Source organism: Anomaloglossus baeobatrachus, chromosome 5, assembly GCF_048569485.1.
Source record: "Anomaloglossus baeobatrachus isolate aAnoBae1 chromosome 5, aAnoBae1.hap1, whole genome shotgun sequence".
NCBI classification, from domain to species: domain Eukaryota; kingdom Metazoa; phylum Chordata; class Amphibia; order Anura; family Aromobatidae; genus Anomaloglossus; species Anomaloglossus baeobatrachus.
The window spans coordinates 575,713,116-575,785,204 of NC_134357.1; the positions used below are offsets into that span (position 1 = coordinate 575,713,116).

General features: G+C 47.1%; 2 protein-coding genes across 2 annotated transcripts; both read right to left on the bottom strand.

Moving 5' to 3' along the window:
* Positions 1–3,559: 3,559 nt before the first annotated feature.
* On the bottom strand, positions 3,560–22,996 carry LOC142313094 (uncharacterized). Its single transcript, XM_075352080.1, has 7 exons — positions 22,982–22,996; positions 20,004–20,139; positions 8,793–8,887; positions 8,484–8,663; positions 8,279–8,402; positions 8,082–8,195; positions 3,560–6,340 (listed from the first exon to the last, which is right to left on the bottom strand). The coding sequence occupies exons 1-7, from the start codon at positions 22,994–22,996 to the stop codon at positions 5,322–5,324; spliced, it is 1,683 nt and encodes a 560-aa protein (XP_075208195.1). The 3' UTR covers positions 3,560–5,321.
* LOC142313095 (uncharacterized) lies at positions 19,566–44,227 on the bottom strand. Its single transcript, XM_075352081.1, has 4 exons — positions 44,006–44,227; positions 43,801–43,924; positions 43,604–43,717; positions 19,566–24,936 (listed from the first exon to the last, which is right to left on the bottom strand). Exons 1-4 carry the CDS (start codon positions 44,225–44,227, stop codon positions 23,576–23,578), a joined length of 1,821 nt encoding a protein of 606 aa, XP_075208196.1. The 3' UTR covers positions 19,566–23,575.
* Positions 44,228–72,089: the final 27,862 nt, after the last annotated feature.

Below are 72,089 nucleotides of genomic sequence, written 5' to 3' on the forward strand. Positions count from 1 at the left end.
GGGTGGGACGTTATATATGTTTGACATCTATCCATTCATCCATTGTAGCATTTTAGGCTGTGTGCCCACAATCAGGGTTTGCAGCGTTTTGGGAGCAGAGTGTTTTCCCTGCATCCATAGCGCTGCGTTGTGCAGTAGAAGCACAGTGGAAGGATTTTTAGAAATCCCGTGCCCAATGTGCTTCTTTTCTCCGCAGCATAAACCGACCTGTGGCGCAGCTTCCCGAGCCTCAGCATGTCAATTTATGCTGCGGAGATGAGTGTTCTCTGCAGGTAGCATAGAGCTCCACAGCAGCCTGAACCCAAATCGTGGGCATGGGCAGCTGCGTTCTCCCGTGGACAACACTCACATCTCTGCAGGAAGGCTGACACTGTGTACTAGACGCCGTGTCGCTGGATCATGGCCACATAGCCTAAAAGTGAGACATTTGTTGCTACAGCAACATTTTTGTGAAGTACCTGTGGATTCAAAATGCTTACTATACTCCTGAATAAAATCCAGTTTCCAAAATGGAGTCACTTGTGGGGGGTTTCTGCTGTATAGGTACCCAAGGGGCCCTGCAAATGTGACATGGTGCCCGCAATTTATTTCAACTTTTCCAGAATTCAAATGGTGCTCCCTCCATTCCAAGCCCTCCCATTTATCCAAACAGAGGTTTTTGGCCACATGTGGGGTATCCCTGTGCTCATAAGACATTGGATAACAACCTGTGGGGTCCACGGTTTGTTGTTGTCTCTTGAAAAAGTGAGAAATTTGATGCTAAAGCAACAGTTTTGTGAAAAAAATGAAAATTTTCAATATGGCAACCTAAGCTTATCAAATTCTGTGAAGTACTCGTGGATTCAAACTGCTCACTATACACCTAGATAAAAGCCTTGAGGTGTCTTGTTTCCAGAATGAAGTCACTTGTGGGGGACCGCCACTGTTTAGGCACCTCAGGGGCTCTCCAAATGCAACCTGGCGTCCGCTATTGATTCCAGCCAATTTTGCAGTCAAATGGCACTCCTTCCCTTCCGAGCCCTGCCATGCGCCCAAACAGTTGATTTCCACCACATATAAGGTATCGCCAAACTCAGGAGAAATTGCACAATAAATGTTATGCTGAATTTTTTCCTTTTACTCTTGTAAAAAAAAAAGCTACCTGGTTGAAATAACAATTTTGTGGTAAAATTTTATTTTTTTTTTTTTCATGGCTCAACGTTATAAAATTCTGTGAAGCACCTGAGGGTTCAGGGTACTCACCAAACATCTAGATAAATTCCTTGAGGGGCCTAGTTTCCAAAATGGGGTCACTTGTGCGGGGTTTCTGCTGTTTAGGTACCTTAGGGGACCTCCAAATGCGATGTGGTGCCCGCAATCTTTTTCAGGCAAATTTCCTTTCTAAAATTCAAATATTGCTCCTTTCGTTCCAAGCCCTCCCATTTGTCCAAACAAAGGTTTCAGACCACATGTGAGGTACCACCGCGCTCATAAAAAAGTGGTTAACGAACCTTGAGGTCAAATTTTTGGAATTACCTCTTGAAAAAGTGAGAAAATTGATGCTAAAGCAACATTTTTGAGAAAATTATTAAAATTTTCAATATGACAACGTAACGTTAACAAAATCTGTGAAGTACCTGTGGATCTAAAATGCTCACTATACCCCTAGATAGAAGCCTTGAGGGGTCTAGTTTCCAAAATGGTGTCACTTGTGAGGGATTTCTTCTGTTTAGGTACATTAGCGGACCTGTAAATGCAACATGGTGCCCGCAATCTATTTCAGCCAAATTTGCTTTCCAAAATTCAAATATTGCTCCTTCTGTTCCGAGCCCTCCCATTTGTCCAAACAGAGGTTTCTGACCACATGTGGGGTATCGGCGCGCTCATAAAGTGGGGAACAAGTTTTGGGGTCCATTTTGTTGTGTTATTTCTTCTAAAAGTGAATAAATTTGGGTTAGAGCAACATTTTTAGGTAAAATTTAATTTTTGCTTTTTTTCATTCCACATTGCTTTTGTTCATGTGAAGCACCTGAAGGGTTAATAAACTTCTTGAATGTGGTTTTGAGTACTTTGGGGGGTGCAGTTTTTAGAATGGTGTCACTTTTGGGTATTTTCTGTCATCTAGGCCTATTGAAGTCACTTCAAATGTGATGTGGTCCCTAAAAAACTGGTTTTGTAAATTTTGAAGTAAAAATGAGAAATTGCTGATAAACTTTGAACCCCTCTAACTTCCTAACAAAAAAAAATTTTGTTTCCAAAATTGTGCTGATGTAAAGTAGACATGTGGGAAATGTTATTTATTAACTATTTTGTGTCACAGAAATCTCTGGTTTAACGGTATAAAAATTCAAAAGTTGAAAATTGCTAAATTTTCAAAATTTTTGCCAATATTCAATTTTTTTCATAAATAAACACAAAAAATATTGTCCTAAATTTGGTACTAACATGAAGTCCAATATGTGACGAAAAAACAATCTCAGAATCACCGGGATCCGTTGAAGCGTTCTAGAGTTATAACCTCATGAAGTGACACTGGTCAGAATTGCAAAATTTGGTCTGGTCATTAAGGTGAAAATTAGCTCCGTCACTAAAGGGTTAATTATGAGGTAAACATTTAGCATTTGGGGTTTGACAGAACCCCATTAATTCAGAAAACCCCAGCATAGTTATCATAAATGTTACTTGCTCTTCACCGACTCTGAGTTACGCCAAATTTGTGACACTTTTCGAAGTTTGTGTGACAATTTTTTGGCATAAAACTTTGATGAATTGGGACCAGAGTGTCTTAACTTCCACATATCTAGGTGTCACGGGTGACAGACAGTCACGTGGTTTCTCGCCATCGACAGTCACAGCTTCTGGCTGCGCAGAATGCTTCCTGACTTTCCATTGTTCCTGCTGTCAGTATTTATTGGTATAGGAGCTTTCCTGCTGGATTCATCGCTCTTCCTTTTGCACCCAGCAGGAGCTCAACTTTCACCCAGCTGTTGATTATCAGTATTCCCTTGGTGTTTAAATAGTCCCTTCCTTCCTTTGGATTGTGCTGGTGATATTTTCAGTTCCTTCAAGGCGAGGTTGCAAGCAGGTGGTTTGTTCTCCTCTGTGGTATTGTTGCTGAAAGCTCTGCTGAACTTCTACCTGAGTTATCTAATGATAAGTAGTTCATGCTTTTCCCCGTGTCCCCTTTGTGTTTCTATAGATGTTTATTAGTGGGGTTGACGAAGAGCTCATCCCACCAGTTCCCTATTCATGGCCCAGCATTAGGGATACCTAGGGTCAGGTATCCAGCACGGCGCATAGGTACGGAACCTATTTAGGGTGTTGATGGACCCCAGGGACCAGAAGTAGTAATCTACTTAGTAGTCAGGGGTCACCATCTTCCTAGACACAGGGTTTTCCTCCCATTCCCTTTCGCCATGTGCTTGGTACATCCCCATATCTAGCGTGACACTAGGCTGCAGTGTGATTCAATTCTCCCCTCACTATTTTTGTGTGAAATGCCTACACGTGTGCCTCAACTCAAGGTTCTGAGGCAAAATCATCACATCTAAACAATAGCTAAAGACAGGCATAAAGAATATATATTTACAAGCATTTATTAACACAAGGTTTGAAATGCAATTATATACAATGTGATATACTTAAGAGTTCCTATCTCCAATCTGGGGCTGCGCTTTTTAGTAAATAAAGCAGTGGGAAACCTGAGATTAGTGAATTTTCTAAATATAATCCAGTATTAAAACTTTTCACAAATGTTCCTAAAGGCTCTCGAAATGCCCAATTTACTAGCAGAGTTGAGCCCGAATTTCCATTTTGTGGGACCTCAGTGTGCAGAGCGGGATCCCACAGATCTCTGTATCTGCTCTAAGCACAAGACACTGATCTCTCAACTAATCCAGCGCTGTCACATACTTTAAGAATTTACTGAACTGCTTAAGAAGGATGCCGCAGAGCTGGGGTCATAGAGCTCACTCTTCCACTGTGAGAGTGATCGCTGAGGGCTTTGGGATCTCACAACCTGGAGGTTTCTTTTGGGGGACATTAGGGACACTTCTAAAAATTGTCAGAGGAGTTTAGTGAAATAGGGTGATGCCTGAAACGGTCAGACAAATTCACAATAATTTGTGCCCTTTTATGATATGTGATTTTGACTATTGTACTTTTATTACTCTTATTATTTGTTAACCAATTACCATATTTTTCAGATTTAAAGAAACACCCCCCCCACCCAAAAAATAAATGTGTAGGAAGGGGGGGGGTGATGTCTCATAGTCTGAATGCTCCCGAATGAGGCTGAAGGGGTAGCGGTGGAGGAATAGGTCACAGGAGGCAGGAACCAGCACAATGCGCCCGCTAATAGCGAAAGTGAATATTCACTGCTGCTCACTCCCATAATCCCATCTACCTCTAGCCACTGAAGCCGGCATCGAGGGGTGGGCGGAATTTTAGGCGTGGGGAGCAGTGACTATTCACTCTCTTTAATAACAGGCACATGATCACCCAGCTGACAACGTAAAGCTGCGGCTGGGTGATCACGACTGTCTGCAATTAGAGAATGAATATTCACTGCACCCGAAGTCCATAATTCCGGGTGTGGGGAGCAGTGAATACTCCGGCAGCTGATGTTCGCGTGTAACTGCAGGTGCATGGCAGTGACATCATGCGATGCGCCGCTTACACACTGAATTCAGTTGCCGACATCAGAGACAACACTGCACAGTGGGGAGGCAGAGGGATGGTGAGTATAATCATTTTTTTATGTCTGCAGTGTGATGAGGGACATATATAGCAGGATGACAGCAGAACCAGAAATATCATTGGTGCAACCTGCAGCCCAAGAGGTAAGGGGGACCAATTTTCACCTTTAAATATCAAGATGGGGATCCTATATACCAGGATGAAGGCCATAAACACCAGGATGAGAGACAGATAACTGCAAGGGGCCCAGGAATACAGAATTAAGGGATATTACCCCCTATTACCACGTCAGCAGCAGATTCCCCCCAACATTATAGTGCGTCATGACTAAATTTTTTCTTTACATTTTTTTCCCTATTTTCCTCCTCTAAACCCGAGGTGTGTTTTATGGTCATAACAATACAGTAAGTTTAAAAAGAGAGAAAATGGTGCTTTCCATGACTAATTCTTGCTTGAGCAATTTTTGGATAAAACCCTTTGACTCATGGTACATCATGATGGCTTCTCCCATGTGACTCATCTGACAACAGAACCTGATTAATGATAACAACATTTGCCAAATTCCGAATGCAAGAATGGTTCCTCTACTGTGTGGGTTTTCTTAGTCGACTAAAATTGATTTACCATTTAAACATTTCAAATATTCACATGAAAGAGGTTCCTTCTCTGTGCAGCTTCTTCAGATGTTTAACGAGATCTGATTTCTGAGAATAACAATTTCCACATTCTGAACATGAAAATGGCTTCTCCCCAGTATGAGATCTTTGATGCACAACAAGTTGCGATTTAAAATTAAAACATTTCCCACACTCTGAACAAGAAAGTGGCTTCTTCCCTGTATGAGATCTTTCATGCACAACAAGTTCTGATTTGCAATTAAAACATTTCCCACACTCTGAACATGAAAATGGCTTCTTCCCTGTGTGATTTTTGTGATGCAAAATAAGATAGGATTTCTGACTAAAACATTTCCCACATTCTGAACATGAAAATGGCTTCTCCCCTGTGTGAATTCTTTTGTGCTCAACAAGATCTGACTTCTGACTAAAACATTTCCCACATTCCAAGCATGAAAATGGCTTCTCCCCTGTATGAGATCTTTTATGCCTAACAAGAGTTGTTTTCTGACTAAAACATTTCCCGCAGTCTAAACATGAAAATGACTTCTCCCCTGTGTGATTTTTCTGGTGTCTATTAAGGGCTGATTTCCGAATAAAACATCTTCCACACTCTAAACATGAAAATGGCTTCTCCCCTGTGTGAGATCTTTGATGCACAACAAATTCTGATTTAAAATTAAAACATTTGTCACATTGGGGGCATGAAAATGGCTTCTCCCCTGTGTGAACTTTTTGATGGTCAACAAGATTTGATTTCCTGGTAAAACATTTCCCACATTTTGAACATGAAAATGGTTTCTCTCTTGTAAGAGCTGTTTCATGTTCCACATCCCTTCTGTAACTTTTATTTTGCTTACAATTCTGTGATAAATCGGCATTTTGGACTTGTTTGCAAAGATCAGATGATTGAGCTTTCCAAGGAAGGACTGGAGGTATATCTGGGACAACAGCATGCTCTTCATATTTGATACTTTTATCATCTGTTATAAATTCTGAAGATATTAGATTTCCATCTGAACTCCCAATACAGTCATCTGCTAAAACTAAACACAATATTATTATTTTTTAATGATATTATGTTGAAAGTACATTTATTTTTTTAAACCATAACATAATTAAATTAGGAAAAAATGTATTCTGAATCTGTTGTCCAATTTCGATGTCGCTCATGACAACACCCACCCCCGTCGATTGTGAGTCATGGGCAAATCGCTGCCCGTGTCGCACAATATCGCTAGGACGCGTCACACATACTTACCTTACTAGCGACGTCGCTGTGGATGTCACACAGCGGCCCGCCAATAGAAGCAGAGGGGCGGAGATCATCCGCATTAACGACACGCCCACCTCGTTGCTGGCAGGATGCAGGTACGTTGTTGTTCGTCATTCCCGGTGTGTCACACGTAGCGATGTGTGCTGCCTCAGGAACTATGAACAACCTGCGTCCAGAACCAGCAACGATAATTGGGAAATGAATGACGTGTCAATGATCAAAGATGAGCTGAGTATTTTTGATCTTTACTGGTCGCTCGTAGGTGTCACATGCAACAACGTCGCTAACGAGGCCAGATGTGCGTCACGAATTCCGTGACCCCAGCGATATCTCGTTAGCGATGTCGTTGCGTGTAAAGCAGCCTTTAGAATTACATGTTCGATAATTCGGATCTCCCAGTTCTCTGGAATGTGCTATAGTAAATAATCTGAATGATTGTCACAATGTGACTGCAGGATAATGAGGGACAGGGGGCTCCTATACTGTCCCTCACGCTAGGGGACCCTAAACTATTCCTAACCTCTGGATTACCCCTGAAGATGGAGATGCCGGAGTCCTGTGCCTTACTATTCTCCAGACCAGATCTAATCTGTTCTCCCCCCGGGGAAATAAGGGACAGGAATATGATGGAAACACAGATTAAGACAGACGGAACTCATTGCAAACTCACAGAAATAAGCAGTGAGAGACTAAGGAGAAAAGCAAGAGCAGAAAAGCAGCAACAAAAAGACAACAAGGGTTAACACCACAGCAGCTCACAGCAATAATACACAACAACCACCCGTAAGTCTGGATCACAATACCTCACCAGACCAGTATAGGTAAACTTAAACTAGCATTAATGAAATAGTTCAGCGATACTTTCTCCTCTACAGTATGTGTTCAAAGACATTGTCAAAAAGGACCTTAAGTAGTCCAATAATAGGCATATAAACAGTGGGGCCGCTAGGAGGATGGGGATATGAAATTGCTCAGTTTGCACTCCCTTTCACCTAATGCCAGTCCTGCATGCCAGCCTGTCTTCTGTTCAATTCATTTAGACTCCTGTAATTAAGAGACCTTTGGTTACATCATGTCACATGACTTTGAAGTCATCAAAGGTCCTTAAACAATAAACCTTAGAATACAACTGATCGGGACCCTAAGAGACTGGGGTTCCTGAGAAATTGCGCAGTTTGACTCCTTCCAACACTGGCCCTGACAGTAACTAGGGCTTATTTATGGAGTAGAGCTTATAATTCAAGCATTCTCCAAAAATCCCATAAAATCATGCTAGGTTTTATTTTTGGTGTAGGTCGTCTTTTCGGGGAAACAGGGTATTCATGAACTCTCTGCAGGTCTTTAAGTTGCCTTCATAACAACATAAAAAAGGCACTAGAAACAAACAGCAGAAGAAGCAGAAGCAAAGAAAATACAGAAGAAAAGAAAATACAGCTGAAAAAACAGAGCAGAAAGCCTAAAAATGGAACCACAAAATTAGTGCAGAAAGTACATGAGTAGATATCTCTTACTGGATAGAGCTGGAGGAAACACATCCTGAGGAACATCGGGATCTTCTTGTTTACAGTCCTGTGGGAGAAGAGGACGGGGACATCTCTCTGGTGTTGTCCTCTTACTGGATAGAACTGGAGGAGACACATACAGGGACTGAATTCATTCCTTACATACAGATAATTATAGGCCGTGTGTATTTAGTCCTGTCTATTACCTGGTGATGTGAGGGGCTGGGGAACCTCCATCATGACATCCTTGTACAGATCTTTGTGTCCTTCTAAATACTCCCACTCCTCCATGGAGAAATAGACGGTGACGTCCTGACACCTTATAGGAACCTGACACATACAATGATACCGTCACCCCCGATCCCTTCATAGCGTTACTGTATAATGTCCCAGCATTCCCAGCAGTGTCACCTCTCCAGTCAGCAGCTCAATCATCTTGTAGGTGAGTTCTAGGATCTTCTGGTCATTGATGTCCTCACGTATCGGGGGGTGAGGTGGAGGCCCCGTGATTGGGCTCAGGGGTCTTCCCCATCCCTCAGACACAGGGGCCTGACAGCGCTCACTAGAGGTCTTCTTCACTACTGTGTAATCCTGGTTATGGAGAGACACAGTAATAAATCTCACTCCAGACATTTCCAGAGTCCTCACCTCTCCAGTTCTGTCCATCTGTTATTCCCATAGATAAGAATGGTGTAATGTGACGTCATCAGAATCTCTCACCTCTCCAGTAAGCCGGAAGAGGATCTCTAGGGTGAGGTGTAATATCCTCTCCGCCATCTTGTCCCTGTCCATATCCATCATGGACAGGAAATTTTCTGAAACAGAATAAAATCACTGAAAAGGATTCGATATTATAAGGACCTGAATGGGAAGGAGATGAGCCGATATGTAAAATTAATGCAGATAATAATGGAGGGAAGATATCATTTGGGTAGGAAAAAAAAATGTCAACATGAAATGAAGTATCAAAACCGACCCCTAAAAGTATTGCACCTAAAAGGGTATCAATGAAAAAGTCAGCTCATCAAGCAAAAAACAAGTCCTCACTCAACAAAGATGTCGGAAAATAGAGACATTAAAAAAAATCAGTTTATGTTTTGTTTTTTAACAAAAGTCTGATTTTTATTCACTACTAGAGATGAGTGAACCTGAAGTTCGGTTTTCGGTACAAACTCAGACTTTTGCAAGATAGCAAAGTTCAGGTTTAGAGTTCGGGGGCTTTATATATGGAAACCACTCTCGTGTGATCAGATGTGTTTGTGCACCAAGAAATAAAACTGAAAAAACCCGCCCTCCCCTGTTAGTGATCTGTTTAATGCTGCATGTGGGCGGAGACCCGAACTGCCAATCAGTGACTTCAAATAAAGTCCAGGTCAAGTCCAAGTCCAGAACCGATCTTTACAAATGTTCAGCTGGATCAGCAGAAGCCGAACGCCCACGGGTCCGCTCATCTCTAGTCACCACTTAGATAAGAAATGTCTGATATTGCCGTAATCACACTGACCTGGAGAATCACGCTGACCGCTCACTTCCAGCACATCGGGAATGGAGTAAAAACAATAAAAAAAAAATTATGGAGTTACCTTTTTTTTCAACCATTTCACCGTACTTTGAATTTTTACTTAATTTTCAGTACATTTTATGGTAAAATTAAAAACTATGAGTCATTTAAAACAAAAAACAAAAAAAACAAACAATCCTTCATACAGCAATGTGGGAGGAAAAATAAAAGAGCCGCGCAGCTACACACAATCATATAGCAATGGAGATGAAATCCATCCATCTCTACATAAGGCACAGACGGTTTATTACTGCCTCTGCCTTCTCTGTCACTGTATACACAGCTCTGCGGTGCAATGCAGCGGGAATGGTGAGGGACCTGACAGTGACACAGATCTCTGTGTGAGAGCCCATCCACCATCAGTACTTGCCATCTGTAATTGTTTGGAGTCTGGTGAGTGCAATAAGTTTTTTGGGGGGAAGGGGATATTTGCTTTCTTTTGGGAGTGTCTGCCTTCTTTGATAAACGTCCTGCTGTATTCTTTAACTTTTTTAGATGCTTGGACACTTCCCTATAGAACCGCAACTAGGGTTTATTTTTGGAGTAGGGTATATATTTTAACTATACTCAAAAAGGTTCCCAAAATCCTACCAGGGCTTATTTTCAGGGTAGGTCTTATTTTCGAGGAAACAGGGTAGAAAGCGCTGATGGTGCTTTCTCCCCCATATACAGAGGATGTGGTCACAGCTGAGTCATTAGATCAGTCCCAGTTACAAGGGAAGGAAGATGAAAATAAAAATAAACTGAACTGACCCCCACTTGCAAATGTGTGACATATAGGAAAATGCCAGTGTCAATCCAAATCTCTGTTATTGGACCCGACCAGGTAAAAAACAGCCATATATACAAAATAAGAAGTGTTACTAAATAGCTAAGAAATATGTAAATGTGATCATGGACATATATTGAGACGGCGTCCAGCTTTCAGTCATAGGGGTGGCACCGATGCGGTTTTAGTCACTACTCAGTATACCGCGCTCTGAGCACTGACTGACAGCAGGTTCCAATGGTCAGCGGCTGTCAGTCAGTGCGGGGGGCAGGGTATATATGTGGTAATAACAGACATTTCCCTTATTTTCAAACTGGTATCGCTCGACATCAGACACAATGCTTAAGTTGGTTTCTTGTTCATCCAGTTTTTTATTCAAGACAAATTGGTTAATTTTTGGATTTTTTTCAGTTTAACAACAAACATAAAAAAAAAAATCACAATAATAAAATACAATACAGTGCGGAGCCCTAATGTGAATACACTTAAAAGCAGCAAAAAAACTATAAAACTGGCACAAAATGGGCATCAAAGTGACATCAAAGCTCTTTTTCACAAGGGTAACAGGAAAAAATGCACCATACAATTTATTGTGCAATTTCACCTGAGTACACAGATACCTCATATGTCCTGGAAATCAAATGTTTGGGTGCACGGCAGGGCTCGGAAGGGAAGGAGCGCCATTTTACGGTAAAATTGCCTGGATTCATTAGCGAATGTCATGTCGCATTTGGAGCTCCTGAGGTGCCTAAACAGTGGAGCTCCATCAAAAGTGATCACATTTTGGAAACTAGACCCCTCAAGGATTTTATCCAGGGGTATAGTGAGCATTTTGAACCCACAGGTACTTTATAGAATTTAATAAACTTAGGTCGTCATATTGAAAATCTTCTTTTTTTTCCACAAAAATGTTATTTTAGCACCAAATTTCTCATTTTTTCAAGCAGCAACACCAAATGTGAACCCACAGTTTGTTATCCAATTTCTTATGAGTGCAGTGATACCCCACATGTGGCTTTAAATCTCTGTTTGGACAAATGGTAGGGCCCATAACAGAAGGAGCACCATATGAATTTTGGAAAAATTGAAAAAAATTGTGGGCACCATGTCGCATTTTCAGGACCCCTAAGGTTCCTATAAAGCAGAAACCCCCACAAGTGACCCCATTTTGAAAACTAGACCCTCAAGGATTTCCTTCTGGGGTATAGTAAACATTTTGAAACCACAGGTAATTCACACAAATGTTGCTGTAGTGCCAAATTTCTCACTTTTAGGCTATGTGCCCACGATCCAGCGACACTGTGTCTAGTCGCAATGTCAGCTTTCGTGCAGAGATGCGAGTATTGTCCACTGGAGAACGCAGCTGCCCGGGCCCACGATCCAGGTTCAGGCTGCTGAGGACTTTAGCTCTATTTTCCCTTTGGTCGAAACTCTCGTCTCCACAGCATAAATTGACATCCTGAGGCTCAGGAAGCCGCGCTGCAGGTCAGTTTATGCTAAGGAAAAAAACCACGCACAGTGGGCAGGAGATTTCCAAAAATCCTTCCATTGCGCTTGTACTGCACAGCGCAGCATTTTGGACGCAGCGAAAAGACTCTGTGTCCAAAACGCTGCAAACACTGATCGTGGACACATAGCCTAAAAAGCTAGGATGGATGGATGGACAAACACATATCTAATGTCCCAGCCCCCAGCATAATCTAAGCTGGCACCCTTTAGTGACTTTCATGTGGCAGTGAAGGGTGTTTACCTTATATTTAGCCAAAAAATAAATAATTGAAAAAAAACCTATGTGGGTTCCCCCCATTTTTGATAGCCAGCTAGGGTAAAGCAGATGGCTGAAGCCTGCAGATCACAGTTGGCAGCTTCACCTTGGCTGGTAATCCAAAACAGAGGGCCCCCCACGCAGTTTTTTTTTTAAATTATTGATAAATAATTAAAAAAAACAAAACATGGGTTCCCCCCAAATTGGATCACCAGCCAAGGTGAAGCTGACAGTTGGCATCTGGTATTCTCAGGGTGGGAAGGGCCATGGTTATTTGGCCCTTCCCAGCCTAAAAATAGCAGGCCGCAGCCGTCCCAGCAGTGGCGCATCCATTAGATGTACCAATCCTGGCACTTCACTCTGGCTCATCCCATTGCCCTGGTGCGGTGGCAAACGGGGTAATAAATGGGGTTGATACCTGCTGTGTAATGTCACCTGGCATTAAGTCCTGGGGTTAGAACCACTCTGCGCATGCGGACGATATTTTTCAGAGGATGAGTAGGGATCGCGAGGACGGAGCAGCAGCTCGTATCAGGAGACCGGGGGAGGACCGGGGAGTGACAGAGGGTGACTTAGCTGGACCTGGGGAGGACGTTTCTGTCACATCTGACATGTCACATGTGACAGAAATCAGAGGAGGAGGATGAATGCAGCGTTCGGCCACCATCTTAGATGATCAGTATGGGCAGGGGGAATGGGGGGCACTTTGGCCACACGCGGGACCGGGGGAGGGGATTTATCTCACATCTGACATGTCTGATCAAGCAGTGCTGGCTCCTCCCCTTTCTAATATGAAAATGTGCCTGGTCAAGAATCGGAGTAAACTGGTCTGGAACTGGACATAAAGGGGTTAATGATAATGATGATGACCCCAAAATAATAGAGACCCTACACCTACCTCCACCTGCAGAGCCGCACACTAGATATATAATACCCTGCACCTACCTCCACCTGCAGAGCCGCACACTAGATATATAATACCCTGCACCTACCTCCACCTGCAGAGCCGCACACTAGATATATAATACCCTGCACCTACCTCCACCTGCAGAGCCGCACACTAGATATATAATACCCTGCACCTACCTCCACCTGCAGAGCCGCACACTAGATATATAATACCCTGCACCTACCTCCACCTGCAGAGCCGCACACTAGATATATAATACCCTGCACCTACCTCCACCTGCAGAGCCGCACACTAGATATATAATACCCTGCACCTACCTCCACCTGCAGAGCCGCACACTAGATATATAATACCCTGCACCTACCTCCACCTGCAGAGCCGCACACTAGATATATAATACCCTGCACCTACCTCCACCTGCAGAGCCTCACACTAGATATATAATACCCTGCACCTACCTCCACCTGCAGAGCCGCACACTAGATATATAATACCCTGCACCTACCTCCACCTGCAGAGCCGCACACTAGATATATAATACCCTGCACCTACCTCCACCTGCAGAGCCGCACACTAGATATATAATACCCTGCACCTACCTCCACCTGCAGAGCCGCACACTAGATATATAATAACCTGCACCTACCTCCACCTGCAGAGCCGCACACTAGATATATAATACCCTGCACCTACCTCCACCTGCAGAGCCGCACACTAGATATATAATACCCTGCACCTACCTCCACCTGCAGAGCCGCACACTAGATATATAATAACCTGCACCTACCTCCACCTGCAGAGCCGCACACTAGATATATAATACCCTGCACCTACCTCCACCTGCAGAGCCGCACACTAGATATATAATACCCTGCACCTACCTCCACCTGCAGAGCCGCACACTAGATATATAATACCCTGCACCTACCTCCACCTGCAGAGCCGCACACTAGATATATAATACCCTGCACCTACCTCCACCTGCAGAGCCGCACACTAGATATATAATACCCTGCACCTACCTCCACCTGCAGAGCCGCACACTAGATATATAATACCCTGCACCTACCTCCACCTGCAGAGCCGCACACTAGATATATAATACCCTGCACCTACCTCCACCTGCAGAGCCGCACACTAGATATATAATACCCTGCACCTACCTCCACCTGCAGAGCCGCACACTAGATATATAATACCCTGCACCTACCTCCACCTGCAGAGCCTCACACTAGATATATAATACCCTGCACCTACCTCCACCTGCAGAGCCGCACACTAGATATATAATACCCTGCACCTACCTCCACCTGCAGAGCCGCACACTAGATATATAATACCCTGCACCTACCTCCACCTGCAGAGCCGCACACTAGATATATAATACCCTGCACCTACCTCCACCTGCAGAGCCGCACACTAGATATATAATACCCTGCACCTACCTCCACCTGCAGAGCCGCACACTAGATATATAATACCCTGCACCTACCTCCACCTGCAGAGCCGCACACTAGATATATAATACCCTGCACCTACCTCCACCTGCAGAGCCGCACACTAGATATATAATAACCTGCACCTACCTCCACCTGCAGAGCCGCACACTAGATATATAATACCCTGCACCTACCTCCACCTGCAGAGCCGCACACTAGATATATAATACCCTGCACCTACCTCCACCTGCAGAGCCGCACACTAGATATATAATACCCTGCACCTACCTCCACCTGCAGAGCCGCACACTAGATATATAATACCCTGCACCTACCTCCACCTGCAGAGCCGCACACTAGATATATAATACCCTGCACCTACCTCCACCTGCAGAGCCGCACACTAGATATATAATACCCTGCACCTACCTCCACCTGCAGAGCCGCACACTAGATATATAATACCCTGCACCTACCTCCACCTGCAGAGCCGCACACTAGATATATAATACCCTGCACCTACCTCCACCTGCAGAGCCGCACACTAGATATATAATACCCTGCACCTACCTCCACCTGCAGAGCCGCACACTAGATATATAATACCCTGCACCTACCTCCACCTGCAGAGCCGCACACTAGATATATAATACCCTGCACCTACCTCCACCTGCAGAGCCGCACACTAGATATATAATACCCTGCACCTACCTCCACCTGCAGAGCCGCACAGTAGATATATAATACCCTGCACCTACCTCCACCTGCAGAGCCGCACACTAGATATATAATACCCTGCACCTACCTCCACCTGCAGAGCCGCACACTAGATATATAATACCCTGCACCTACCTCCACCTGCAGAGCCGCACACTAGATATATAATACCCTGCACCTACCTCCACCTGCAGAGCCGCACACTAGATATATGGCTGCTCTGTGCTTACAGGACCTGTGATGATGTCACATGGAGGGGAGGAGTCAGGGGTCACATGATCAGCTCCTCAGTGTATGCAGGACTCTGCTGTGCTGGTTGTTATGGTGCTGGATGAGGGGAAGTTTATGTGTGGGGTCAGGAGGGGTTTACAGTGTGGATGTAGCAGAGCCGTGAGTGTACGAGGTGTACGGAGCAGAGCCGTGTGTGTACGAGGTGTACGGAGCGGAGCCGTGTGTGTACGAGGTGTACGGAGCGGAGCCGCGTGTGTACGAGGTGTACGGAGCGGAGCCGTGTGTGTACGAGGATGTGTGTTTATTAACTTTAAATTACAGGTTAAAGGGAACCTGTCAGCAGAAATTTCGCCCAAAACCTAAAAGCTTCCCCCTCTGCAGCTCCTGGGCTGCATTCTAGAAAGGTCCCTGTTATTATTGTGCCCCATGTGAGACCAAAATAAAGGCTTTATAAAGTGGTACCTTTTTGTATTCAGATAGTGTAAATGTGACACGGGGGCGGGCTTTCTGGCGTCCGTTATTCTGCCTCCTGGTCCTGTATGCCGCCCCCATCGCTCCTTTCCATAGCTGATGCACCGCCCACTGCTCCAGCCATCCGCGCGCATGCCCAGTGCCAGTCTCACGGGACTGAGCAGTGTGACCGCTGGTGACGTGTGCGCAGGCAAGTGATTATGGGCGGGGCTGTGATTGTTATCAGCAAGTACCCGCCCATAATCTCGTGAGCGTGCAAACCTCACCAGCGGTCACACTGTGCTCAGGGTAGTGCTAGACTGTATGGGCTGCTTCCAGGGATGACGTCCCTTTTGTCACGTGATAGGGGCGTGTTCAAAATACTATCACGTGACAAAAGGGGGAGAGCGATTGCCGCCTTTCTCTGCACCATGATAGACATTTGGCTCATAGCACAATGTCGGGCAAACACCTTCTTTCACAGAAGTAAGGCCATGTGCGCACATTGCGTCCTGTACCTTGCAGAAAAAAACGCATCCTCTGGCAGAATTTGTCAATGTCAAATTTCTTTCTGACCACATAAATGCATGAAAAACGCATGAAAAATGCAGGTGTTTTTCTTGTGCTTTTGCCGCGTATTGACCGCGTTTTACATGCTTTTTCAGTGCTTAAAATGGGGTGCGTTTTCAAGACAAAGACACTACTAAATAAAGTTTGAACATTCAAACACTAGGAAAAAAATGAAAAAAAATCATGCTTTAAATCATACACTATAATGATAATTTTCATAAAAAGCTTGAGATTTAATATTTATGTTAAAAATAAATGTATCTTATTGTTTGACTCATTTTTTAAAGTTGGGCTGCATGTGAGGGCAAAAGGAAACCTCTTGCCCTCACTATAATGCTAAAAACGCATGCTTACATTTTGACAAAAAAGCACCAAAATGCATGTAAAACGCTTGACTTTTGATTTTGGATGCGTTTTCACAACTGTCATTGACTTCAATGTCACCAAAACGCTGCCAAATCGCACAAAACAATTGACATGTTGCTTCTTCAAACGCAGAGATTTTGACAAATGTTTGTCACAAAAAATGCTGCGATTTTGGACGCGTAGTGCGCACAGAATCTGCCTATTTCCCATAGAATTTGCTTGGAAATCAAAACGCCTGCATTTTTGCATTAAAACGCTGCAGCTCAAAATGCTGCGGAAATGCAAGAAAAAACGCAACGTGCGCACATAGCCTAAATCTTAAAGAAAACCTCTCACAATAACTATTGCACGGACGCTGCAAAGATCTACAGATCTGGAATCTTCAGACTGTAATCCTGAGAATTTAAATAGAAAATGTTCATTCTAATACATCATTCAGAGAATTTCAGGATTCAGAAAAAGAAAGAGAAAAAGGAGAACCAATAAGAAGGATATGAAAAGATCTCCAATACGGAACAAGAAAAAATGAACTTGACTATGAATGAATTTATGGATAATGTCATGAGTGTGTCCTGCTCTGGGGAGACCTCTGGTGACTCTGGGATCAGAAGGTCACAGCACCTTATTGTTCATAGGTCTACAACATTATTTGAGTCAATCTACTTTGTTTTAATGCTGTAAGGGTTAAAAACGCTTTCCAATCTGGCTATGCTTTGTAGCCTTAAACTCAGGTGCATCTCTTTTGTGACCACTTCCCTTCAATATAAAAAGTCATGTATTTTACCATCTAATGCCAGTTATAGATTCTCATTCCATGCTGACCTCTTTGGAAGGAGCCTGTCTCTGGAAGAAGCTGAGGAGTTGTGACTATTGCAGCTGTGGTGTTTAGCTGCATTGGAAGAGTTTGAAGTCTTTTTCCTTTTTGTGTCTATTTTCCCTCTGTCTCATTTACCTATGTATTGTAGTATTGCAATGGTGAGACTACTGCTCTCGCCGACCTTCTCACTAGCCAGGCTTAGCACATGCCTAGGCACATGATGATAACGGGGGCAAGCACCCGTATAGAGACGTTAGGGAGCATAGGGTACAGACTCAGGTGAGTTGCAGGAGGTGTCCCCTCTCCCCATCATCAGGGCCTTCTTTTTTTACCATTCCCGTTGTTACCCTTGTGTTACATTGCACGCTGAGTGTCTGTACGCTCTGGTGTGACATAGTGTTTTGGTTTTGACACCCACAGTCTTATCGGTTGAGCAGATCGAAGTCCTGGACAGGGGCTTAAATTTTGTCAGTGGCATTTTTTTTGCTGAGGATAGAAATGTTTCAGGTCAGAATTACTCTAGAAATAAATTTACAACGTGTAATGAATTTGAAGGATTATCCCCTCTGAACAGAAGGCCATTGTAATGCTAAACTAAATGGATGAGGATCGTAATTTGGAAGAATTGGTGGGGACCATGATGTAAAACTAAAGGACTCCAACCCTCATTATTATCCGGTAACATCTCACGTATCATCATTACACATGTTCCAGAATATGATAGAAAAGGACCAGTTACCTCTGCACCGTTATGTCTCCTCCAATAAAAATAAAGTATATAGTGTAAGAAAAAATCAATTTAATGCTGAAAATGAACAAGAAAATAACAACTATTTGGTTATACGTAAGTCAGACAAGGCGGGTGTATAGTGCTATTGGTGCCTCTTTATATAAAAAATGAGAATATGACATTTTGGAAAATAATACCACTTACCGTAGATTGCAATCAATCCAGCTGATGTCTGCTCTAAATCGTTATACAATATGCTGGATGATGGTTGCTTCTCTTTAAGGGCTACTTTGCACGCTGCGACATTGCAAGCCGATGCTTGCGATGCCGAGCGCGATAGTCCCCGCCCCCGTCGCAGCGGCGATCTCTTGTGATTGCTGGCGTAGCGAATGTTATCGCTATGCCAGCTTCACATGCACTCACCTGCCGTGCGACATCGCTCTGGCCGGCGACCCGCCTCCTTACTAAGGGGGCGGGTCGTACGGCGTCATAGCGACGTCACACGGCAGGCGGCCAATAGCAGCGGAGGGGCGGAGATGAGCAGGATGTAAACATCCCGCACACCTCCTTCCTCTCATTGCAGCCGGGACGCAGGTAGGAGATGTTCCTCGCTCCTGCGGCTTCTCACACAGCGATGTGTGCTGCCGCAGGAACGAGGAACAACATCGTACCGTCGCTGCACCGGCATATATGGAAATGTCGGACCATACACCGATGATACGATAACGACGCTTTTGCGCTCGTTAATCGTATCAAAAAGGTTTTACACACTACGACATCGCCAGTGACGCCGGATGTGCGTCACTTTTGATTTGACCCCACCGACATCGCACATGCGATGTCGTAGTGTGCAAAGCCCGCCTAAGATTCCTTTCTCAAAAGCTTTTATTATGAGGAGAGCATATTTTTTTTTAAATGTAGAAAAAGGATCTATAACATAGGTCTGCAAAAAATGTTTTTTCAAGAGATGTTTTGTTTTTTCCACGTAATCTTTATGTTTTTGGATGCACTGAATCCGAAAATAACCTTCGGTTTGACATCACTTTTTATGACCATTTAGGTAACTATGTTAAATAAGGCAATACCTCAAAATAAATGAAAATAGACTTACAAAATCAATTTCTTATTGCAAATTTTTCATGTAAATATTTATTTTTGTTTCAACAGATTTTTATTGAGTCATTCAAATCATTGACAAATAAATCAAAGCATTATATGGTTACATTTCTTGATACAATGACATTATGCTATTTTCAAAATATCTCCCCCAAATGGGATCAGAAAATCAGGTATCAACTATTTCTTGTAAAAAAAAATGTATGCTACTATAGTTTTCAAGTTATTGAATCACCCATCGTTATTGCAAACAGGGCCGGTGATAATGGACACCCCTGTCTGGTACCCCGTCCAATGTGTATCGGTTGTGGGCTAGTGGTGGGGAGTTTTAGGTACGCCGCGGGGTTGTCATACAGAACATGTATAGTTCGGATGAAGTTCTCAGTGAACTCTAATCTAGCCAACACCCTATATAGGTATGGCCACATTACCGAGGTAAAGGTTTTTTCTATATCAAGGGCGAGAAGGAGTATTGACGATTTGGACTTACTGGCATGTTGAATTATATTGAGATTCTTACGGATGTTGTCTGGTGCCTGGCAAAACGGGATGAGTCCGACTTGGTCTGGAGGTATAAGTGCTTGTAGTCCTCGATTAATTCTACTAGCCAAAAGAGAGGTAAAGAGCTTCAGGTCAACATTCAAAAGTGATATAAGCCTGTAGTTTTTCACCTGCAGGGGGTCTTTTTTTGGGTTTTGGTAAAACAGTTATATATGCTAAGGGAAATTCCAGGGGCATCGCTTTACCTTCAAGCATGTAATTACATATGTTTATAATATGGGGTTTCAAAATGTGAATGAATTTCTTATAATAAACTGCTGAGAGTCCATCCGGGCCGGGGGCTTTGTGAGGTTTTAACTTTTTAATCATTTCCTCGAACTCTTCTTTAGTGACTCTAGCTTAAAGTGTTGCTGAGAACTTCGAGGTAAGGGTAGGAAGATTTATGGAGTTTAAAAAGCTATTGTGATGCCCTGGACTAGCCAGGTAGTCACAGACATAACACCACACACACCACCTTCCCTAGACAGTTACACCAGTCACCTTGTTGCCTCCCTCCAGGGGCTGATGTCCACACCAGGTGGGGTGGAGCCAGGCGGTTGGCCCCACCCACCAAGGAGTTCACAGGCCTGGAGGCGGGAAAAGGAATCAGATTCGTTTTGGAGGTGAAAGTGAGAGGAGTAAAACGTCTGCGTGTGCCTGGGTAGCAGCCCAGGCACTGACAGCAAGGTCGGCAGATGGTGGTGGCCGTCTGCAGGAGTTGGCGGATCTCTGCGGAACCGTAGGACCGGGGTTGGGCGGTGGCCCACCGGTACCGAACTGGGGAGCGGAGTGAAGTTAAGCACACAGGCAGGGCCATCGGACCCCGACTAGGCTTGCAAAGTTTATCCGAAAGTGACCGGAACCCCAGGGGTTTCCTAACACCAAAGTCCCGCTAGAAGGCAATAGTCCACACCGTGAGGATATACAGCCACCGCCACAGGCTAGAGATCCAAGGGCCAGAGCCTGCGGGCAAAAGGGCTCTTACGGTACCAATACGCCGGGGAGAGGACTACCAGTGGGAAACCATAAGAGTCAACACATTCTACACAGGTGCAGGGAAAGACAGCCACCATCACCTGTCCGGGGAGAGCAAAGACACTGCAGCCGGCTGCGGGACCCGTCCATCCGGCCGTTTGGTTTACCAGAGACTTTGTGACTTTCTGTCTGAGTGAGTACAACAGTGCCATCCGGCACCGCGCCGCGCTGCCTCTGCAACCCTGCATCCCAGCTATCCAGCCGTCCCGTATCATCACCCGGGCCCCGGGAACACCAACCCCTACCCACGGAGGGGACAACACCCTAGCTGCTCCCTACCATCGCTCCCGGGATCCCCGTCACCAGCAACGGTGGAGCCATCATCACCACATCCCGTGGGTGGCGTCACAAACTATCTCCCCAAACAAACCATCCCTTTTCACTCACGGGTGAGGAGCGCTGCTCGAGTCCCCGGGTCCGGCCCACCGCTCGAGCCACCGAGCAGCAGCAGAAGCCCCGGACCCGAGCGCTCCCCTCCGCCCGCGACACTATCTATCGCATTCGGGGTAGCAGGTGCTGGCTGGGTATATAAAGATTGATAAAAGTTATTAAATAACTGGTATACTCTATCAGGTTTGGAGGTTTGGCCTCCCTGATTGTTGTTTAATGTGTATACTGAGTTAATCCTTTCCTAATCACAAAGTTTTCTTGCTAATAGTTTATCTATTTTATTGGAAAGTTTGTAGTATGTCGCTTGCGTCCATCTTAGTGCTCGCTCCGTTTTTGTTGTCAACAAAGTTTGTAGTTGAAATGTAATATCCGCTATACGTTTGGTAAGATGGATAGTGGGATATGATTGGTTTGCTGCCTCTAACTCTAGCAAGGTAATTTCCAGCTCTCTCTGAGCGGCAGTTCTGTGTTGTTTTTTTTGAGGCATTCTTGATAAAGGATCCCATGATATATATTTTGTGATGATAAGCACTATTTAAAGGGAAAGTCATCAAACACATTGTGCTACAAACTATTGTGTAAAAGTCACTCATTTTGTGCAACACACCTTAGTTGTTCAAACATTTTGTGACTTTTGACATTTTTTATTCTGAAATGTAAGAGAAGTTTAGTGAAAGAGGGTGGTGCCGGAAGCGGTCAGACAGATTCACAATAATTGTTGCCCTTTTAGAATATGTGATTTTTGCCTATTGTACTTTTTTTTACTTTTACTAATTGTTAACCAATTCCTGTAATTTTTGTACTTTAAGACACATCGCCCCTCCCCCCCAAAAAAAATGTGTAGGAAGGGGGGTTGTCTCATAGTCCGAATGCTCCTGGCTGTGGCTGGAGGAGTGGTAGTGCAGGAGTGAGTCGCAAGAGGCAGGAACCAGCGCTGGGGCTAACAGTGTGCCTGCTAATAACAAAAGTGAATATTCACTGCTCCTCACTCCCATAATCCCGTCTACCTCTAGACACTGAAGCGAAAATCGAGGGGTGTGTGGCATTATGGGCGTGGGGAGCAGTGACTATTACTTCTTTTTAATAATTCACTTGTCCCCAAGCCAATAATCCCAGGTGTGGGAAGCAGTGAATATTCCGGCAGCTGATATCTGCGTGTAACTGCAGGTGCATGGCAGTGATGTCATGCGATGCGCCGCTTATACACTGAATTCACTTGCCAACATCAAAGACAACACCACACACTGGGGGAGCAGATGGATGGTGAGTATAAGCATTTATTTTTATTTCTGCAGTGTGATGAGGGATATTTATACCAGGATGACGCCAGGGGCAGGTGCAACCTGCAGCCCAAGAGGTAAGGGGGCCCATTTTCACTTGTAAATACTAAGATTGGGATCATATATACCAGGATAAGGGACATATATTCTGAAATGGGCTTAGGATGGGGATCATATATATTAGGATGATTGCAATATATACCAGGATGAGAGGTATACATACCAGGATGAGGATCATGTATACCAGGGTGAGGGCCTTATATACCAGCATGGGAATCATATATACCAGGATGAGCCCAGGATGAAGGCCATATATACCAGGATGGGAGAAAGATGAGGAATATATATACCAGGAAGAACGAAATATGCACCAAAATCAGAGACACATAACTGGAAGGGCCTCGGGATGGGGGATAATAGTACAGAATTGGGGGATATTACCCCCATAACAGTGTCAGCAGAAGATTCCCCACCCACCCATAACAGTGTATCATGACTACGTTTTTTGCTACAATTTTTTTCCTATTTTCCTCCTCTAAAACCTAAGTGCATCTTATAATCATAATACAGTAAGTTTAAAAAGAAAGAAAATGGTGCTTTCCCTGACCAAGTCTTACTTCAGCAATTGACTTTTGAAAAAAAACCCTTTTACTCACAGTACATCATGATGCCTTCTCCCATGTGACTCATCTGACAACAGGACCTGACTAATGATAAAAAACATTTGCCAAATTCCAAATGCAAGAATGGCTCCTCTACTGTGTGGGTTTTCTCATGGTCGACAAGAATTGATTTACCAGTTAGACATTTCAAATATTCACAACATGAAAAAGGATCCTTCTCTGTGTGCCTTCTTCAGATGTTTAACGAGATCTGATTTCTGAGAATAACATTTTCCACAATCAGAACATAAAAATGGTTTATCCCCTGTGTGAAGTTTTCCATGGTCAATAAGAGTTGATTTCCTAATAAAACATTTACCACATTCCAGACATGAAAATGGCTTCTCCCCTGTGTGTGATCTTTGATGACAAACAAGATCTGATTTCCGAATAAAACATTTCCCACATTCTGAACATGAAAATGGCTTCTCCCCTGTGTGATATCTTTGATGTACAACAAGTCCTGATTTCCACTTAAAACATTTCCCACACTTTGAACATGAAAATGGCTTCACCCCTGTGTGATTTTTCTGATGTCTAACAAGGTGTGATTTCTGAATAAAACATTTCCCACATTCTGAACACGAAAACGGCTTAATCTCTGTGTGATTTTTCTGATGTCTAACAAGGTATGATTTCTGAATAAAACATTTCCCACACTCTGAACATGAAAATGACTTCTCCCCTGTGTGAGATCTTTGATGGGCAACAAGTTCTGAATTCCAAATAAAACATTTCCCACACTCTGAACATGAAAATGGCTTATCCCCTGTGTGAGATCTTTGATGTCTAACCAGAGCTGATTTCCGAATAAAACATTTCCCACATTCTGAACATGAAAATGGCTTCTCCCCTGTGTGAGATCTTTGATGCTGAAAAAGTTGTGCTTTCTGACTAAACCATTTCCCACATTCTGAACATGAAAATGGCTTCTTCCCTGTGTGAGATCTTTGATGCTGAAAACGTTGTGATTTCTGACTAAAACATTTCCCACACTCTGAACATGAAAATGGCTTCTCCCCTGTGTGATATCTTTGATGGTCAACAAGTTCTGAATTCCAAATAAAACATTTCCCACACTCTGAACATGAAAATGGCTTATCCCCTGTGTGAGATCTTTGATGTCTAACCAGAGCTGATTTCCGAATAAAACTTTTCCCACATTCTGAACATGAAAATGGCTTCTCCCCTGTGTGAGATCTTTGGTGCTGAACAAGTTGTGATTTCTGAATAAAACATTTCCCACACTCTGGACATGAAAATGGTTTCTCCCTTGTAGGAGCAGTTTCATATTCCACATCCCGACTGTAACTTTTATTTTTCTGACAATTCTGTAATGAATCAGAATTTTGGACTTGTTTGAAAAGATCAGATGATAGAGCTTTCCAAGGAAGGACTGGAGATATATCTGGGACAACTGCATGCTCTTCATATGTATCATGTGTGACACTTTGATTGTCAGTTTCAAATTCTGAAGATAATAGATTTCCATACGAACTCAAAATACAGTAATCTCCTAAAAATAAATACAATGTTATTAGTTTTTAATATCTTGAAAGCACATTTATTTTTTTAAACCATAACATCAGAAATTAAATGAGGAAAAAATGTATTCTGAATCTGTTGTCCAATTTTGACATCTTCAGGTCCCGTTACGCGCTACGATTTATCTGACGATATGTCGTCAGGGTCACGGTTTTCGTGACGTACTTCCGTCGTCGTTAGCGACGTCGTTGCGTGTGACACCTATGAGCGACTCCGAACGATCTTAAAAATAGCAAAAATAGTTGATCGTTGACACGTCGTTCAGTTTCAAACTATTGTTCGTCGTTTCAAACAACATCGTTAGTGTGTCCGTCATCAGCGACGCGGGCGTGTCATTACGAGCAATGCTCCATGCCTCCTCCGCTCTGATTGGTGGTACCAACTGCGTTCTGATTTGGCAGGCATGGTTGATAAGGCGGACACAATTGTACGCCTCTATCATTGTTGGAATTGTTGGGAGGATTGCTGTGTGACGGTGTCCACACGACCGCAATAGTCAAACAATATATCGCTGAACGATGTAGTGTCGTTTGTAAGATGGGTACGTGTGACTGCTAAAAATCGACCTATGAGCGATCTCGGCAAATCGTAGCAATGATCTGGGCGTGTCACATTGCTAACGAGATTGCTAGCGATATCGTTGTGTGTAAAGCGGCCTTAAGAGTTACATCTTCGCTAATGCGGATCTTCCATTTCTAGCACCAGTTCTCTGGAATGTGCTATAGTAAATAATCTGATTGATTGTCACAATGTGACTGCAGGATAATGAGGGACAGGGGGCTCCTATACTGTCCCTCACGCTAGGGGACACTAACCTATTCCTAACCACTGAATTACCCCTGAAGATGGAGATGCCAGAGTCCCGTGCCTTACTAGTCTCCTGAAGAGATCTAATCTGTTATCCCCCCGGGAAAGGAATGGGCAGGAGTATGATGGAAACACAGATTAAGAAAGACGGGAAACACAGATTAAGACAGACAAGACACATTGCAAAGTCACAGAAATAAACAGTGAGAGACTAAGGAGAAAAGCAAGAGTTGGAAGGCAGCAACAAAAAGACAACAAGGCTTAACACCACAACAGCTTACAGCAATAGTACACAACAATAACCCATACATCTCGATCACAACACCTCACCAGACAAGTATAGGTAACCTTTAGTTGGCATTAATGAGATAGTCCAGCCAGAATATACAGAAGGGAAGCGAATGATACTTTCCCCTTTACAGCATGTGATCAAAGACATTAACAAGCAGCTCAGCAGAGAATAACTCTTACTAGCCTGCCCAAGCCTGTGGTTCCATGCCTGCATCTCCCTGCGCTGCTCACAGACATCAGAGAAGTTAGCAGGCAGAGTGTAGTTTCCACAGATCCTGATGCCGCCATGACAGTTGGCATACCCTGCAAACATCTCCTTGTTACATTGAGCCACAACATAGACAATTTCAAAGAGGGTTTTTTCGAAGACGAAAATATAATAGTTACAGATGCCAGATATACAGTGTGTCCACCCATATCCTGTTCACCGCAATTAATTTGAGAACGGCGGCAGCTAGAAGTGGTGCCTAGGTATGCCCTACAACTTTGTAATTCACTTTTTTTCTCGATCTCGCTCCAATTTCATAATAAAAATGCTAACTCAGTTGTTTTGAACCAGGTGGCGCTATAGGTGGTTTCATTGCGTAGTGCATGGCTAGTTTACTATACCCAGAAAACACTTTTATGCCTAAAGCTGCCGCCGTTCTCAAGTTAATGGCGGTGGACAGGATATGGGTGGACACACTGTATAATGGGGTTTTCCGGGACTGTAACGTTGATGGCCCATCCTTAGGCTTTGTAACCAATCCGGTAGCAGGTTCTTGCGGTCTATGCAGATAAACATTAGAGCTCCAACTCATCAAGACTGGCAATGGACACTGAAAAATTACATCATGGATTGGAGTGAGATTTCTGGCATAGGGAACACTGCATTTTGTTATGAATTAGAGAAGCGGTGGCATCACACCCTTCTTCTGGCCAAGCTCTGCCCATTTTGACAAAGCTGGTTAAAATTGTCGTGAAACCTCCAAAAGTTGCACAATTTTTTTTAAAACTCTGTGCTGCACACATTTTTTTGAGAAATTTCAAAGTGGTTTATGCCATAATTGCTTTGATGAATCAGGGTGTAAAATCTCCTTCTGTAGGTGTCTCCATTCCTTCCAGGGTAGTTTGCCAGTAATTCACACTCTCTAAAGCAATAATTTAATTACATCTTTTTTGGTAGTTGTAAACCTTTGCATTTCAGTGTGCGGCTGTAACTCTGCCTATTTTGGCAAAGCTGGTTAAAATTTGCATGAACACACACACACACACACACACACCAGCCTATCGACGATGCTGAAGTTGGTTTCTTATTCGTCCAGTTTCTTATTCGGGGCTGAAGTTGGTTTCTTATTCGTCAGTTTCTTATTCGGCAATTTAGTTTTTTCAGTTTTTTATGCATTTATCAACAAAAATGACACATGACAATAATAAAATACAATGCACTGATGTGCCCTAATATACATACACTCAAAACCAGCTGCGAAAATTATAAAACTGGCAAAAAAATGGGCATCAAAGTGGGCACCAAAGTATGTTAGTGAAAGGGTTAAATGGCTTTGGGCCACTGATCTAACACGACAATTACCTATCTAGTGATGCCCCTAATCAAACTCAAGTGTCTCCAGCCTGGCCCAAAGGGGTACTGGGCATCAAAACTGGCATCAAAGTGGGCACACAGCCAATTTTCACAGATTTGAATAAGTAACCAGTGTTTTTGCGGGGTTAAATGGCTTTGGGCCACTGATCTCACACCACATTTACATACCTAGGGATGCCCCACATCAAACTCAGATCACTCCAGCCTGGCCCAAACAGGTTCTGGGAATCAGAACTGGCATCAAAGTGGGCAAATGGCCAGTTTTCACAGATTTGAATAAGTAACCAGTGTTTTTGAGGGGTTAAATGGCTTTGGGCCACTGATCTCACACCACATTTACATACCTAGTGATGCCACACATCAAATTCAGATCACTCCAGCCTGGCCCAAACAGGTTCTGGGCATCAGAACTGGCATCAAAGTGGGCAAAACCCACTTTTCACAGATTTGAATAAGTAACCAGTGTTTTTGAGGGGTTAAATGGCTTTGGGCCACTGATCTGACACCACATTTACATACCTAGTGATGCCACACATCAAATTCAGATCACTCCAGCCTGGCCCAAACAGGTTCTGGGCATCAGAACTGGCATCAAAGTGGGCAAAACCCCAGTTTTCACAGATTTGAATAAGTAACCAGTGTTTTTGAGGGGTTAAATGGCTTTGGGCCACTGATTTCACACCACATTTACATACCTAGGGATGTCCCACATCAAAATCAGATCACTCCAGCCTGGCCCAAACAGGTTCTGGGCATCAGAACTGGCATCAAAGTGGGCAAATGGCCAGTTTTCACAGATTTGAATAAGTAACCAGTGTTTTTGAGGGGTTAAATGGCTTTGGGCCACTGATCTCACACCACATTTACATACCTAGTGATGCCACACATCAAATTCAGATCACTCCAGCCTGGCCCAAACAGGTTCTGGGCATCAGAACTGGCATCAACGTGGTAAAAATCCCAGTTTTCACAGATTTGAATAAGTAACTGGTGTTTTTGAAGGGTTAAATGGCTTTGGGCCACTGATCTGACACCACATTTACATACCTAGTGATGCCACACATCAAATTCAGATCACTTTAGCCTGGCCCAAACAGGTTCTGGGCATCAGAACTGGCATCAAAGTGGGCAAAACCCACTTTTCACAGATTTGAATAAGTAACCAGTGTTTTTGAGGGGTTAAATGGCTTTGGGCCACTGATTTGACACCACAATTACATACCTAGTGATGCCACACATCAAATTCAGATCACTCCAGCCTGGCCCAAACAGGTTCTGGGCATCAGAACTGGCATCAAAGTGGGCAAAACCCCAGTTTTCACAGATTTGAAAAAGTAACCAGTGTTTTTGAGGGGTTAAATGGCTTTGGGCCACTGATCTGACACCACATTTACATACCTAGTGATGCCCCATATCAAATTCAGATCCCTCCAGCCTGGCCCAAACAGGTTCTGGGCATCAGAACTGGCATCAAAGTGGGCAAAACCCCAGTTTTCACAGATTTGAATAAGTAACCAGTGTTTTTGAGGGTTAAATGGCTTTGGGCCACTGACCTCACACCACATTTACATACCTAGTGATGACACACATAAAATTCAGATCACTCCAGCCTGGCCCAAACAGGTTCTGGGCATCAGAACTGGCATCAAAGTGGTAAAAATCCCAGTTTTCACAGATTTGAATAAGTAACCAGTGTTTTTGAGGGGTTAAATGGCTTTGGGCCACTGATCTCACACCACATTTACATACCTAGTGATGCCACACATCAAATTCAGATCACTCCAGCCTGGCCCAAACAGGTTCTGGGCATCAGAACTGGCATCAAAGTGGGCAAAACCCACTTTTCACAGATTTGAATAAGTAACTGGTGTTTTTGAGGGGTTAAATGGCTTTGGGCCACTGATCTCACACAACATTTACATACCTAGTGATGCCACACATCAAATTCAGATCACTCCAGCCTGGCCCAAACAGGTTCTGGGCATCAGAACTGGCATCAAAGTGGGCAAAACCCACTTTTCACAGATTTGAATAAGTAACCAGTGTTATTGAGGGGTTAAATGGCTTTGGGCCACTGATCTGACACCACATTTACATACCTAGTGATGCCACACATCAAATTCAGATCACTCCAGCCTGGCCCAAACAGGTTCTGGGCATCAGAACTGGCATCAAAGTGGGCAAAACCCACTTTTCACAGATTTGAATAAGTAACCAGTGTTTTTGAGGGGTTAAATGGCTTTGGGCCACTGATCTGACACCACATTTACATACCTAGTGATGCCACACATCAAATTCAGATCACTCCAGCCTGGCCCAAACAGGTTCTGGGCATCAGAACTGGCATCAAAGTGGGCAAAACCCACTTTTCACAGATTTGAAGAAGTAACCAGTGTTTTTGAGGGGTTAAATGGCTTTGGGCCACTGATCTGACACCACATTTACATACCTAGTGATGCCACACATCAAATTCAGATCACTTTAGCCTGGCCCAAACAGGTTCTGGGCATCAGAACTGGCATCAAAGTGGGCAAAACCCACTTTTCACAGATTTGAATAAGTAACCAGTGTTTTTGAGGGGTTAAATGGCTTTGGGCCACTGACCTCACACCACATTTACATACCTAGTGATGCCACACATCAAATTCAGATCACTCCAGCCTGGCCCAAACAGGTTCTGGGCATCAGAACTGGCATCAAAGTGGGCACACAGCCAATTTTCACAGATTTGAATAAGTAACCAGTGTTTTTGAGGGGTTAAATGGCTTTGGGCCACTGACCTCACAACACATTTACATACCTAGTGATGCCTCACATCAAATTCAGATCACTCCAGCCTGGCCCAAACAGGTTCTGGGCATCAGAACTGGCATCAAAGTGGGCAAAACCCACTTTTCACAGATTTGAATAAGTAACCAGTGTTATTGAGGGGTTAAATGGCTTTGGGCCACTGATCTGACACCACATTTACATACCTAGTGATGCCCCATATCAAATTCAGATCCCTCCAGCCTGGCCCAAACAGGTTCTGGGCATCAGAACTGGCATCAAAGTGGGCAAAACCCCAGTTTTCACAGATTTGAATAAGTAACCAGTGTTTTTGAGGGTTAAATGGCTTTGGGCCACTGACCTCACACCACATTTACATACCTAGTGATGACACACATAAAATTCAGATCACTCCAGCCTGGCCCAAACAGGTTCTGGGCATCAGAACTGGCATCAAAGTGGTAAAAATCCCAGTTTTCACAGATTTGAATAAGTAACCAGTGTTTTTGAGGGGTTAAATGGCTTTGGGCCACTGATCTCACACCACATTTACATACCTAGTGATGCCACACATCAAATTCAGATCACTCCAGCCTGGCCCAAACAGGTTCTGGGCATCAGAACTGGCATCAAAGTGGGCAAAACCCACTTTTCACAGATTTGAATAAGTAACTGGTGATTTTGAGGGGTTAAATGGCTTTGGGCCACTGATCTCACACAACATTTACATACCTAGTGATGCCACACATCAAATTCAGATCACTCCAGCCTGGCCCAAACAGGTTCTGGGCATCAGAACTGGCATCAAAGTGGGCAAAACCCACTTTTCACAGATTTGAATAAGTAACCAGTGTTATTGAGGGGTTAAATGGCTTTGGGCCACTGATCTGACACCACATTTACATACCTAGTGATGCCACACATCAAATTCAGATCACTCCAGCCTGGCCCAAACAGGTTCTGGGCATCAGAACTGGCATCAAAGTGGGCAAAACCCACTTTTCACAGATTTGAATAAGTAACCAGTGTTTTTGAGGGGTTAAATGGCTTTGGGCCACTGATCTGACACCACATTTACATACCTAGTGATGCCACACATCAAATTCAGATCACTCCAGCCTGGCCCAAACAGGTTCTGGGCATCAGAACTGGCATCAAAGTGGGCAAAACCCACTTTTCACAGATTTGAAGAAGTAACCAGTGTTTTTGAGGGGTTAAATGGCTTTGGGCCACTGATCTGACACCACATTTACATACCTAGTGATGCCACACATCAAATTCAGATCACTTTAGCCTGGCCCAAACAGGTTCTGGGCATCAGAACTGGCATCAAAGTGGGCAAAACCCACTTTTCACAGATTTGAATAAGTAACCAGTGTTTTTGAGGGGTTAAATGGCTTTGGGCCACTGACCTCACACCACATTTACATACCTAGTGATGCCACACATCAAATTCAGATCACTCCAGCCTGGCCCAAACAGGTTCTGGGCATCAGAACTGGCATCAAAGTGGGCACACAGCCAATTTTCACAGATTTGAATAAGTAACCAGTGTTTTTGAGGGGTTAAATGGCTTTGGGCCACTGACCTCACAACACATTTACATACCTAGTGATGCCTCACATCAAATTCAGATCACTCCAGCCTGGCCCAAACAGGTTCTGGGCATCAGAACTGGCATCAAAGTGGGCAAAACCCACTTTTCACAGATTTGAATAAGTAACCAGTGTTATTGAGGGGTTAAATGGCTTTGGGCCACTGATCTGACACCATATTTACATACCTAGTGATGCCACACATCAAATTCAGATCCCTCCAGCCTGGCCCAAACAGGTTCTGGGCATCAGAACTGGCATCAAAGTGGGCAAAACCCACTTTTCACAGATTTGAATAAGTAACCAGTGTTTTTGAGGGGTTAAATGGCTTTGGGCCACTGATCTGACACCACATTTACATACCTAGTGATGCCACACATCAAATTCAGATCACTCCAGCCTGGCCCAAACAGGTTCTGGGCATCAGAACTGGCATCAAAGTGGGCAAAACCCACTTTTCACAGATTTGAAGAAGTAACCAGTGTTTTTGAGGGGTTAAATGGCTTTGGGCCACTGATCTGACACCACATTTACATACCTAGTGATGCCACACATCAAATTCAGATCACTTTAGCCTGGCCCAAACAGGTTCTGGGCATCAGAACTGGCATCAAAGTGGGCAAAACCCACTTTTCACAGATTTGAATAAGTAACCAGTGTTTTTGAGGGGTTAAATGGCTTTGGGCCACTGACCTCACACCACATTTACATACCTAGTGATGCCACACATCAAATTCAGATCACTCCAGCCTGGCCCAAACAGGTTCTGGGCATCAGAACTGGCATCAAAGTGGGCACACAGCCAATTTTCACAGATTTGAATAAGTAACCAGTGTTTTTGAGGGGTTAAATGGCTTTGGGCCACTGATCTCACACCACATTTACATACCTAGGGATGCCCCACATAAACTCAGATCACTCCAGCCTGGCCCAAACAGGTTCTGGGCATCAGAACTGGCATCAAAGTGGGCAAATGGCCAGTTTTCACAGATTTGAATAAGTAACCAGTGTTTTTGAGGGGTTAAATGGCTTTGGGCCACTGATCTCACACCACATTTACATACCTAGTGATGCCACACATCAAATTCAGATCACTCCAGCCTGGCCCAAACAGGTTCTGGGCATCAGAACTGGCATCAAAGTGGGCAAAACCCCAGTTTTCACAGATTTGAATAAGTAGCCAGTGTTTTTGAGGGGTTAAATGGCTTTGGGCCACTGATTTCACACCACATTTACATACCTAAGGATGTCCCACATCAAAATCAGATCACTCCAGCCTGGCCCAAACAGGTTCTGGGCATCAGAACTGGCATCAAAGTGGGCAAATGGCCAGTTTTCACAGATTTGAATAAGTAACCAGTGTTTTTGAGGGGTTAAATGGCTTTGGGCCACTGATCTCACACCACATTTACATACCTAGTGATGCCATACATCAAATTCAGATCACTCCAGCCTGGCCCAAACAGGTTCTGGGCATCAGAACTGGCATCAAAGTGGGCAAAACCCACTTTTCACAGATTTGAATAAGTAACTGGTGTTTTTGAAAGGTTAAATGGCTTTGGGCCACTGATCTCACACAACATTTACATACCTAGTGATGCCACACATCAAATTCAGATCACTCCAGCCTGGCCCAAACAGGTTCTGGGCATCAGAACTGGCATCAAAGTGGGCAAAACCCACTTTTCACAGATTTGAATAAGTAACCAGTGTTATTGAGGGGTTAAATGGCTTTGGGCCACTGATCTGACACCACATTTACATACCTAGTGATGCCACACATCAAATTCAGATCACTCCAGCCTGGCCCAAACAGGTTCTGGGCATCAGAACTGGCATCAAAGTGGGCAAAACCCACTTTTCACAGATTTGAATAAGTAACCAGTGTTTTTGAGGGGTTAAATGGCTTTGGGCCACTGATCTGACACCACATTTACATACCTAGTGATGCCACACATCAAATTCAGATCACTCCAGCCTGGCCCAAACAGGTTCTGGGCATCAGAACTGGCATCAAAGTGGGCAAAACCCACTTTTCACAGATTTGAATAAGTAACCAGTGTTTTTGAGGGGTTAAATGGCTTTGGGCCACTGATCTGACACCACATTTACATACCTAGTGATGCCACACATCAAATTCAGATCACTCCAGCCTGGCCCAAACAGGTTCTGGGCATCAGAACTGGCATCAAAGTGGGCAAAACCCACTTTTCACAGATTTGAATAAGTAACCAGTGTTTTTGAGGGGTTAAATGGCTTTGGGCCACTGACCTCACACCACATTTACATACCTAGTGATGCCACACATCAAATTCAGATCACTCCAGCCTGGCCCAAACAGGTTCTGGGCATCAGAACTGGCATCAAAGTGGGCACACAGCCAATTTTCACAGATTTGAATAAGTAACCAGTGTTTTTGAGGGGTTAAATGGCTTTGGGCCACTGATCTCACACCACATTTACATACCTAGGGATGCCCCACATCAAACTCAGATCACTCCAGCCTGGCCCAAACAGGTTCTGGGCATCAGAACTGGCATCAAAGTGGGCAAATGGCCAGTTTTCACAGATTTGAATAAGTAACCAGTGTTTTTGAAAGGTTAAATGGCTTTGGGCCACTGATCTCACACCACATTTACATACCTAGTGATGCCACACATCAAATTCAGATCACTCCAGCCTGGCCCAAACAGGTTCTGGGCATCAGAACTGGCATCAAAGTGGGCAAAACCCACTTTTCACAGATTTGAATAAGTAACCAGTATTTTTGAGGGGTTAAATGGCTTTGGGCCACTGATATGACACCACAATTACATACCTAGTGATGCCACACATCAAATTCAGATCACTCCAGCCTGGCCCAAACAGGTTCTGGGCATCAGAACTGGCATCAAAGTGGGCAAAACCCCAGTTTTCACAGATTTGAAAAAGTAACCAGTGTTTTTGAGGGGTTAAATGGCTTTGGGCCACTGATCTGACACCACATTTACATACCTAGTGATGCCCCATATCAAATTCAGATCCCTCCAGCCTGGCCCAAACAGGTTCTGGGCATCAGAACTGGCATCAAAGTGGGCAAATGGCCAGTTTTCACAGATTTGAATAAGTAACCAGTGTTTTTGAGGGTTAAATGGCTTTGGGCCACTGACCTCACACCACATTTACATACCTAGTGATGACACACATCAAATTCAGATCACTCCAGCCTGGCCCAAACAGGTTATGGGCATCAGAACTGGCATCAAAGTGGTAAAAATCCCAGTTTTCACAGATTTGAATAAGTAACCAGTGTTTTTGAGGGGTTAAATGGCTTTGGGCCACTGATCTCACACTACATTTACATACCTAGTGATGCCACACATCAAATTCAGATCACTCCAGCCTGGCCCAAACAGGTTCTGGGCATCAGAACTGGCATCAAAGTGGGCAAAACCCACTTTTCACAGATTTGAATAAGTAACTGGTGTTTTTGAGGGGTTAAATGGCTTTGGGCCACTGATCTCACACAACATTTACATACCTAGTGATGCCACACATCAAATTCAGATCACTCCAGCCTGGCCCAAACAGGTTCTGGGCATCAGAACTGGCATCAAATTGGGCAAAACCCACTTTTCACAGATTTGAATAAGTAACCAGTGTTATTGAGGGCTTAAATGGCTTTGGGCCATTGATCTGACACCACATTTACATAACTAGTGATGCCACACATCAAATTCAGATCACTCCAGCCTGGCCCAAACAGGTTCTGGGCATCAGAACTGGCATCAAAGTGGGCAAAACCCACTTTTCACAGATTTGAATAAGTAACCAGTGTTTTTGAGGGGTTAAATGGCTTTGGGCCACTGATCTGACACCACATTTACATACCTAGTGATGCCACACATCAAATTCAGATCACTCCAGCCTGGCCCAAACAGGTTCTGGGCATCAGAACTGGCATCAAAGTGGGCAAAACCCACTTTTCACAGATTTGAATAAGTAACCAGTGTTTTTGAGGGGTTAAATGGCTTTGGGCCACTGATCTGACACCACATTTACATACCTAGTGATGCCACACATCAAATTCAGATCACTTTAGCCTGGCCCAAACAGGTTCTGGGCATCAGAACTGGCATCAAAGTGGGCAAAACCCACTTTTCACAGATTTGAATAAGTAACCAGTGTTTTTGAGGGGTTAAATGGCTTTGGGCCACTGATCTGATACCACATTTACATACCTAGTGATGCCTCACATCAAATTCAGATCACTCCAGCCTGGCCCAAACAGGTTCTGGGCATCAGAACTGGCATCAAAGTGGGCAAAACCCACTTTTCACAGATTTGAATAAGTAACCAGTGTTTTTGAGGGGTTAAATGGCTTTGGGCCACTGATCTGACACCACATTTACATACCTAGTGATGCCTCACATCAAATTCAGATCACTCCAGCCTGGCCCAAACAGGTTCTGGGCATCAGAACTGGCATCAAAGTGGGCAAAACCCACTTTTCACAGATTTGAATAAGTAACCAGTGTTTTTGAGGGGTTAAATGGCTTTGGGCCACTGACCTCACACCACATTTACATACCTAGTGATGCCACACATCAAATTCAGATCACTCCAGCCTGTTTGGGCCAGGCTGGAGTGATCTGAATTTTATGTGTGTCATCACTAGGTATGTAAATGTGGTGTGAGATCAGTGGCCCAAAGCCATTTAACCCTTCAAAAACACCAGTTACTTATTCAAATCTGTGAAAACTGGGATTTTTACCACTTTGATGCCAGTTCTGATGCCCAGAACCTGTTTGGGCCAGGCTAAAGTGATCTGAATTTTATGTGTGGCATCACTAGGTATGTAAATGTGGTGTCAGATCAGTGGCCCAAAGCCATTTATCCCCTCAAAAACACTGGTTACTTATTCAAATCTGTGGAAAGTGGGTTTTGCCCACTTTGATGCCAGTTCTGATGCCCAGAACCTGTTTGGGCCAGGCTAAAGTGATCTGAATTTGATGTGTGGCATCACTAGTTATGTAAATGTGGTGTGAGGTCAGTGGCCCAAAGCCATTTAACCCCTCAAAAACACTGGTTACTTATTCAAATCTGTGAAAAGTGGGTTTTGCCCACTTTGATGCCAGTTCTGATGCCCAGAACCTGTTTGGGCCAGGCTGGAGTGATCTGATTTTGATGTGTGGCATCACTAGGTATGTAAATGTGGTGTCAGATCAGTGGCCCAAAGCCATTTAACCCCTCAAAAACACTGGTTACTTATTCAAATCTGTGAAAACTGGGGTTTTGCCCATCTTGATACCAGTTCTGATGCCAAGAACCTGTTTGGGCCAGGCTGGAGTGATCTGAATTTGATGTGTGGCATCACTAGGTATGTAAATGTGGTGTGAGGTCAGTGGCCCAAAGCCATTTAACCCTTCAAAAACACCAGTTACTTATTCAAATCTGTGAAAACTGGGATTTTTACCACATTGATGCCAGTTCTGATGCCCAGAACCTGTTTGGGCCAGGCTGGAGTGATCTGAATTTGATGTGTGGTATCACTGGGTATGTAAATGTTGTATGAGGTCAGTGGCCCAAAGCCATTTAACCCCTCAAAAACACTGGTTACTTATTCAAATCTGTGAAAAGTGGGTTTTGCCCACTTTGATGCCAGTTCTGATGCCCAGAACCTGTTTGGGCCAGGCTGGAGTGATCTGAATTTGATGTGTGGCATCACTAGGTATGTAAATGTGGTGTCATATCAGTGGTCCAAAGCCATTTAACCCCTCAAAAACACTGGTTACTTATTCAAATCTGTGAAAAGTGGGTTTTGCCCACTTTGATGCCAGTTCTGATGCCCAGAACCTGTTTGGGCCAGGCTGGAGTGATCTGAATTTGATGTGTGGCATCACTAGGTATGTAAATGTGGTGTGAGATCAGTGGCTTAAAGCCATTTAACCCCTCAAAAACACTGGTTACTTATTCAAATCTGTGAAAACTGGGGTTTTGCCCATCTTGATACCAGTTCTGATGCCCAAACCTGTTTGGGCCAGGCTAAAGTGATCTGAATTTGATGTGTGGCATCACTAAGTATGTAAATGTGGTGTGAGATCAGTGGCCCAAAGCCATTTAACCCCTCAAAAACACCAGTTACTTATTCAAATCTGTGAAAAGTGGGTTTTGCCCACTTTGATGCCAGTTCTGATGCCCAGAACCTGTTTGGGCCAGGCTAAAGTGATCTGAATTTTATGTGTGTCATCACTAGGTATGTAAATGTGGTGTGAGGTCAGTGGCCCAAAGCCATTTAACCCCTCAAAAACACTGGTTACTTATTCAAATCTGTGAAAAGTGGGTTTTGCCCACTTTGATGCCAGTTCTGATGCCCAGAACCTGTTTGGGCCAGGCTAGAGTGATCTGAATTTGATGTGTGGCATCACTAGGTATGTAAATGTGGTGTCAGATCAGTGGCCCAAAGCCATTTAACCCCTCAAAAACACTGGTTACTTATTCAAATCTGTGAAAACTGGGGTTTTGCCCATCTTGATACCAGTTCTGATGCCCAAACCTGTTTGGGCCAGGCTAAAGTGATCTGAATTTGATGTGTGGCATCACTAAGTATGTAAATGTGGTGTGAGATCAGTGGCCCAAAGCCATTTAACCCCCCAAAAACACCAGTTACTTATTCAAATCTGTGAAAAGTGGGTTTTGCCCACTTTGATGCCAGTTCTGATGCCCAGAACCTGTTTGGGCCAGGCTAAAGTGATCTGAATTTTATGTGTGTCATCACTAGGTATGTAAATGTGGTGTGAGGTCAGTGGCCCAAAGCCATTTAACCCCTCAAAAACACTGGTTACTTATTCAAATCTGTGAAAAGTCGGTTTTGCCCACTTTGATGCCAGTTCTGATGCCCAGAACCTGTTTGGGCCAGGCTAGAGTGATCTGAATTTGATGTGTGGCATCACTAGGTATGTAAATGTGGTGTCAGATCAGTGGCCCAAAGCCATTTAACCCCTCAAAAACACTGGTTACTTATTCAAATCTGTGAAAACTGGGGTTTTGCCCATCTTGATACCAGTTCTGATGCCCAGAACCTGTTTGGGCCAGGCTGGAGTGATCTTAATTTGATGTGTGGCATTACTAGGTATGTAAATGTGGTGTGAGGTCAGTGGCCCAAAGCCATTTAACCCTTCAAAAACACAAGTTACTTATTCAAATCTGTGAAAACTGGGATTTTTACCACATTGATGCCAGTTCTAATGCCCAGAACCTGTTTGGGCCAGGCTGGAGTGATCTGAATTTGATGTGTGGTATCACTGGGTATGTAAATGTTGTATGAGGTCAGTGGCCCAAAGCCATTTAACCCCTCAAAAACACTGGTTACTTATTCAAATCTGTGAAAACTGGGGTTTTGCCCACTTTGATGCCAGTTCTGATGCCCAGAACCTGTTTGGGCCAGGCTGGAGTGATCTGAATTTGATGTGTGGCATCACTAGGTATGTAAATGTGGTGTGAGATCAGTGGCCCAAAGCCATTTAACCCCTCAAAAACACTGGTTACTTATTCAAATCTGTGAAAAGTGGGTTTTGCCCACTTTGATGCCAGTTCTGATGCCCAGAACCTGTTTGGGCCAGGCTAAAGTGATCTGAATTTGATGTGTGGCATCACTAGGTATGTAAATGTGGTGTGAGATCAGTGGCCCAAAGCCATTTAACCCCTCAAAAACACTGGTTACTTATTCAAATCTGTGAAAACTGGGTTTTTGCCCACTTTGATGCCAGTTCTGATGCCCAGAACCTGTTTGGGCCAGGCTGAAGTGATCTGAATTTGATGTGTGGCATCACTAGGTATGTAAATGTGGTGTGAGATCAGTGGCCCAAAGCCATTTAACCCTTCAAAAACACCAGTTACTTATTCAAATCTGTGAAAACTGGGATTTTTACCACTTTGATGCCAGTTCTGATGCCCAGATCCTGTTTGGGCCAGGCTAAAGTGATCTGAATTTGATGTGTGGCATCACTAGGTATGTAAATGTGGTGTGAGATCAGTGGCCCAAAGCCATTTAACCCCTCAAAAACACTGGTTACTTATTCAAATCTGTGAAAAGTGGGTTTTGCCCACTTTGATGCCAGTTCTGATGCCCAGAACCTGTTTGGGCCAGGCTGGAGTGATCTGAATTTGATGTGCGGCATCACTAGGTATGTAAATGTGGTGTGAGGTCAGTGGCCCAAAGCCATTTAACCCCTCAAAAACACTGGTTACTTATTCAAATCTGTGAAAAGTGGGTTTTGCCCACTTTGATGCCAGTTCTGATGCCCAGAACCTGTTTGGGCCAGGCTGGAGTGATCTGAATTTGATGTGTGGCATCACTAGGTATGTAAATGTGGTGTGAGGTCAGTGGCCCAAAGCCATTTAACCCCTCAAAAACACTGGTTAATTATTCAAATCTGTGAAAACTGGGGTTTTGCCCACTTTGATGCCAGTTCTGATGCCCAGAACCTGTTTGGGCCAGGCTGGAGTGATCTGAATTTGATGTGTGGCATCACTAGGTATGTAAATGTGGTGTCAGATCAGTGGCCCAAAGCCATTTAAGCCCTCAAAAACACTGGTTACTTATTCAAATCTGTGAAAAGTAGGTTTTGCCCACTTTGATGCCAGTTCTGATGCCCAGAACCTGTTTGGGCCAGGCTGGAGTGATCTGAATTTGATGTGTGGCATCACTAGGTATGTAAATGTGGTGTGAGATCAGTGGCCCAAAGCCATTTAACCCCTCAAAAACACTGGTTACTTATTCAAATCTGTGAAAACTGGGGTTTTGCCCACTTTGATGCCAGTTCTGATACCCAGAACCTGTTTGGGCCAGGCTAAAGTGATCTGAATTTTATGTGTGGCATCACTAGGTATGTAAATGTGGTGTGAAATCAGTGGCCCAAAGCCATTTAACCCCTCAAAAACACTGGTTACTTATTCAAATCTGTGAAAACTGGGTTTTTGCCCACTTTGATGCCAGTTCTGATGCCCAGAACCTGTTTGGGCCAGGCTAAAGTGATCTGAATTTGATGTGTGGCATCACTAGGTATGTAAATGTGGTGTGAGATCAGTGGCCCAAAGCCATTTAACTCTTCAAAAACACCAGTTACTTATTCAAATCTGTGAAAACTGGGATTTTTACCACTTTGATGCCAGTTCTGATGCCCAGAACCTGTTTGGGCCAGGCTGAAGTGATCTGAGTTTGATGTGTGGCATCACTAGGTATGTAAATGTGGTGTGAGATCAGTGGCCCAAAGCCATTTAACCCCTCAAAAACACTGGTTACTTATTCAAATCTGTGAAAACTGGGGTTTTGCCCACTTTGATGCCAGTTCTGATGCCCAGAACCTGTTTGGGCCAGGCTGGAGTGATCTGAATTTGATGTGTGGCATCACTAGGTATGTAAATGTGGTGTCAGATCAGTGGCCCAAAGCCATTTAACCCCTCAAAAACACTGGTTACTTATTCAAATCTGTGAAAAGTAGGTTTTGCCCACTTTGATGCCAGTTCTGATGCCCAGAACCTGTTTGGGCCAGGCTGGAGTGATCTGAATTTGATGTGTGGCATCACTAGGTATGTAAATGTGGTGTGAGATCAGTGGCCCAAAGCCATTTAACCCCTCAAAAACACTGGTTACTTATTCAAATCTGTGAAAACTGGGTTTTTGCCCACTTTGATGCCAGTTCTGATACCCAGAACCTGTTTGGGCCAGGCTAAAGTGATCTGAATTTTATGTGTGGCATCACTAGGTATGTAAATGTGGTGTGAGATCAGTGGCCCAAAGCCATTTAACCCCTCAAAAACACTGGTTACTTATTCAAATCTGTGAAAACTGGGTTTTTGCCCACTTTGATGCCAGTTCTGATGCCCAGAACCGGTTTGGGCCAGGCTAAAGTGATCTGAATTTGATGTGTGGCATCACTAGGTATGTAAATGTGGTGTGAGATCAGTGGCCCAAAGCCATTTAACTCTTCAAAAACACCAGTTACTTATTCAAATCTGTGAAAACTGGGATTTTTACCACTTTGATGCCAGTTCTGATGCCCAGAACCTGTTTGGGCCAGGCTGAAGTGATCTGAATTTGATGTGTGGCATCACTAGGTATGTAAATGTGGTGTGAGATCAGTGGCCCAAAGCCATTTAACCCCTCAAAAACACTGGTTACTTATTCAAATCTGTGAAAACTGGGGTTTTGCCCACTTTGATGCCAGTTCTGATGCCCAGAACCTGTTTGGGCCAGGCTGTAGTGATCTGAATTTGATGTGTGGCATCACTAGGTATGTAAATGTGGTGTGAGATCAGTGGCCCAAAGCCATTTAACCCCTCAAAAACACTGGTTACTTATTCAAATCTGTGAAAACTGGGGTTTTGCCCACTTTGATGCCAGTTCTGATGCCCAGAACCTGTTTGGGCCAGGCTGTAGTGATCTGAATTTGATGTGTGGCATCACTAGATATGTAAATGTGGTGTGAGATCAGTGGCCCAAAGCCATTTAACCCCTCAAAAACACCAGTTACTTATTCAAATCTGTGAAAATTGGCTGTGTGCCCACTTTGATGCCAGTTTTGATGCCCAGAACCCCTTTGGGCCAGGCTGGAGACACTTGAGTTTGATTAGAGGCATCACTAGATATGCAATTTTGGTGTTAGATCAGTGGCCCAAAGCCATTTAACCCTTTCACTAACATACTTCGGTGCCCACTTTGATGCCCATTTTTTTGCCAGTTTTTTAATTTTCGCAGCTGGTTTTGAGTGTATGTATATTAGGGCACATCAGTGCATTGTATTTTATTATTGTCATGTGTCATTTTTGTTGATAAATGCATAAAAAACTGAAAAAACTAAATTGCCGAATAAGAAACTGACGAATAAGAAACCAACTTCAGCCCCGAATAAGAAACTGGACGAATAAGAAACCAACTTCAGCATCGTAGCCTATCGCCTCTTTATTTTTAGACTTCTGTAATTAAGAGACCTTATATCACATGATGTGATGTTAAAAAGGTCCTTAAGCAGTCCTATAATCGGTATATAAACACTGGGGGACCTAGTAGAATGGGGGTTCTGTGAAATTGTCCAGTTTGCTCTCCCTTTCCCTTAATACCAGTCCTGCATGCCAGCCTTTATTCTGTTCAATTTAGACTCCTGCAATGATGAGACCTTCGGTTACATCATGTCACATGACTTTGAAGTCATCAAAGGTCCTTAAACAATCAACCTTAGAATACAACTGATGGGGACCCTAAGAGAGTTGGGTTCCTGAGAAATTGCGCAGTTTAACTCCTCCTAACGCTGGCCCTGACTGTAACTAGGGGTTATTTTTGGAGTAGGGCTTATATTTCATTCTCCAAAAATCCCATAAAATCATGCTAGTGCTTATTTTTGGTGTAGGTCGTATTTTTGGGGAAACAGAGTATTCTTGAACCCTCTGAAGGTCTTTGAGTTGCCTTCATAACAACATAGAGAAGGCACTAGAAACAAACAGCAGAAGAAGCAGAAGAAGAAAAGAAAATACAGCTAAAAAAAACCCCAGAGCAGAAAGTCTAAAAATGTAAACACAAAATTAGTGCAGAAAGTGCATGAGTAGATATCTCTTACTGGATAGAGCTGGAGGAAACACATCCTGAGGAACATCGGGGTCTTCTTGTTTACAGTCCTGTGGGAGAAGAGGACGGGGACATCTCTCTGGTGTTGTCTTCTTACTGGATAGAACTGGAGGAGACACATACAGGGACTGAATTCATTCCTTACATACAGATAATTATAGGCCATGTGTATTTAGTCCTGTCTATTACCTGGTGATGTGAGGGGCTGGGGATCCTCCATCATGACGTCCTTGTACAGATCTTTGTGTCCTTCTAAATACTCCCACTCCTCCATGGAGAAATAGACGGTGACGTCCTGACACCTTATAGGAACCTGACACATACAATGATACCGTCACCCCCGATCCCTTCATAGCGCTACTGTATAATGTCCCAGCATTCCCAGCAGTGTCACCTCTCCAGTCAGCAGCTCAATCATCTTGTAGGTGAGTTCTAGGATCTTCTGCCCATTGATGTCCTCATGTATCGGGGGGTGAGGTGGAGGCCCCGTGATTGGGCTCAGGGGTCTTCCCCATCCCTCAGACACAGGGGCCTGACAGCGCTCACTAGAGGTCTTCTTCACTACTGTGTAATCCTGGATATGGAGAGACACAGTAATAAATCTCACTCCAGACATTTCCAGAGTCCTCACCTCTCCAGTTCTGTCCATCTGTTATTCCCATAGATAAGAATGATGTAATGTGACGTCATCAGAATCTCTCACCTCTCCAGTAAGCCGGAAGAGGATCTCTAGGGTGAGGTGTAATATCCTCTCCGCCATCTTGTCCCTGTCCATATCCATCCTTCACGGGGCAATCAGGAGAATTCTGTTATATAGAAGATCTCCACTGAGAGGATTTGATATTATAAGGACCTGAATGGGAAGGAGATGAGCAGATGATATGGAAAATTAATTCAGATACGGGAGGTGAGATATCATTTTATAGCCATATAAATACAATGAAAAGTGGGGGCGTGGCCTGGACCTCATGTAGAGAGGAAGCAGCGTGGGTGAGCTCCTGTCTGGATCCTGAATTATCCTGCACACCGGCCTTGCTGACAGGCACTACCGACCCTGGAGGGCTGCAACACAACTTATAACACCCAGGGAAGCGAGCACAGCCAGGATATGCCGACCCGCAGCAGCAATAAAAGGGACAGAGACGCGCAGGAGCGTGCCTCTGAAGAATCCAATATGGCGCCGCCGGCATCCACACCATCCCGAGCTGGAGCAGTGGGAGTAGCAAGCAGGTTGGAGCGGTTTGCCAGAGTGGCCCCTGGCACAGAGCCTACCTGCAACGAGGCACCCGATGGCAGCGCTGAACGGGCCCTGGAGCAGGGAGAAAACATACCCGACACTGAGACTGTGAGTACCCTGGGCCTTGCATGTTCAGCAGCACAAGGTATGCAGACACACAGGCCTGTGCTGGCAGAGGGAGGAGGGGGAGATGTGGAGCAAACAACACCTGTTTTCACTGAGGCCATACTGAGAGACATTCTGGCAGCAATTAACTCTTGCAATACCACATTGGCCACTCTAAGCAGCCATATGGGAACTGTCACCTCAGATATGGCCTGTATTAAACGTGAGCTGCAAGGGGTGACTGTCAGAATGGGGGAGTTGGAGGAAAGAGTGAGTACAACAGAGGATAAATTACCACCAATGTCACGAGAGCTGGGAAAGGCCACGCAAAATATCTCCACACTGCTAAACAAGGTGGATGATTTGGAAAATCGCTTCCGCAGAAGTAATTTGCGACTGGTGGGGGTCCCAGAGAGGATGGAGGGTAATGACCCACTGAATTTCTTTGAAAAATGGCTTAAAGACACCATGGGAAAAGACATACTATCCTCTTTCTTCACCATTGAAAGGGCGCACAGGGTCCCTGCGCGTGCCCCACAGCCGGGAGCACCCCCACGTCCTATTCTGATTAAACTACTGCACTATAAAGATAGGGACACTATCCTGCGCAGAGCCAGAGATATCAAAGAACTTGCAATTGATGGGAGGAAGATATCAATATTTCCTGATTTCTCCATGGAAGTGCAATGTAAAAGAGCGCAATTTATTGAGATCAAAAAACGACTGCGCAACCTGCAAGTGCCATACTCCATGATGTACCCTGCTAAGCTGCGGATTGCTGCGAACGGAGAGACTCATTTTTTTGATACGGCTGGGGCGGCATTGTCTTGGCTGGATATCAATGAGAGATCCCTGAGGAGGAAGAATACCTGAGATTTCCCTTTCTGCCGCCAGGCGTTGTTTTTGTTTGGGACGCTATGCTGGTGAGCTCATTACAGTTAAATTCATCTAGGATCCAGGTTGGGAGACTGCCGGTTCATTGTGGACACCCGCTGCACTAGCGAGTTGTGGACCCCCTCCCTGCATGGACTTGGGGCGTGTTTTTAGCCCTGATTCTCTCTATTTGGGAGAAATGTGTAAGACACACTTGATTTTGAGGGCAGGGGCACTGCGCACTGGTGTGCGGAGCCCTATCTCTCTCCTTGTTTTTCTTGTTTATTGTTGTATGATGCAATCTGTTTGGGAAGTGTGGTGTGCCTCAGTCGTGTCGCTCAACCTAATGTTTTTGAGAATCGGTGGAGAACGCCTCTCTCCTCCAGGTATGAAGTATCCGTCCGGATCATATCTTAGTCTACGCTTATGGCGACATCTTTAAATATTGTAGCGTGGAATGTTAGAGGGCTCGGAGATGCGAACAAAAGATGTGCTATATTTACTCACCTACAGAAACTTTTACCGGCTATTTTATGTCTCTCCGAGACCCACATGGTCAGGGATAATGTTCATTGGCTGAGGAAGGGATGGATCGCGCATGAATATCATTCCACATACTCGGCCCATGCACGGGGTGTGAGTGTGTTGGTGCACAAATCCATTCCGTTCTCATGTACCAAATCAGTGATTGACCCGGGGGGCAGATTTGTATGTTTGCTTTGCACGCTGTATGGTATACAATTTATTCTGGTTGCGATATATATCCCTCCACCATATTCAGTCGAACCGGTAAAAAGGATATTGTCTATTTTAGATTCCCTTCCATCTGTGCGGACGCTTTTGATAGGGGATTTTAATAATTACTTACATCCCTATCTAGATAAATTACACTCGGGAAACATATCGGAGAAAGCCGCCCCGACTTCATTTGCTAGAATGCTAACGGAGCTGGGTTTTGTAGATCTTTGGCGTGCCCAACACCCCACAACCAAACAATTCTCCTGTTACTCTAGCTCCCACCACACCATGTCACGGATAGACCTGGCTATTGGAAACGCACTTATGGCCTCATATACACAAAAGGTGGCCTACCTAACTAGAAGCGTATCTGATCACTCACCATTACATGTTACGCTTGCATGGGGAAACCCCGTTACTCTGCCCAGGCCTATCTGGAAACTTAATCCCTTCTGGATCCAGCTTATTGGGGGATCTTTACATGATAACATTCTAGAATACTTCCACATTAATGAGTGCTCTGCACCGCCACACATAGTTTGGGACTCTATGAAAGCTGTGGTAAGGGGCATATATATTAGAGAAATATGCATTCGCAAAAATCAAACCAAATGTTACACCCAGAGTCTGATTCAGGAGGTATCTGATGCGGAGGCTGCGGTGGTGCTCAACCCAACAGTAGAAACTAAAAACACTCTAGAGAAGGCACAGATGTCACTCAAAGAAAATCTCATGTCGGTGGCAGAAAATAAACGCTATTTCCTTAAACAAAATTATTTTATGGCGGGGGAGGGCGTGGGGCACCTACTGGCCACAGTCATTAGAGCACAGGAAGGATCTTCTTATATAAATAGGTTAAAGACGGAATCAGGTGACTTTGTAACAGAAAGCGAGGATATAATAAGAGAAATAAAGAGGTATTATATGCGGCTATACACATCAGACTGTGACCTCACGGAGACTGAGATTGAGCAGTATTTGGATGTGTGAAGCCCCGCCGGTGCTGTATCGGTGCATACCTTCAGGGACTCCACGTAGCTGGTTCTGGTCACAGGTAGGGAATCTTCGGTTTTGATCGTGACGCCACTCTCAGTATTGCGGTCAGTGGGGACCGCCACTGCAGGTTAGGGGACGCCTGGGGCTGATGGTGGGTGCAGTCAGATGTAGTAGCCTCCTGAGAGTGAGGCAAGCCCCAGGGCCCTGTGTAGGTTTGTAGTACCACAAGTCGCAGAATGACTCACACAGGCAGAACTGTCTTTCAAGGGCTTTACTCACATTTGATGGCAGGGTGAGTAGCCCGGGCGTAGCTGGGATGAACCAGATGGGAACCAGGTATCCTTCAGGCTGACTTTATGAGGGTGACTACTGACTCGCCTTCCTTAGCCCTTGGTGGTTTGGGGTGACCCCGACTTTGAGTCCCTATGGGGGTCGCCCAGGGAAGATGCTGCAGCCTCTCTCCCCCTTTTGTTTGCCGTTTGCTTGTTCCCCGGACCAGGCCACTCCAGCTGCTTGCCTCCTGTGACCTATGGGCCCTCACTGCGGTTACGTGGCTGCGGCTTTTGTGGTGTTGTGGTGTGGGCTTTGAGAGCCCCACACCGGCAGGTTTAGCAGAAGAAAGCTGGATCTATCTTCGCTTCGGGATCTGCCGCCCGGTTGGGCCTGGTGCTCTCTAGCAGTCTCCTTACTTCCCACTCCGTGCTTTCTCTCTAGCTGAAGCTGGCTTTCAGGTAGCACTCCTAGTTGACCGTTCTCCCCCGTCAGTAGCCACTGCGCGGACGCTGTTAGACAGCATCAACCCCACAGGTCTGCTCCTCACTGAGCCCTCTGGAGTTCTCTTCTAACTGACTCACTGCTCCTCCTCTCCTGTTCTTGCCTACGCCACCTAGCAACCAGACTCTCCACCACACCCCTTGAGAGGAGATGGAGGCTTTCGACCCCCTGCCACTATTCCAGTGGAGGTATAGGCTTTGCCCCCTCCTGGGATCCCCAGGGGTCCTCTCAAAGGTACATGTGTGAGACCTGATCACTATGCGCCTGTGTTCCACACCCCTGTCAGCCTTCTGGATTACCTGTATTGTACTGTCCCCAGCATGGGTGCAGTACTCAGTGGTGCCTGACCAGGTCAGGGGCGCCACATTCCCCCTTAGTTATCACCAGCACGTCCTCGGGCTGCAAGACAACATTTTAAAATGCATAAAACATTAAAACATGTAAAACATTTAAAAGCACCAGGTACCATACATCACCACCCTCCACCCACAAGTCCGTTAACCCACCCAAAACCCTTTCACGTTGGCCGCGGCTTCAGCCACTTCTGGCAGGATGTAGAGGCGGCTTACATGGGCTGGTGGTTTTCAGGGTATACCTGGCCTGGTGGATCCGCGCCTTCAGCCTCTTCTGGCAGGATGCAGAGGCGGCCTCCACAGTTGGTGCTGACCAGGTACCCTCTTTGTGGTGGTGAGCCAAGGCCCCATAAACAGGCGTGCTCTCTGGTTGCAGGTGAGCCAAGGCCCTATATACGGACGGGCTCCTCCTGGTTGCAGACGAGCCAAGCCCCTAAACAGGCTGACTCTGGTGGTGGTGGTGCCCTTTTGGTGTAACTATTTACACTGCGAGAGTTTGTGGCTATAGCCAGTTCATAGCCTTAAGGTTTATGGTTTTCTCACACAAGTTTATGTGGGCACATACTTAAACGTAAACGTTGCAAAACTTCAAACTTTCCAAAACTTTAACTTGCTGTATGCTTTACTTTATGCAGATTCCTCTACTCTTCCATACCAGGGCTTGGGCCTGTAGGGCTGCGGCACCTGTTGGTTTCTTGATCTCTTTCTTCGTCTGTGGGTTCGTTGTATTTTCTTTCTTCTTCAGTGTCTCTGTCTTCATCTTCTGTTGTGACTGCAGGGCTTCTGCAAGGACTTTGTGTTACGTCCAGAGCATACAATCCTCTTTCGCCTTGATGCATAGTAAACTGGACTGAATCTCCCATCTTTAGATTTCTGCCAGGGTGTCCTCTAGGCAGATGAGCTCTCACATCTCTTCGGTTGACAAATATCCCTTCCTTCACACCAGGTGCTACAATGAATCCATATCCACTTCTCAGATTAAAATCCTCCACTACTCCTCTGAAAAGGGGTCCTCTGGCCTGGGCTTTGGACCTTCTCAGGGCTCGTTTTTCTTGCAGGTCTCTGGCGGTGACTTCTCTCTGCTCTGGAGATGACGGTGCAGGGGATAGTTGCGTTCTGTTGCGGTGTGTCTTACGGGCTGGATTCTGTAGGGTGCAGCTCACAAACTCCCAGGTAAGGCTTTTGGGCAGTTCTTCTTCTGCAGATGGTGTCAGGTCTTCCTCATCCCAGCGAGAATAAGGCAGCATCTCTGGCTCTGGGTATGGCTCTGGAGTCAGCCCCTCAGCTTCCTGGCCTCCTCCCCCCCTTAGTTCTTCCTGGCACTCCTTGGGTAGCAGTGCTGGGGATGGACTTCTTTCTGCCGGCCCAGGTGGGGAACTCTTTGCCGTGGTTGCTGCAGGAGCTGTCGGGATACTCTTTGGGGTGTGCGGAGGGAGCATGTACCGCTCCACCATCTCCCGTGGGAACTTAGCTTCCAGGTCGGCTTTTAGCTGCCAGTATGCGGAGTCCTCACCTACCAGAGATTGCCTAGCAGGGACTTCCTGAACCTGGGGAGCCTTGTCTGCTCTGGCCTTGCAGGCCGGGGTAAATGGTACGTCAGCCTTGTCTTGGCGGGCCGCGCCTGGCATGGCGGCGGCCTGGTCTTGGCGGGCCGCGCCTGGCATGGCGGCGGCCTGGTCTTGGCGGGCCGCGCCCTGTTTGGCGGCGGCCTGGTCTTGGCGGGCCGCGCCTGGCATGGCGGCGGCCTGGTCTTGGCGGGCCGCGCCCTGTATGGCGGCGGCCTGGATCGGCGTCGCAGCTGCGATGGGGTCTGTGCAGGCTGGGCATCGCTGCAGGGACCGGGTCTTGGTGGGCCGAGCAGGGCATCGCTGCGGCGGCCGGGGCTTGGCGGGCCGAGCAGGGCATCGCTGCGGCGGCCGGGGCTTGGCGGGCCGCACCTGGCGTGGCTGCGGCCTGGTTCAGCGTCGCCGCGCCGGGCGCCTCTTCAGGGACCGCGGGCGTGGCAGTCGGGGTCGGGGCACTTGCGCTAGCCGGGGCATCACTCGACTCACCCATCGTTGGCAGCATCGGGGTCTGAGTTGTCACCGCCCGATCTGGCACTCGGTGCGCGGCTCTCTCCTCGTAGGCCCGAACCGCCGCGGTCATCCATAGAAACTCCTCGCGTCCCTCTCTGATCAGCCTTCCGACCCTGGCTTCCAGTTGATCGCAGAACTCGGCAAGCTCCCGACACCACCAGGCAGCGGAGCCTGGCTCTGGGTCTCTGCACTCAGACGCCATTTTCTCTAGCAAGCTGCTGGCTTCTCTTCTGCTCCGCCGTCTCCGGACGCTTCCGCTCTCTTCGCTGGCAAGCTCAGAACTCTGCAGGGAATCTCTGGGTAGCCACACCTCTTCGTGGGCGGTAACTTCTCCCAGCGCGGGCTGCTGTTGTTTTTCAGCGCACTTTTCATGGTGGCAATATGGCGGCGCTTCCAATTTTCCAAGCGGACCGCCCAGACACATGGTCACCTGTCTGGACAGGTCTAGTCCTTATCCTGTTCGTGACGCCAGATGTGAAGCCCCGCCGGTGCTGTATCGGTGCATACCTTCAGGGACTCCACGTAGCTGGTTCTGGTCACAGGTAGGGAATCTTCGGTTTTGATCGTGACGCCACTCTCAGTATTGCGGTCAGTGGGGACCGCCACTGCAGGTTAGGGGACGCCTGGGGCTGATGGTGGGTGCAGTCGGATGTAGTAGCCTCCTGAGAGTGAGGCAAGCCCCAGGGCCCTGTGTAGGTTTGTAGTACCACAAGTCGCAGAATGACTCACACAGGCAGAACTGTCTTTCAAGGGCTTTACTCACATTTGATGGCAGGGTGAGTAGCCCGGGCGTAGCTGGGATGAACCAGATGGGAACCAGGTATCCTTCAGGCTGACTTTATGAGGGTGACTACTGACTCGCCTTCCTTAGCCCTTGGTGGTTTGGGGTGACCCCGACTTTGAGTCCCTATGGGGGTCGCCCAGGGAAGATGCTGCAGCCTCTCTCCCCCTTTTGTTTGCCGTTTGCTTGTTCCCCGGACCAGGCCACTCCAGCTGCTTGCCTCCTGTAACCTATGGGCCCTCACTGCGGTTACGTGGCTGCGGCTTTTGTGGTGTTGTGGTGTGGGCTTTGAGAGCCCCACACCGGCAGGTTTAGCAGAAGAAAGCTGGATCTATCTTCGCTTCGGGATCTGCCGCCCGGTTGGGCCTGGTGCTCTCTAGCAGTCTCCTTACTTCCCACTCCGTGCTTTCTCTCTAGCTGAAGCTGGCTTTCAGGTAGCACTCCTAGTTGACCGTTCTCCCCCGTCAGTAGCCACTGCGCGGACGCTGTTAGACAGCATCAACCCCACAGGTCTGCTCCTCACTGAGCCCTCTGGAGTTCTCTTCTAACTGACTCACTGCTCCTCCTCTCCTGTTCTTGCCTACGCCACCTAGCAACCAGACTCTCCACCACACCCCTTGAGAGGAGATGGAGGCTTTCGACCCCCTGCCACTATTCCAGTGGAGGTATAGGCTTTGCCCCCTCCTGGGATCCCCAGGGGGTCCTCTCAAAGGTACATGTGTGAGACCTGATCACTATGCGCCTGTGTTCCACACCCCTGTCAGCCTTCTGGATTACCTGTATTGTACTGTCCCCAGCATGGGTGCAGTACTCAGTGGTGCCTGACCAGGTCAGGGGCGCCACAGATGCTCTCTCTCTTCCTTCACTGAGTGATGTAAACAGGGAATTGCTGGACCGGGACATCTCATTGGAAGAACTGGAGGAAGCGCTTGGCCAGACACAAAATGAAAAAGCTCCGGGAACGGATGGCCTGCCTGGAGAGTTTTATAAAGCGTATGCACCCTTACTGCTACCCAAACTACTTAAGGTATTTGAAGAGGCTGAAAGGCAGAGGGTCCTCCCGCCCTCTATGAGGGAAGCCTTAATAGTCTTAATATTAAAACCTGGAAAAGATCCAGAGATCCCGGATTCATATCGCCCAATCTCTCTCCTACAAACAGACATTAAATTGCTGGCCAAGGTGCTCGCCAATAGGATGTCCCGAGTCATCTCATCTATAGTGCAGAGTGATCAGACGGGCTTCATTCCATGCAGAGCCACATCTATGAATCTCAGGAAATTATATTTGGCAATTCAACATAGTTCTGAGATACCGGGGGAAAGGGCAATTTTGTCATTAGACGCCGCTAAGGCGTTCGATAGCCTTGAATGGGAATATATGTGGGCTGTACTTCGGAAAATGGGCTTTGGACATAGATTCATAAATTGGGTAAAACTGCTATATGACTCACCGGTGGCAAAGGTTAGGGTTAATGGCAGGGTCTCCGAGTCTTTTCCTCTTGGAAGAGGTACTAGACAGGGGTGCCCGCTTTCACCCTTGCTATTCGCGACTGCAGTGGAGCCGTTGGCAGTGGCAATACGGAAATCCAGGGAGGTAGAGGGATTTCGGTGTGGAGCCGTGGAACAAAAGATATCATTATACGCAGACGATCTACTCTTATATTTAGACAGAGTACGTTCCTCGATTTTGCCGGCAATGAATATCATTCGGAAATTTGGACAGAGGTCTGGTCTACTAATCAACTGGTCCAAGTCGGCTTTAATGCCGTTGGACCCCCTTCCGGGGGACTTTTCGGACTTACAGATTCCAGTTCCTGTGGTCCGGGAGTTTAAATATCTGGGAGTAATTGTCAGCCCAATCCCGAAGGATTTCCAGGCCCTAAATCTGGAACCCCTGTTACAGCGATTCAGAGCAAAAGTGCATACCTGGTGCCGTTTGCCGCTATCAAATGTCGGCAGATCCAATTTAATTAAAATGGTAATGATGCCACAATTACTATACCTTATACATAATTCTCCAGTGTGGATATGTAGGGAATTTTTTGTAAAAATTAATACAATATTCCGGGAACTTATTTGGAAGAAAAAGCAAGCTAGGATTCGACTGGAAGTGCTACAGCGGGGAAAGGAGGAGGGAAGACTGGCGGTACCAAACCCATATATATACTATATAGCCTCCCAGATGCAACATCTGAGGGGTTGGGGCAAAGAAGGAGGGTATGATACCAGTGGTGATATAGTGAGAGAGGGATCAGTATGGAAGTACCCAGGTTGCCGGTTGGATGTGGGACAAAGACAGATAAATGGGGCACGATATCCCACACTGGCTATGATATTCCGGGTGTGGGACAGGGGTAAGTCTCTTTTGGGGATAAGCGGACCTACAGAGCTCTGGCCACTGTGGCAGAACCCCGACTTGCCAGAAATTAAAAAATTAGTAGGGTTCAGAGGATGGGAGGATAAAGGGATCCATTTAGTGTCACAAGTACTACAAAATAATACTCTTAAAAGCTTTGAACAACTGAGAACGGAGTTTCACCTTCCGCATGTCTTCTTTTATCAGTATTTGCAGCTGAGACACGCACTGGAAAGACAGGGGAGGACAAACCCGGTCACAGTGACACATAATCAAACATTACATAGGCTGCTTACATCTGAGTCCTCTAAGGGTCTTATTTCGGAACTATATAAAAAATTACTACCTGCCCATCTGGAAACACATCCATTGCTTGTTAAAAGCAAATGGGAACGAGACGTCGGTCCCCTGACGGAAGGCCAGTGGTCTAATATATTGGAACAAGTTCCTAAACTGGCGGTATCGGAGTGCCAAAAGCTGTCTCAAATATATCTCATCCACAGGGTATATAAAACTCCCAGTCTACTATTTAAGATGGGACTCAGACCAAACACACAGTGTGTTAGGTGTGGACAGGATGATGCCCATTTGATGCATGTTATGTGGGAGTGTGGACACATTGGTGATTTCTGGAACCAAACCCTGGGACTTATAGGTCAAATATATCATATCACAATACCACCGTCGCCCCGCCTGTGCCTGTTGAGTCTATGGGAAGGAGAAGTGGATCCGGATTCTCCAACAGCCCTGGGAATAGCACGTATCTTGTACCAAGCAAGAAAGCTACTTGCATATCACTGGTTAGACCCTCTACCACCAACATTACCAGAGCTCAAAAACAAATTAAATAACGTCATAAGATTGGAAAGGGGAGTTTATTTAAAAAGAAAAACATTGAAAAAGTTTTACAACATTTGGCGGCCATGGATGGAGTTGCCGGGCCTACCCTCTAGTGCACTGGTTCGGGATGCAATGCTGGACCGGTTACTGTTGTGCCTGCAGTGATGGCATGTGTGAGGAAGGGAATTAAAACTAGTTTTTTCTGTGGCGAAATGGACTTTGAATGAAGAGGTGAGAGAGGACTGGAATGGTTTCATGGATGACTGCACGGAGAGGGAGGAGCAGGAGAGTATAGCAATATGATGTGGAGCGACACAGCTGATGGAGGAGGTGTTCCTGTTAGTCTGAGGCATTATTGCATAATTTAAGTTTTGTTTATTTGTAGAGCCACGAGGTTTGTAGGCTCAAGTTATATAATATAATTATGATTTGAGAACTCTATTATTATATTTACATATATGCAGAGAAAGAACCTGATTTATAAATCATATGTGTTTATCTGTTTATAGTTATCAGTTATATGAAAAGTGAAATACTCTCTGTATTGATCCCTAATGATTTAATAAAAAAAGATCTGATTTAAAAAAAATACAATGAAAAGTGATCAATTATTCATATTGTACCTAGAATGGGATCAATGAAAATGTTGGCTCATCAAGAAAAAAACAATTCCTCACTCAACTCCATTGATGCAAAAATACCACTAGAGATGAGTGAAACTGAATTTTGGCTATCAGTACAAACTCCGACTTTTCCAAGAAAACTAAGTTCGAGTTCAGAGTTCGGGGGCTTTATGAATGTAAACCACTCTCGGAGTATCGCGGTACTCGGGTACGCTCGGTGCTCAACCCAGTGTGAGTCACCTGCAGGGTTTGATCGGCTTGCACTGGGGGTAACAACAGAATGATCGGATGTAGTGTGCACAAGCAAAAAAAAAATGGAAAAAACCCACCCTCCCCCAGAAGTGATCTGTTTATGGCTGCATGTGGGTGGAGACGTGAACTGCCCAATTAACTCTAAAAAGCATATGTGACGCTCTGGCCTATCAGGTCGTCACAGGGTGTTGTGCAATCTGCCCCTCTCTACAGTATCCACACCTCCTTCGTTATGGATCCTGGTCCTTTGGAGTTGCTAACAGCTTAGCCAATCAAAATCCTAGAAACACCTTATACCGTATCCACCAGACACACCATTGGGGGGCCTGAAGGGAATAGGGCCGCCCAGATAGGGTGTTGGTGAGGAGAAAGTGAGAAAGTGACACTTAGAAGAAAGTGTGAAACGGAAGTGGAAGGAGAAGGAGGTGGATGTGACTCTCTGAGAGGGAGAGGTCACCGGCCTGGAGCAGGGCTCCTGAAGTTACTAGGTGGCAGACGTTGGTCTGGGCCTGGTAGGAGCTGGAACCCCGGTCGCAGGGGAACATGTCAAGGGGCACGGACTGCCGAGGAGGGCAGCTGGCAGCCTTGAGCCATCACTGGGCAGGAGCCAGGGCATGACGAGGTATGTGGACCCTAGGCCGGGAAGTAGCTTCACGCGTTCAGGTAATTTGCCAGACAGTGGTGAAGACTTCAAGATTCATCCCCAACCCACTCCAAAACCGGGGTACTAGCACACCGATGGGATAGGACTTTCCCAATACAGTCCAAAGAAATCCTACGCGTGAACCCTGAGAGCAAGCTCACTCCGTTAGCCATACGGGTGAGCGGGATCCGAAAAGTTTTATGCTTTAAGCCCACTTTACACGCTACAATATATCTTATGATGTGTCGGCGGGGTCACGTCGTAAGTGACGCACATCCGGCATCGTAAGGTACATTGTAGTGTGTGACAGGTACGTGCGATTGCGATTGAACCTTAAAACGTTCATCGCATGCATGTCGTTCAATTCCTAAAAATTGAACGTCAGATTGTTCATCGTACCCGGGGTAGCACACAATGAACGATGAACAGATCTTACCTGTGTCCAGCTGCTCCCGGCCAGCAATGCAGAAGGAAGGAGGTGGGCGGGATATTTACGTACCGTTCATCTCAGCCCCTCCGCTTCTATTGGCCGGATGCCACGTGACGTCGATGTGACGCCGAACGTCACTCCCACTCCAGGAAGTGGACGTTCGAAGTGTGATGGGGGTTAATCGTTTGTGCGGCACATTCAACAAATTGAATGTACCGCACATACGATGGGGGCGGTTAAGATCGCATACGATATCGTATGCGAAATCGTAACATGTAAAGCAGGCTTAACTGTCCAACTAGAGGAAATCAAGTGCCAAGGAAAGGCCACAGGATTACAGCAACACCAAGGGCACGGACCCAAGCGTGCTCCCTCCAAGCTGCAGTGGTGCTCAGAATTCTGGTTTACAAGCTGTCTGTGTTATTATTCCTGGACTGAGTGAGTACCCTGAAAGCCCCCTTTTCCTCTACTCAATGGCACCCCAATCACCAACAATCCAACGGGCCCCGGGGCACAAACCCCCTACCCACGGAGGGGTTAAATATCCTGCTGCTCCACCATCGCCACCGGGCTCCCCAACAGTAGCAGTGGTCTCCCCCATTACCACGCATCGTGGGTGGCATCACGAGCTTACACATCTCCCCTGTACATATCTGCCCCTCTCTTCTTTAATTCAAGTGTCCGCGCGAACCCCCGGGTCCGGAGACTCCTTGAGCCACCGCGGCTCTGGATCCGAGCGGCTCGGCCGCTGGAACGGGGGCGGTACACTTTTGAAAAACCTGGCGTCATGAACAGGATACGAGCAGGACCCACTTACCTGGGTGACGTGCGCCTTAAAAGCCGAAAACTGTGAGTCAAGATTCTGTTTCCCGCCAATTCTGCCATTTTCTGGCATTTTTTCGCACCAAAACGCCATCTTCCCCAAGAAAGCATGCAAAGCCTAAGCCCCGCCCTTCGTCTTCCCAGTGAGGCCGTAACCGGAAGTTCCCAGAGGGCCACGGTCAGCAAAGGAGTGCTGCGAAAAGACCAAGGTGGCGCGCGGAGATGTCGGTTCCAGACGATGGGAGTGTGGCGGTGCTGCCTCCGCCCGACCAGGGTAATGATGGCGCATCGTACGCCGCTCCAGTCGCAAGAGGCAGCGGCACCGGGACCTGAAGCAGTTGTCCCCATAATGCAGATAACATTGCCGTATGTATGCCTGGCTCCCACAGTATGACGGCCGATCAGATGCGCTGCAAGGATTTAAGAGGAAAATCTGTAACGTTCTGGATATGTATGCCTTAAACGGGCGGCAGCGGGCCTCGGTGGTACTGGTACAGCTGACCGATGCTGCCGAGCTAGAAGTGGAGATGTGGACTGAAGCAGACCGGACATCAGTGACCACCATTTTCAGGAGACTGGGAGCTGCATTTGAAACCCGCACAGAAGCGGAGCTGAGAATGAGGTTCTACAGCTGCAAGCAACGGCCCCAGGATAGTGTGACGCCCTGGACTAGCCAGGTAGTCACAAGTAGGCCCTTGCACAAACACCCGTGCCCTAAAAAGGTGTCATCAGCCACCCTTAAAACCCTAGTCACCTCCCTCAGGATTTGATGTTCACACCAGGGGGGCAGAGCCAGGTGGTTGGCCATGAACACTGAGGAGTTCACAGCTCCTGAGGCAGGAAAAACAGTTAGATTAGTTTGAGGAGTGGAGGAGTGAAGTACAAGTGCAGAGGCAGACTGTGTCCAAGTCTGCCCCAGTCTAAATCCGGGTGTCTGGCTCGGATCCCAGTCACCTCTGGCTAGGAGGCAGACGGTGGCCTCAGCCTGCAGGAGCCGGGAAGACAGCTCGGTGGAACCGTAAGGGACCGGGGACAGGATAGTGGCTCACCGGTACCGAACCGGGGAACCGTCTGGAAACTGGAGCACAAACGGGGTACTCAGACCCTGAAACGCGGTCCCGTTTTAAACATAGACAAGGCCGAGAACTTGCAGACCACCCAATAACTTTTGGGCTTTGTAAAAAGCCCCTGGAACACCTTTCATGTCTACGGTTTCCGGAGAGGCTGGTTGGACGAAGGGCCTGCTGTAGAGTCGGCCGAGGTCCCGTCACCATGGCAACCGGTGACAACCCTCCAGGTCCAAGGGTCCCCTGGATGTGGGACCTCTGAGAGACTGCCGGGTATGGAACTTTGTACCCGGCCCGTTGTGGGCAATACCCGGACCCGATTCCTGGACTGGGGAAGAGGGGTGCTGACCTGTTCTTAGAGGCAGCATCAAGGGGTAGGTTTGCTTGGGTGGGCAAATGAAAGGACCCGTTCCCATTTAATAAAATGTTTTATGTTTGCAACGTTAAAGTAACATGCCCCCCGTAAGGGATGATTTCCACACTTGCTTATAATGTAAATAATGTTATTATACTTGTATCTGTTTTTCCCGTTTATCTTTTGCAGTTACAACAAAAATAAACCGGTGGTGGTCGGACAGCCCGCGGACGGTCTGTATTAAACCAAGGGGGAATGTGACGCCCTGGACTAGCCAGATAGTCACAGGTAGGCCCTTGCACAAACACCCGTGCCCTAAAAAGGTGTCATCAGCCACCCTTAAAACCCTAATCACCTCCCTCAGGATTTGATGTTCACACCAGGGGGGTGGAGCCAGGCGGTTGGCCACACCCACCGAGGAGTTCACAGCTCCTGAGGCAGGAAAAACAGTTAGATTAGTTTGAGGAGTGGAGGAGTGAAGTACAAGTGCAGAGGCAGACCTGTGCCCAAGTTTGCCCCAGTCTAAGGGCGGCTTTGCACGTTGCAACATCGCACGTGCGATGTCGGTAGGGTCAAATTGAAAGTGACGCACATCCGGCGTCACTTTCGACATCGTTGTGTGTAAATTCTAGATGATACGATTAACGAGCTCAAAAGTGTCGTTATCGTATCATCGGTGCAGGCTCCGACTTTTCTATAATTACGCTGCCGCGACAGGTACGATGTTGTTCGTCGTTCCTGCGGCAGCACACATCGCTGTGTGTTACGCTGCAGGAGCGAAGAACATCACCTTACCTGCCGCCGGGGGCTATGCGGAAGGAAGGAGGTGGGCGGGATGTTTACATCCTGCTCATTTCCGTCCCTCCGCCGCTATTGGCCGCCTGCCGTGTGACGTCGCTATGACGCCGCACGACCCGCCCCCTTGGGAAGGAGGTGGGTCGCCGGCCAGAGCGACGGTTGCAGGGCAGGTGAGTGCATGTGAAGCTGGCATAGCGATAATTTTCGCTACGCCAGCTATCACAAGATATCGTACCTGCGACGGGGGCGGGGACTATCGCGTACGACATCGCAGCATCGGCTTGCGATGTCGCAACGTGCAAAGCCCGCCTAACTCCGGGTCTCTGGGTCGGAGCCCAGTCACCTCTGGCTAGGAGGCAGATGGTGGCCTCAGCCTGCAGGAGTCGGGAAGATGGCTCGGTAGAACTATAAGGGACCGGGACAGGGTAGTGGCCTGCCGGTACCGAACCGGGGAACCGACTGGAAATTGGAGCACAAAGGGGGGTACTCAGACCCTGAAACGCGGTCCCGAAACTACTGGATCCCGTTAATTAACTGATTGAGGTCTGGACTTTAGGTCCTTTCCCACCCAAGTCCCGACTGAAGACAACAGCCCACCGAAAAGGGATAAAAAGCCACCGCTCAGGCTAAGAGATCCAAAGGGCCAGCGTCTGCGGGCAAACGGGCTCTCCCGACACATAATCCCGGGGAGCGGGCTCCCGTTGCTGAAGCACGGGTTGTCCATAGCTACACAGAAGGTGCAGGAGAAAGGCGGAGACCACCAACCCGCCTGGGGGACCAGACGCAGCCGGCTGCGGGCACCGACCACCATCTTTTTGGTTTACCAGAGACTCTTGTGCATGTGTAATAGTGAGTACAACTGTGCCCTCAGGCCACGCATCGCCCTGCACCGCCAAGCACCGATACCTCACACCAAACGGGTCCAGGGGCCATCTCCCCTGCCCACGGAGGGGTTAACACCAAAGCTGCACAACATCTCCCCCGGGGTCCTAGTGAACAGCAGCGGTGGCGTCCACATTCAGCACAACCCGTCGGTGGCGTCACGAACTCTAACAACAAACACCATGGCCCCAGCCGTAACCCTAAACCCCCTTCAAAGCGCCAGCCCCTTTCAGAGCGAAGTAACTCCCGGTCCGGAGGCGCTCAAGCCACCGACAAACGTGTCCGGATCCGAGCGGCTCGGCTGCAGCCGAGCGCGGGGCAGTACAATAACATCCGAGATTACGCCTTGAGATTGCAAGCAGCGCTGAGGACCCTGAGACTGACCAACGATATCGGAGAGCCGGAAGGGAACAAGATGCTAGTGGAGCAGTTCCTAAAAGGCCTCGGGTCGGTGGAGGACCACAAGCAGCTCCGGCTATGGGCTTTGGAGCACCCTGCTTTGCACTTTTCTATCCTGAAAGAACGAGCAAATCAAGGCCCTACAGCCCCCAGAGGCTCATGACTCCCCACTCCTGGCTTGGCAGGCCGATGCCTCCCCAGCACAAGTAAAGCCCTCTGCCCTGGCCCTGCCTGCAACGACTCCCTTAACAGCAACTGGGAGAGTAGTACCCGATTTATCTACCCAAGTGCAACAACTAAGGATGTCGCCTGGATTCTGGAAGCCATGCAACTGAAGTCAAAGACCATCCCGTCGAGAGAGATCCAACTGGCGGATTGCCCAGAGGACATCCCCTCGATGAGAAAGCGGACCTCAGCGTACAGAGAACGAGGCGGTGACTGGTATGATCCACCTGTTTGTTATAAATGTAACAAGACCGGCCACTACGCACGAAGCTGTCCTTTAAACGGGCAGCCCCTGGGGCCAAGGGCCAATCCCCAGGAATAAATTGCCAGGGCCCAGCAGACTGGAGAGAGCGGTATGTCAGGGGACGGCCCATCGTCTCTATTACATTGGATGGGATCCCTACCTCTGCACTTCTTGACACCGGCTCACAGGTAACAACTATCCCTTATGTACTCTATAAGAAGTTCTGACTTGATGATGACTTGATGCCCCCAGACGACGGTTTGACCATCTATGCTGTTAACGGGTTACCTGTGACTCAAATTGGGTTCAAGGAGGTGACTGTAAATGTGGGCTGAGTAGAATTAGTCAGACAAGGCCTGATAGTATTACAAAATGACCCTAGTGATCGGAACCCGAAGATCATTTTAGGAACAAATGTCATTGAGAAGTGTTGTTTTTGCTTCAACAGCTGTCTGAGACTGCAGGAGCAGGGCGACAGAGGGTCCTGCAACGTGAGATCCGAGCTCTCCTGCAGCGACAACAGGTAAATCTCTCTGGAGGTGAGATAGGTGGTGTACGGGTAATGGATGCAACCCCCCTAGTAGTGCCCCCACAAAGTGAAATGTTGATATGGTGTAGAGCAGCTATAGACTCCCGGGGACAGGGTTACCAAGCAGTGGTAGAACCCCTACACTCAGAACATTGGCCCACTGTGTTCACGGCCAGATGGGTAGTGGATGTCCAGAAGGGGAGGGTGCCCGTGCGCGTGCTAAACTATGGGGAAGAGGAGGCCACATTGCCCCTCTATGCCATCATAGCCAAGCTGTTTACAGTAAATGCAGATGACATTCATGCAACAGGGTCTTCAGGCGAGCAAAGTCAACATCCTGGCGCTGATCCCCAGGGTCCAGTAGAGAAGGGGTGTCAGGAGCTACATGTGGGCACCGACTCTACACCCGCACATCACAAACAAGGGGTCTACAGGGTGGTCAAGGAATATGAGCAGGTCTTTAGCAAGCACCCATTGGATTTTGGGTGAATTAAGGGGGTACAACACCACATACCCACTGGCACGCACCCACCTATCAAAGAAAGGTACAGGCCTATACCACCTGCCCATTATCAATGTGCCAAGGACATGCTCAGAAGTATGAAAGAAGCAGGAGTGATCCGTGATAGCTGCAGTCCGTGGGCTGCCCCACTGGAGCTGGTAAAGAAGAAGGATGGGACCATGAGGATGTGCGTAGATTACCACCAGATTAACAAGATTACACATAAAGATGCCGACCCTCTGCCCCGCATTGAGGAGTCATTAGACGCTCTAAAGTCCCAACGAACTTTTCCACCCTTGACCTTACCAGCGGGTACTGGCAGGTTGCAGTTGCCGAGGAAGACCGGGAGAAGATCGCCTTTGCTACCCCGATGGATCTATGTGAGTTTAATAGTATGCCATTCGAGCTGTGCAATACATCCGGGACATTCCAGAGGTTAATGGAGTGCTGTTTGGGCCATTGTAACTTTGAAACCGTCTTGCTGTATCTGGACGACGTTATTGTTTACTCCAAGACTTACGAAGCACACTTGGAGCATCTGGCCGAGGTGTTTGAGGCTCTGTTCCTTGTACGGAATGAAGCTCAAGCCGTCCAAGTGTCACTTGTTGAAACCGAAGGTGCAGTACTTGGGGCATGTGGTGAGTGCTGAAGGTGTGGCCCCGGACCCCGAAAAGATCACAGCCATCCAGAATTGGCCACGGCCCACTACAGTCAGAGAAGTGCAACAGTTCCTAGGCCTGATGGTGTACTACCGGAGGTTCGTGAAGGGGTATACCCAAATGGCGGCCCCCTTGCAGAATCTCCTGGTGGGCCAGGCTGCACACGGTAAATCCTTGGGGCCTCCGTTCAAATGGGGCTCGGAACAAGAAGATTCTTTCAAGAGGATGAAGTCCGCCCTAACCAGGGAAGAAATCTTGGCTCATCCCGATTATGGCCTCCCCTTCGTGTTGTACACTGATGCCAGCAATGTAGGGCTGGGAGCCGTTTTGTCCCAAGTACAGAAGGGCAAAGAAAAGGTGATTGCTTATGCCAGCCGGAAGCTAAGACCTACGGAAAGAAATCCAAAGAATTATAGCTGCTTCTAATTGGAATTTCTGGCACTTGTCTTGGCGGTAACTGTACAGTTCAAACATTACCTCGCTGCTGCTAAGTTCACGTTGTACACTGATAATCCATTGACTCATTTGGATACAGCAAAGTTGGGGGCTTTGGAGCAACGATGGGTCGCACGACTGGCCAACTACGATTTCGTTATTAAGTACAGGACTAGCCATAAGAACACTAATGCAGACGCCCTATCCCGGATGCCTCACTTGTCCAATGATGGTGGAAATGAAGAGGACCTGGAAGAGGTCGAGCTACCTGCATTCCACCAGCCTCCATGGGAGGAACAATCCAGATCCAGTGCCCGACAACAAGAGATGACCTGTAATCCGTTGCCCCACAATGGCTGGCTGGAGGCTCAGGATCGAGACCCAGCGATTAAGTTAGTCAAAGTACTGCTGACCAGACCTGATGCCCGTCTTGGACCAGTCGCTCCAGAAGAGGCCAAGAAGTTGTGGCAAGATCGGAGTCGGCTTTACCTGCATCAAGGTAAATTGTGCAGAAGTCGGACCAACCCCAAGACTCATGAGAGAATCTGCCAGATCGTGGTCCCTAAAGGCTGCTTTACACGAGACGATCTATCGTGCGATAGATCGTCGGGGTCACGGTTTTGTGACGCACATCCGGTGTCGCTTGCGACGTCGGCCTGTGTGACACCTCCTAGCGACGCAGTATCACTCAAAAATCGTGAGTCGTGTACTCGTCCCTAGGTTTCATAAAATCGTTTATGAAACATGGCGCCGGTTGTTCATCGTTTCCGTGGTATCACACGTTGATCCGTGCATCGCTTACCTGCTTCCCGCGGCTCCCGCCGGCTATGTGGAAGGAAGGAGGTGGGCGGGATGTTTACATCCCGCTCATCTCTGCCCCTCCGCTTCTATTGGCCGGCGGCTGTGTGACGTCGCTGTGACGCCGAATGTCCCTCCCCATTCAGGAAGTGGACGTTCGCCGCCCACAGTGAGGTCGCTCAGCAGGTAAGTACGTGTGACGCGGGTTTCACAACTTTGTGTGACACGGGCAGCAATTTTGCCCGTGACGCACAAATGACGGGGGCGGGTACGATCGATCGTGAAATTGCACGATCAGTTGTCCCGTGTAAAGCAGGCTTAAGTAAAATGTCCCAGTGGTGCTGGAGGCATATTATGACGGAGCCGGGCACTTCGGGTGGAAGAAGCTGGAGATGTTGCTGAGAAGCCGTTTCTACTGGATAGGAATGAAAGACTCCATAGAAGCCTGGTGTAGAAATTGCAGTCCCTGCGCCTTGAGAAGACGAGATGGCACTAGCCAGTGTGCACCCCTCCAACCGATTGACACTAAACAACCTCTAGAGATTGTGGCTCTGGACCATGTTAAATTGACCTCCAGCAGATGTGTGTACACGTATGCGCTCACGATAGTTGATCACTACTCCTGCTTCCTGGTGGTGGTGCCCGTGAAGGATTTGACTGCCAACACAGCAGCAAAGGCGTTCCAGGCCCATTTCTGTAGGCCGCATGGGTATCCCGACCGAGTTTTGACGGACCAGGGTCCTGCGTTTGAAGCCGAGATTTTTCAAGAGTTCTGCAGCCTATATGGGTGTAAGAAGATCCGCACCACACCTTATCACGCACAGACAAATGGGATGTGCGAGAAGATGAATCATCTGGTAATTAATTTGCTGAAAACCCTCCCTCTTGAAGAACGGAATCGGTGGCCCGAAAAGCTGCCAGATTTGGTTGACATTTATAATAACATTCCAGTAGGATTGACCAAGTGTACCCCAGCCTACCTGATGAGAGCCCGCCTGGAAGACTCCCGGTAGATCTAGAGATGGAGGTAGAGTTGCCTGAAACTTACGCATCCGGAGAAGATTGGGACTCACGTCGCCAAGCTCTGTACAAACAGATCCAGATGTACGTTGAAGAAAGTTTGGATCAGACCTGGGAGCGGCAAGAGAGGAATTTTAATAAGCAACCTAAGGCAGCCCCCTTCGCCCCTGGTGAAATTGTATTAAAAAGAAAGAGGAAACAACACAAGTTGGAAGACCAGTGGGAGAAAGAGCCGTATGTGATACAGCCGTCCAATTTCGATAATCAGAAGACTTGTTTGATTAGCAAAGACGATGGACGAACTACAGCTACGGTGTCCAGAGACCACCTGAAGAAGTGCCCAGAACCTTTGAAAAGAGCAGAAGAGCCTCAGTCCCAGTCTCCAGTGGTGGAAAGAAGGAAGAAGGTGATCCACACGATCCTAGGTGATTTTCCAGAAAATTGGCCGATGCAGAATGGAGCACTAATAGTCCCTGTGTTAACATTCCCACAACCTGTGGAAGAACCAGAGCAGGAAAGGCTTACTGACACTGCATCCACTCCAGCATCTAGAGTATCACCAGTCCCCTTGACACGTACACGTAGGATCCTGCCAGTTACACCTAGCATTGAGGGAGAGGGACGTGTAGAGGGTGTGGAAACTTCATTAGAGAGGAGCGAGAGCCCAGAGTTAAGGAGGTCAACCTCTGCAAACTTTGGGCAACCTCCACGGAGGTACAGAGAAGAGTGTTAAAAAAAATGTTACAGTACCAATAGTTACGATGCCAAAAAATTGTTGTTTATCGGTGCTTTCGTTTGTTATTTTCCATAGTTTGTTATTTTCCATATAGAAAATGTTAGTAAATTAGTGCCTAATCAACCAGTTTTAATGAAAAGAGTGAAAGTTACCTGATTTGCAAGAAAAATTGTTGAAAAAGTGTACAACCGGTACATGGACTTCGTTAAAAGTTTTATATAGGTAAAAATGGACCATGGTCACAGGACTGGCGTAACCAACACAAACTTGTGTCTTGTATAATAGTTGCACCTCCTGTGCCAACCAGAGTTATCTGAAAGACAACACCCGGGACCTTAACCTGGTCATGGACCCACCATAGGATTCCAGGGGGAACAGGTTGTTTGGGTGGCGGGTTATTGGGATCCAGGACATTGGGACTGGAATGTCGCAGGAAGGGGCTGCAATGGAGTAGGTTGAGCCTCCGTTACTATAGAAACCGGTAGCGTCCCACCGTTGGGCGACGAACTCTTAACAATTTTTAGTAACGTTTAAGTAAAGTGCCTCCCCTATGTGGGATGGAACCCGTTAATAAAAGTGTGTTGTTTAAAATGTTCTTTTTCCCCTTTTGCAGTTTAAAAACAAAAATAAACCTCTGGTGTCCTGTAGCTCGGGGACGAGCTACGTTTAACCAAGGAGGAATGTGACACCCTGGCCTATCAGGTCGTCACAGGGTATTGTACAATCTTCCCTTCTGTACAGTATCCACTCCTCCTTGGTTACGGATTCTTGTCCTTTCGTGTTGCTAACAGCTTAGCCAATCAAAATCCTAGAAACACTTTACACCGTAACCACCAGACACACCATTGGGGGCCTGAAGGGAATAGGGCCGCCCAGATGGGGTGTTGGTGAGGGGAAAGTGAGAAAGTGACACTTGGAAGAAAGTGTGAAACGGGAGTGGAAGGAGAAGGAGGTGGAGATGACTCTCTGAGAGAGAGAGGTCACCGGCCTGGAGCAGGGCTCCTGTAGTTACTAAGTGGCAGACGTTGGTCTGGTAGGAGCTGAAACCCCGGTCGCAGGGGATCGTGTCAAGGGGGCAGCCGGCAGCCTTGAGCCATCACCGCGCAGGGGCCAGGACACGACGGGGTACGTGGACCCTAGGCCGGGAAGTAGCTTCACGCTTCCCGGTAATTTACCCGACGGGGGTGAAGACTTCAAGATTCATTTACAACCCGCTCTAAAATTGGGGTACTAGCGAACCGATGGAATAGGACTTTCCCAATACAGTCCAAAGAAATCCTACGCGTGAACCCTGAGAGCAAGCTCACTCTGTTAGCCACACGGGTGAGTGGGACCCGAAAAGTTTTATGCTTAAGGGTCCAACTAGAGGAAAACAGGTGCCAAGGAAAGGGCCACAGGCTAACAGCAACACCAAGGGCACGGACCCAAGCGTGGTCCCTCCAACCTGCAGTGGTGCTCAGAATTCTGGTTTACAAGCTGTCGGTGTTATTATTCCTGGATTGAGTGAGTACACTGAAAGCCCCTTTTCCTCTACCCAACGGACCCCAATCACCAACAATCCAGCAGGCTCAGGGGCACAAACCCCCTAACCATGGAGGGGTTAAACATCCTGCTGCTCCACCATCGCCACCGGGCCCCCCAACAGCAGCGGTGGTCTCCCCCAGTAATACGCACCGTGGGTGGCGTCACGAACGTACACATCCTCCCTGTACATATCTCCCCCTCTCTTCTTTAATTCGAGTGTCCATGCAAACCCCTGGGTCCGAAGACCCCTCGAGCCATCCCGGCTCCGGATCTGAGCGGCTCGGCCGCTGGCACGGGGGCGGTACACATACCTGGGGCATCACAGGCCTGCTAGCAGAGCCGGCTCCAAGTTTTTGTGGGCCCTGGGTGAAAGAGTCTCAGTGGGCCCCATCCACACGTAGACATGCTCAGACACATACACATAGAGACATACGTACACATATATATTTAAAGAGAAATTCACAAAAACACATAAACAAACATAAATCTAGACACAGTCATATACACTAACATACATAGATACACATCATACATGTGTAACGGGGTGCCAGGGGTGCCTCTGGCCTTGTAGTCGTGGCCCTTGCAATCAGGCTTACCCCTGGTTCCACCGTCACTATGGGGACAGGAGATGACTTGGTGGGGCAGAGTGTGGTGGTGATGCAGATGTTATCCGGCGCACAAACACTCTTCAGGCAGGGTTCGATGCAATGAACAAACATTCTTTTATTCTTCACAAAGTCCCAAACAAAGCAATAAAGGTGATGATACGCTTTCTTAGCTGGGGGAAGCCTGTCCTTGCGTCCCCTCCAGTGGGGATGTGCCTGACTACTCCACTTCGCCCGGCTCCCACTTCTGGCTACCCACAGCCCGGACCCACACCGGACTGCTTCACACTATGAGGTTCCGCCCGCTCCTTTTCTCACCGGCTTCCCTGATTTCCAGCTCCCACACTCTGCCCCGGCTCTGCTGCTCCGCTCCTGTCCCCGAGACGACTACTCCCTTGATCTAATCTTTTCCTCACACCCTTGCTCTCTCCTCCCCTTGTCTCTGCCGGCTCCTCCTCCCCACTGTGGTGACAGCCGTCCCACCCGGCCACTAGGGGTCCCCTAACACAATGTACATGCACATACAAATAAAACATTTTTATTAATAACATTTCCGGGTTAACTATGCTCCCTTTTGCAGGGGGTCTGCTCACCCACTGCATACCTCCCCTCTTAAAACCCGAGCCTCCCGGCACGGCTCTTACTTAAAACACACAGAAGTACGTAAAGTCTGCAATACCGTCCACAATAGGCGCAGCACCCACACAGAGGGCTCCAGTGTGCCCAGTTCTCCTCCTCTGGACGGCCACCAGTGTGCGCAGCTCTCCTCCTCTGGACGGCCACCAGTGTGCGCAGCTCTCCTCCTCTGGACGGCCAGCAGTGTGCCCAGTTCTCCTCCTCTGGACGGCCACCAGTCCCGCGCAGCACTCCTCCTCTGGACGGCCACCAGTGTGCGCAGCTCTCCTCCTCTGGACGGCCACCAGTGTGCGCAGCTCTCCTCCTCTGGACGGCCAGCAGTGTGCCCAGTTCTCCTCCTCTGGACGGCCACCAGTCCCGCGCAGCACTCCTCCTCTGGACGGCCACCAGTGTGCGCAGCTCTCCTCCTCTGGACGGCCACCAGTGTGCCCAGTTCTCCTCCTCTGGACGGCCACCAGTCCCGCGCCCGGCGGTTTCTGCAGCGCTCCCGGTCCTTCTTTCAACTAGCGCCCGGAGGCTCAACAGCGCTCCCGGTCTTAGATGGGCGCCCGGAGGCTTGGCAACAGCGCTCCCGGTCTTAGATGGGGCGACTGCCCGTACAAACACACAGAAGGGAGCTCGTCCCGTGAAACTTTAAAAGAACTTCTGCCGGCTAAACGGCGCCGGACTTAAACAACAGATCAGCAGTGGTGACTTACTCTGGGGGCCAGGCCCTCTTCCATTCCTCCGCTTGGGCCTGGATGTATGCCCCCAGGGATTGTCCCGGCTGCTGACGGATCCTCTGGAAGGACGCAGGGGCGTAGGGTGGCTCCACAGGCGCAGCTGCTGCAGCTCCTCTCGGTGGTGAAGGCGTCGCTGCCCCTGACAATCTTGCTGGTAACGGCGGCGGTGTCAATGCTGAGACTGGGTAGAGTGGAGGCGGGTCCTCGTTTCCCGCTCCTAAACAGACTCTACCCCCATCCCCACGCATCATCTTGACTCCTCCGCTGAGGTACTTCTTTTTCTTCTTCCGTGCCCTGGAGCTGGCGCCTCCCCTCTTTGGGCGGAGTACTCCATGCTTTCTCTTCGGCACCGGCCAGCCCCAGGCTCTTCTTTCGGCGCCAACTTTCCGCGCCTTTTCTTCCTCACAGATAACGGCCTCCTTGCCGCCATCTTGTACCCGGTCCAACGCCACGGGCACTAGGTTCTCTCCCCACCACGGGACTGGAAATCCTGTATCACGGTCCGGATCCTGTGCTTCAGGCACGACCCGATCTCCAGCCTCCTGGGTTCCTGGCAGGGGAATCACATCCTGCCGACTACGCCACTTGTAACGGGGTGCCAGGGGTGCCTCTGGCCTTGTAGTCGTGGCCCTTGCAATCAGGCTTACCCCTGGTTCCACCGTCACTATGGGGACAGGAGATGACTTGGTGGGGCAGAGTGTGGTGGTGATGCAGATGTTATCCGGCGCACAAACACTCTTCAGGCAGGGTTCGATGCAATGAACAAACATTCTTTTATTCTTCACAAAGTCCCAAACAAAGCAATAAAGGTGATGATACGCTTTTCTTAGCTGGGGGAAGCCTGTCCTTGCGTCCCCTCCAGTGGGGATGTGCCTGACTACTCCACTTCGCCCGGCTCCCACTTCTGGCTACCCACAGCCCGGACCCACACCGGACTGCTTCACACTATGAGGTTCCGCCCGCTCCTTTTCTCACCGGCTTCCCTGATTTCCAGCTCCCACACTCTGCCCCGGCTCTGCTGCTCCGCTCCTGTCCCCGAGACGACTACTCCCTTGATCTAATCTTTTCCTCACACCCTTGCTCTCTCCTCCCCTTGTCTCTGCCGGCTCCTCCTCCCCACTGTGGTGACAGCCGTCCCACCCGGCCACTAGGGGTCCCCTAACACAATGTACATGCACATACAAATAAAACATTTTTATTAATAACATTTCCGGGTTAACTATGCTCCCTTTTGCAGGGGGTCTGCTCACCCACTGCACATGCACACACAGACACATTAATATTTCTAATATTGGGAAGCCGGCAACTGACTCATTCACCTCCCCGCAGGTCTCCATCCAGCTCCTTCTGGGCATGTGTCTGTGCCACGCTGATTGGTGGCCGTCACTAACAGACATGGTCGTACATAGAGCACACTAACACTGCTGCATATATATCACAAGAGAGGCTGGGGACATACACATTACTGGGGGGCATACATATTACTGAGGAAAGAGGTATACAGCAATGGGTGGCATACAGCTCTAGAGGGGGCAGTGGCTCTGGGGTGGGGGGAAAAACAGCTATGAGGTGGGGGTTACATACAGCTCTGGGGGTATACAGCTTTGGGGTGCACGGGACATACCGCTCTGGCTGGTATACAGCGCTGGGGTGGAGGGGACATACAACTCCTGGGTTATAGTAGTATGCAGCCCCCATACTCCTCGATATAGTGTTATGAAGCCCCCATAGTCCTCAATATAGTATTATGTAGACCCATGTAGCATTATGCAGCCCCCATATTGCACTATGCAGCCCCCATATGGCATTATGCAGCCCCCATATGGTATTATGCAGCCCCCATATGGCACTATGCAACCCCCATATCACATTAAGCAGTGCCCATATAGCACAATGCAGAACCATATAGCATTAGGCACCCTCATGTAGTATACAGCCCCTATATAGCACAGTGCAGAGCCAGATAGCATTAGGCACCTTCATGTAGTATACAGCCCAATATAGCACAGTGCAGAGCCAGATAGCATTAGGCACCTTCATGTAGTATACAGCTTCTTTTAGCACAGTGCAGAGCCAGATAGCATTAGGCATCCTATGTAGTATACAGCCTGTGTATAGCACAATGCAGACCCAGATAGCATTAGGCATCCTCATGTAGTATACAGCCCCATATAGCACAGTACAGACCCAGATAGCATTAGGCACCCTCATGTAGTATACAGCCCGTATATAGCACAGTGTAGAGCCATATAGCATTAGGCACTTTCATGTAACATACAGCCCCATATAGCGCAGTACAGACCCAGATAGCATTAGGCAACTTCATGTAGTATACAGCCCCATATAGCACAGTACAGACCCAGATAGCACTAAGCACCTTCATGTAGTATACAGCCTGTATATAGCACAGTGTGCTATATACACATAGTATCGCTTGACATCTG

What these genes read in the sequence shown, in the direction of transcription:
- LOC142313094 (XM_075352080.1), bottom strand. An exon ending in CAATATAATTCAACATGCCA is followed by an intron (nt 8,888 to 20,003) that starts GTAAGTCCAAAT and finishes ATTCTGTTTCAG; the next exon opens with AAAATTTCCTGTCCATGATG. An exon ending in CCAGCCCCTCACATCACCAG is followed by an intron (nt 8,196 to 8,278) that starts GTAATAGACAGG and finishes TGTCTCCTCCAG; the next exon opens with TTCTATCCAGTAAGAGGACA.
- LOC142313095 (XM_075352081.1), bottom strand. Translation starts at nt 44,227, where the DNA reads ATGTCTGGAGTGAGATTTATTACTGTGTCTCTCCATATCCAGGATTAC. An exon ending in CCAGCCCCTCACATCACCAG is followed by an intron (nt 43,718 to 43,800) that starts GTAATAGACAGG and finishes TGTCTCCTCCAG; the next exon opens with TTCTATCCAGTAAGAAGACA. An exon ending in GTTTCCTCCAGCTCTATCCA is followed by an intron (nt 24,937 to 43,603) that starts GTAAGAGATATC and finishes ATTTATTTTTAG; the next exon opens with GAGATTACTGTATTTTGAGT.